We start from the raw sequence: 72,089 nt of genomic DNA, 5'->3' as shown, positions 1-72,089 counted from the left end.
ACTTGTTGTTGTATAATGGATGGGAATGAGCAGCATTCTCTAATTCCCACCCCCCAAGGCTTCTCTGTACCCTCCATGCAAGTGAATGTTCGGAATAAGGAGTTAGTAGTGACCCACTGTGGGAGGGACATTCCACTGTAGGAGGAACATTCCCTCTCTACCATAATTTAGAAGAAAGCCTTGGGCTATATATTCTTTGCATCTCTTGTCTCAATACTGGAATTATGAACTGCTTCATAAACAGCATAATCACAAACATCATCATCAGCTATGGCAGTACTTGCCATCCTGCGCTTTCACTGTATCTTACCTAGAATATTCTCTTCTCCCAATCGTTTGAAGGTTCTGGTCAGCTATTTGGTTCTTACCAGTGGCGGGGCCTACAAGGAATTTCAGAGAGCACCTCATGTCTCTCTCCCTCACTATTTCCCCTTTCCCTTCCCTGAAAGCCCCCATAGCCTTTTCCCACTTGCTTCTCTCCTTCCCACCCACCAGCCAGCCTACCTTTATCTGCCCCCCCCCCATCTTCAGCTTTCCCTCTTTCCCTTCCTCGGCAGCCTCTACCCAAGAAAACTCTGGCCCAACTGCGCAACACCAGCCAGGCCAGCTTGTGCCCAGTTGCATGGTGGCGAATCTGCAAGAACTTGCAGGGGGACCTCCCTTTTTCTTGTATCCACTATTTCCTGTTTTCTGCCTTCTGGCAACCCCCACATTGTCACCTTTCCATGCTTCTTTCTCTCCTTCCCACCCAGCCACCAACTATCCTTTATCCGTTCCTTGTCTTCAGCTATATTTATTATTTACTTCATTTATACCCTGCCTACTCCACAATGGGAACCCAAAGCAGCTTACAGCAGCACTCTCCTCTCCTCCATTTTATCCTCACAGCAACCCTTTGAGGTAGGTTAAGCCGAGAATATGGAACTGGTCCACTGTCGGCTTCTTTGGCAGAATGGGGAATACCTGCGTCTCCCAGATCCTACTCCAAAATAATAACCACGCTGGTTTTTGTGAGGTGGCAGCTGTTGACCAGTACCAAGCAGTACCAAGCAGCTGGGCTTGACTGCACGTTGTGTGTTATCAAGTCACCCAGTGGTTGCTGCCAGGCCTGACCCCAATGAATCCTCCCTCAAAGGCAAAAACAGCCCTGGAAAGGTCCCTGACCCCTCCCCCTGCCCCTGCCTCTTACTGATAGAAACCAAAAAGGCAAAAGCCAATGAGGCCATCCATTTCTTAAAGCTACAGGAGTTCCTTTCATAATTTGTGGGGGTTAAACCCCCACCCATTTTTTAATTGTTTAATTTTTTTTAAGTTTTCATTTTCTGTGAACCTGGGGCATTTTGTAGGTTTGCAGAAATATCTTTATTGTCTGTTCATGGCTCCAGTCTCAAATTTAAATATCCACAGTTTTGGCCACATTTGAGAATTAGACATACAACAGATCGACGGAATGGGGTATTCAATGAACAACACAATAGGATTAGGGCTGTAAAACCAATCATAAATCTAAAAACATGAACTGAAGCAAAGCATAAGTCTTAACATGACACATTGATGAATAAAGCACAGGCATGGATTGTTTACACAGGATTTTTTTTTGCAAACGTATTTTATTTAGAGACAGTATGGATGCAGTTATGAATGTTGCAGCGATCATGGATGCAAAGGGGGAAATGAAAAATTATCAATATAGATACAGAATAAGTCAACCCTCTGAACATGCAGATTTTTAACAGGAAGCAAATGTAACTGCCTTGCTTCATGGAGAGGGGCTGAAGCCACTCTAAGGAGGGACCATTTAATTTGAAGTTTCCAGATTGGTTAAATAGATAACTATGTTTGTTATTTAGTGTTTTTATGCCACCTTTCCACTCAATCAGGGTCAACCAGGAAGCAAACATAAAAACATTTAAACAATTAAAAATACAGTTGAAATTATAAAATTCAATTTAAAATCACATAAACAAACAACACTAGAAGGAGGGCCAATAACTGTATTTATTCATTTGTTTGCTTGTTTAAAACATGTGACAGGAAATGTTCTTAGCCAATGTAACATAAGGATAGATTTGTGACTTTTTTGGGGGGGGGGGGAATCAAAGATTCTGCCATTTAAATCAAGTAAGAATGTACATGTGTACATATTACCACAGCCAAGGGGAGTGTGATATAGCTCAATTGTCAAATCTGAAAGAAGAAAATTAAAATCCGAGCTTCTACTTTGTTGTGAATTGAGAGACTGAGATGGATTTCTGAGTCAGTCCCTATTTTTCAGCATAGCCTCCGCCACCGGGATGTTGTAAATCTAAAAATGCCGTCATTGGCAGCTGATCAAATCAACCATCAAAATATAGCACATTGTAGCATTATATTGCTGCAGTGGCAGGATGTACTAAAACTGACATAGCACAAAGTTATGGATTAGTATAATGTCAGTGCAGAACAAATATGTTGCAAAGATACTGTAAGGGACCATTTTCAAAGAACATTTTCCAGCCTGACATTTCTATCAGTCATAAAACAGAGAATCTTCCCAGGAGTAAGTGCCAACATTGTAGTGGCAAGGATACCGATGAAGGGTGGGCTAAGGCATAACAGTTTGAATTATTTGTTTTGATGTCACTATTTGTATTGATGTCAGTATGCCATTTTTTTGCCCACCCCCGAAGTATAACATTGCCCTTTATTCTTTTTTGGGGTTTAGATTCAGTAGAATTTTTTACGCCCCTACGGTTTCAAACAATGCCAACGGTATAAGTCCTCCAGAGAGACGTTCCACAGATGCAAAAACGTTGATCTTTCGGAATTCAGCAATAACGCCCGGTCAATATTGCCGAATTCCAAAAGATCAACGTTTTTGCATCTGTGGAACGTCTGCTCTGGAGGACTTATACCACTACCTCTTTGAATGCCCTCTATATGTGGAACCCAGGGCTAATTTTTTTTTTTTTGCTTGGTTGGTTTCTGGCCTAAATTCTTGCCCTAGTGCTGAGAAATTAGTATTTTTGTTAAAAGACACCAATGGGTTTGTTTCTTATAGGACTTCCCTGTCTGCTCTGGCGGCAAAGAAAATAAGGCCCAATGTGGTTGCTAAGAGAGCTGAACCTTCGGGTTGATTTTAATGGTTGCTAGGTCCCATTGGCAGATTGGGACACCACCACAATTTTTAGTTATTATTTTTCTGAATGCATCGATTTTAGCATAGTTTTATTATGTATATTTTAGCATAGTTTTATTATATATATTTATTACCAATCCAGAATTTTATTACTCTCCTATTTCCTTTACTATGTATCTGTGGTATCCTTGACATGTTTGTGATGGCCTGCAGCTGAATGCAAACAAACTATCACAGTAGAAATGGAAGAACATATTGTGCTCATGTTTGCTGAAAATCCTTTGGCTGAAGCATCTTACGATTATGAGGTTTCATAGTTCCCATTTTAATCAATGAGAACTAAAGTGATAGCAAGCCATTTAACATAAGTTGCCTATATATTCTGAGAGCAGAATGGAAAGAGAAAGGGCTAGCATGAGTTAGTAGAGCTGGACGTGGCACAGTATAATCTTCCTCCATTAATGGTCTGATTCAGCACATGTGCAACAGCCAACAGGGAAGGGCAGATGATAAGGAGGCCAATAATGTTTAGATCTTTTGAGGACTCAGAAGTGGTTGTTTTATATAAGCAACAAAAAAAAAATTCATGGAGCATCCTGTGTCCTTTATGTCAAAACATCACAAAAATGTTCACAGTAAGGATCAAAGACTCCCTGGCCTTCATTATACAATATTTCTTCCACTGGAAGCTTAGATTACACAGTGGTCATAAAGGGGAGAGGAACCCACATATTTTTGATACTTTAAAAGCAAACTTCGAGCACTGCCTGGTCCTAAAGAAACTCATTATTTTTACAAGAACAGAAACAGTCCTTATATTTCAGTCAAAAAAAAAAAAAAACGGCTTCAGCTATTCATCCAAAACTCATGGTCTACTTCTAAAGACAGGGAAAGGAGTCAGCATTTGCATCTTGGAAGACAATTTGCTTACTTTGGTGCCCATTAAATGCTGCCAAATTTTCTTTCCTTATTCTCATGTACCGTAGTAGGGAACACAAACAAAGTGCCATCTGGCTCTTCTTTAATTCTATTAGGCTTCCTTTGATCTTATGTAAACTCTGATCAGTAAACGATCTAAGCCTCCTTTCTCCTCTTCAAACATGTGCATAACTTCCATCAATGTCAATGTGCCTGTGGAGAGAGAAACACAAGCTGTGTAATGTATACTACACTTTGGCATCGTTGTGTTGAGGGGGGAGAGGGAGAAAATGTAAATGATTCCATTAGGACACTTGCACAGTTTAGACACCGTGCCCAAGTTTCTGTTAGGTCTACCAGGAACTGCAGGACTCGGGAGACTGAGCCAACCCACCAGCCCAATTCTCTGTGGCATCTGCCTGGCACTACTGCCTTCAGAGGCCAGAAAAGGAACCACAGCTACTACTCCTCCCGTGATAAGGGGCACTTACACCGGCACAGAGGGCATTTACACCGGTCCCTGGTGGCACAGAGCTGCGTCAGCCTCCCCTACCAGCACCACCACTCAGGGAACTAAATCCCAGAAGAGGCAGCATACACCAGTGTTGGGGGGTAATCCCGGGGCATTCCAAGGGGCAGAGCTGCCTTTAGGCAGCTTCAGCCTGAGCATGCCCCTCGGCACAGCTATACTACCTTTTTTGGTGGCGTAGCCAAGCTGAAGTCAATGGGGCTTTTTTGCCCTTTTTCTATTTTATTGTTTTTTTAAAATAGGTTTTTATTCTCTGGGGCGGCTGAGAAGCCTCTTTTGGCAGTGACGTGACAGAGCCACATCTGGCCATTGTGCAACGCTCCCCCCCCCCCAGGAATGGGCTGCTCATCTCCAACACCTGTGTCTGTCAACTGACACAAGTCCGCTTCACAAGTTACAGTGAATGTATGTAGAATTCATGTACAGTGTACGTTTGATTTTTCATCTTTGTAGAATCATGGAAGGGACCACCAGGGTCATCTAGTCCAACCCCCTGCACAATGCAGGAAATTCACAACTACCTCCCCCTCCTTCAAAGGGGACTCAAGCCAATGCATACAGTTTCCCACAACCTGGGTTACTTTAATGTGCAATGAACCTAGGTCCAAGCAGGGAGATCCAACCCATGCATAAAGGGCCCTAGTTGGGCACTATGACATTTGGGACACACCTGTCAAGCATAGCACCTGGGGAAGGGTAGCAAACGACGATCCTTTAGTAAGCCTTCCTGCTCCTTTCCATTGTGGAGATATTATAAATACACAGTGGGCCAGTTATAAAGATTTAATCAGCATCAGTTTTAAGATGGCTCCGTTACTTATAAGTGGCTAAACCATGAGTAAATTATGCCATTTATCCCACATGCGCGCTAATAAAACTCCGCCACTCTTTGTGTTCTGAACGTTCCATGTGTTTAAGAAATGGGGGAGGAGAGACTTTTACTGGGGGGTTGTTTTTAAATTCTTGTATCCATTAAGCCAGGTGCTTTGCTTAGGACAAGTCCGGCTGTTCGGAACACAGAGACGGAGAGAAAACTAACTAATAAATCCAAGACACCTTTTAAAATGCCATTAAATTGCTGTTTAGTATATTAAAATGTCACAGCTTGATAGGTGTTGTCTTGGGGCTTTCCCAGAACTGTGTGGGCACAGCTTTCTTCAAGCAGAGGTGTCATTATGCCCCGTGGGGTATATTTGCAGACAGGCTGTAAGTCCCCGTCACTTTTTGCCTGTTAAACTTACAAGGGCAGTTGGCACATTCCGTTTACGCAGCTGTAAAACCATTTGCCAGTCCAAATGGGCAGAGGCAGGAGTGTAAATGCTCTACCTTCCATGAATCAACAGAGCCTATCCCCCCCCCCCCCAAAAAAAAACGTTCAAGCGCAAACAGTTTAAATAAACACCAGGAATGATTTACCGGGAGCATGCCTGTGCATTAGTGGCTATCAGGTGTGCTCGTGTGCTTCAGTTTAGAGCTCTTGTGCGCATGCCAGTACCTGTGCCAATGTGCTTCCCAGTTCACCTCAATGGATACAGTAACTCCACCCTTGCAAAGGGTACATAGCAGCCCCCTCCGTTTGTTGGGGAAGTCAACTTCTGCAGGGTCGGGCAGAGAAAGAAAATCTGACTCTTCCAGGGATCCTTCTTTTTGTGCCAGCGGGGCTCTGTAAGGACAACAGACAGAGCCAGTCTCAAATCCAAACCGAACCACGAACATGAACAGCATATGGTCAGAAGGACATGCGATTCTAGGTTTGGACCAATGCTTTCCAGCAGCTGCTTAGCCAAATGCCTCTAGGTCATTCCCAAACTGGGCTTGATGGGGACTGCCCTGTCATATGCTTCTGTATCACCTCGTAAATCCAAGATACATTTCCTTTGAATATGGAGGCTCCATTTTAGTCATTCTGGCGAGAACCATTGCTTGATTGATTACCACAAATTTCTCTCCCAAGTCCTTCCTTCCTTTCCCTTCCCACAGAACTAACTTTTCTCAGCGCTCATGGTGCAGCTAAGAAAAGTCTCGCAGTGCTATGTGGTCAGCAGGGCCCTGTCCGAGATGGAGGGAGACGCTCATGGGGCCAGCTCCCACCGCCTCGCATCCCCGGCCCCTCCAATAGCTGGCAGCAAGAAATGCCGGCCCAGCTGCTTGGGGACCGGGGAGGGGAGCTCCTTCCGCGGGGAGCCGGTGGCGGTGAGAGCCCTTTGACGCCCTGGCTGCTGTGCGCTGCTCCGAAGCCTTTTACGCCGTGGGCAGAAGCCCAGATGCCAGATCGCTTCTGGCGCTGCGGTCGCCGATTCCGCTCCTGCGTAAGAACCAACGCCCGGGCGGACAGACAGGCAACTCCGTTTGGGGCGCGCTTGGAGCTTGCCGTTTGGGAAGGGCTGTGGCTCAATTTGTAGAGCATCTGCTTGGCATGCAGGTGGTCCCAGGTTCAATCCCCGGCATCTCCAGTTTAAAGGGACTAGGCAAGTAGGGGATGTGAAAGACCCCTGCCTGAGACCCTGGGGAGCCGCTGCTGGTCTGAGTAGACAATACTGACTTTGATGGACCTTGATTCAGTAGAAGGCAGCTTCATGTGATCATGTGTTCTCTTCATGTGTTCATCTCCAATTTAAAGGGACTAGGCAAGTAGGTGATGTGAAAGACCCCTGCCTGAGACCCTGGGGAGCCGCTGCTGGTCTGAGAAGACAATACTGACTTTGATGGACCTTGATGGTCTGATTCAGTAGAAGGCAGCTTCATGTGATCATGTATTCTCTTCATGTGTTCATCTCAAATTTAAAGGGACTAGGCAAGTAGGTGATGTGAAAGACCCCTGCCCGGGACCCTGGAGAGCCGCTGCCAGTCTGAGTAGGCAATACTGACTTTGATGGACCGAGGGTCTGATTCAGTGTAAGGCAGCTTCATTCAGTATGTGTGTGTGTAAAGTGCCGTCAAGTCGCATAGTTCAGTATTATTCAGTATAAGGCAGCTTCATGCGTTCATGCGCTCACTTGTCAAGCCAACAGATTGGAAAAGGGCATTGCGATCCATTCCTTCCAAAGGAACACATTTCAGGAAGCCTTCTTAAACATTCGCCTCCCCCTTCCGATAACGCCAACCCATTCTCTAAATAACCACATTTATTAGGCCAAGGCCAGGCCGAACCGGCCCATTTGCCCGGCTCCTTCTCTCCCTCCCACCCCGATTTGTTTTCCAGCATCACCCGAAAGAAACGGAGCCGGTTCCTTGAGCTGCGGAGACAAGGACGGGCGCGCTGTCGGTCTGGCCGCTCGCGAAGGAATGTGATTTTTGGCAAGCGTAAATAATAATATTAATAATAATAATACCACCACCCTTTCTTCCAGATGATAAATCAGAGGCCATTGATGCACGGGAGGTTTTGCCTTGGATTTGCCGCTCTCTCGATGCACATTTCCCCCATCCGAGTTCTCCAAACTCAACAACAAGCCCCCCATGCAGAGTTCTGGGAATTCGGATGGGGAAAATGTGCATCGAGAGAGCGGCAAATCCAAGGCATCAATGGCCAGCGCCTGTGCTCTTCTACCCAGATTGGGGCGGGGAGGGAGAATGCAAAACTTTTGCTACATGTTGAAAAAATCTGCTGGGCTCGTGGAGGCTGTCGACCAGATGGAGTTAAGGTTCCTCCCGTGAACGTGTGTGTCAGAATGTATCTGCACTCACACAATATATCATACATATATATATAAAATGAGGAGGGGGAGAGAGACTTTTTTTCCCCCTAAGCAAACAGTTGCCAGCGCCTCTCCAGTATAAAAGGCGGGCTCGGTCACCTCACCTGAAGCTCAGTGTGTTCAATTTGGGAAAGGCGTGAAGCTGAAATCTATTGAACCTTCTCCACTGCCCATTTCCTCACTCCTCAGACGCCCCATCGGAAGCCGTGGGCCTTGCTTCCCTGCCATGGGTCCCGGAGCTCAGCGTCAGGTGCCGTCGCGCTCTCCCCCGAGCCTAGCCACCGTGTCTTGGAAGTGACGTCGGGGGAACGGACAGCCGAGCGGCCGGATCTAACCCTTTAGCACCCCCACCCCTTGACTTGACCTAGAATTGTAAGCAACATTTTTTCAATGTTTCATGTTACTTTATGGCTATGGCTGTGTATTTTTTTTAATGGCTGGGTTTTTTTCATGGCTGGAATTGTAATCGTTTGTTCACTTTAATGAATGGATGATTTATCATATGTTTATCATATTGGGGTTTGTGAGCCCCCTGGAACAGGTTTTCTGGAGAGTCCGCATGTTCAAATTTTCTAAATAAGTGCATGAATGAAGATCGCTTCATGGTTAGATGTAAAGGTAACCAAGCTCAATCGGGGGGAAAAAACCGCAAACAAAGCGATGCTCAGACGTAGCGCTTGGGAGGGATATTTTAAAGACAAGGCTCTTTAGGAGCGTGTAGGATTGAGATCCAAATCGCTGTGACTTTTCAAGGAGTGTAAATGGCTGGTTGTTTGGTGTTCCTGGTTGTGCACCGCATGCGATTCTTGGAACAGTCAGGACAGGTGTTCCTTGAGGCTCTCCTAGCTGGCTCTCCCCCCCCCCCCATTATACTTGTGTTGTAACAGCGATGCTCCCCTGCATGCCTGAAAGATGCCAGATTTGAGGGGGGGGGGGGAAGGCCGGTGCTACCATTAGGAGAACTAGGCGGTCACCTAGGGCGCAGACCTCAGAGGGGCGCAGAAGTGGCCTGAGGGGCACAGTTTTAAACTTGAGGGGGTTGCAACTGACCATTTATTTATTTTTTAATTTTAAGATAAGTACCACAACAGTGCTATGGAATGTAATTAATTATAACACCCCTAAAAAGTTTTGTGCTTTTATTTTTTCCTACAAGACATCTGTTTTTAAATATTGGTCAGCAATGGGGGCACAAGTAGTTAGCCTTGCCCAGGGAGCAAAAATGATTGGCACTGGCTCTGGGGTGGGGGGTAACATGCATGGGCCTTTTTCTTGTTTTGGTCCAGGTTCAAGCCTGACCTGACCTGGAGAACAGGGCCGAGAGAGGGGGGCGCGGCCACTCATCCCTTTCCTTCGGCTGCCTGCCAAGGCCGAGAGCAAATCTGCCCCTTGATTCAGCATAGGGCCACAAGGCGTCGAAGGATCAGACACGGCCCTCGTCCACAGATGGGCCGAGTCCTTTGCAAAGTACCCGACCAGACTGTGCCGAGCAAGCGAGCCCCCACCCCCCGGCTTTATATATAGGTGAGCATAGTCTCCCTTATTCTCAACGGGCAAGCGTGGTTTGCCTTATTCTCTATGGGCAAGCATGTTTTGCCTGATTCTCTATTGGCAATCATGCATTCCCTATGGGAAATCATGCTTTCTCTATGGGCAATCGTGTATTGTCTATGGGCAATCGCCGTCCTTAGTTTTGGAGATTCTCTATTGGCAAGTGTAGTTTCCCTGTTTCTCTATTGGCAATCATGCATTCCCTGTGGGCAATCATGCTTTCTCTATGGGCAATCATTTACTGTCTATGGGCAGTTGCTGTCCTTAGTTTTTGGATTCTCTATTGGCAAGAGTAGTTTCCCTGTTTCTATATATACTCCCCTTCGGGCAGGAGGAAGAGCTGGCCGAAGGAGCCTGCCTCCAGCTACGGTGGAGGAAGAGCCGCGGGAGCGGGTGGAAGGCTCCGGAGGGTGGAGAGCGCTCAGCGGAGCTGGAGGATCCCGGCCACCGTCTCCGGGGCGCCTCTGCCTGGACACTGTCACGTTGGTGGCTTTAAGGGCCAGGCCAATTGCTAAGGGAGGGCAACTCAGAAACCCTACAGAGAAGAGTGGGGGGGGATTGTAAGGTGGTGGGTGGTGGAAGTGGGGCTGTGTTTCATTTATGGGGGGGTGCAATTGAGCCCCACAGTGCTTCTGGCGCTTTCACACCTGCCGAATAATGCACTTTCAATCCACGTTCTTCTGGTAACCTGCCAGAAATGTTGTTAGTCTTTAAGGTTCTGCAGGATTCTTGCTCTTTTCTACTGCTAGTGACAGACTAACAGGGCTATCCATCCTGATCTAAATCCACTTTCAATGCACTCTGCAGCCCGATTTTACTGTGTGAAACCTCAAAATCCAGTTGCAAACCATGGTGAAAGTGGATTGAAAATGCATTATTCCGTATGTGTGAAAGTGCCCTCAAGTTGAGGGTGGAAAGTGAGAATTGGAAATAGTGGTGAGATCAAGGAGAAAATGCTGCCACCACATGCTCAGAGGCATTTTCCCGGTACTGAAAACATATCATCGGGCTGATTCTCCGCCAGCACTGGATTTGGAAGGGGGCTTGGGGGCAGACGCTGGTTCCTTGGGTGATTTTCTCGCGGCTTGAAGGAAAAGAGGGACTTGGGCAGGATGCTCAGAAAGCAGGGCTCAAGGGAAGCACTTTAAGGATCGTTTGCAAGTGGATTTTGCAGTTTCACACAGTCAAATCCAGCTGCAAAGTCCATTGAAAGTGCATTTTCCAGCATGTGCGAAAGAACCGAAGGGGCGGCTCAGGGCAAAATGGCCTTCACTACATGCCTGGAGATGCCAGGAGCTTTGCGGAAGCTGGAGGGCTTGGGTTTTGGAAACTTAAACATTTTGGGGACCAGGCCACTAGTCCTTACGGTCCTTGCCCGAGCGACCAGGGCGCCGATCCCCTCACAGGGATCCTGTTTGTCTGTTAAAGACACCCCCCGCAAAATAATAATAATAATAATAATAAAAATAAAAAAACCCTCTCGAAATATGAGTGGGTTCATGTAAGGCGACCCCAAACTCGGCTAGCTTCAATAGGATTCATTACAGGGTGTGGGGCGGGGGAGTGGAAACTAGCAACTGCGATCCTATGCGTGCCGGTAGAATTACAGGATCGCAGCCATTTGCTCAGAAGCCATTTCCATCGAGTTCAGTCGGGCTAGCAAGCAAGTCAGTCTAGGAGTTCAGTCTTAGGATGGTCTCCTCCTGCCACCCAAGCCGGTGGGTCTCAATCGTTCAAGCATCGGCTTGAGACTAGAGCGGCCCCACCTGTGATCCCAAGCCTAGCGCAGGTGCTCCCACTCCGGTGTCGCCCAAGCCGGGGGGGGGGGACTCCCCCTGCGGCCGATTTACGCCGATTTCGGTGCCTGAATTCAGCGGGCAGGATCTGAAGATGCCGGGGAGACCTTTTCTTGCTCCGCTCCTTTCTCCGGCAGGGCTAATAAAGAAGCGCAGGTGGAATCGACGGAACTTGACTTCGGGTTCAGGGCTGAAAACCCCTCTCCGTGTTTCCTTCGCCATGATTCGTCTCGTGGGACTGCTCGCTTCCGAGCAAAACGCCCTTGGGGATGCCGCACGACATTAAACAAGAGTCCGCAGATGAATATAGTGACTTCTCTATTGTGTTGGTGTTATCCGGCCAACGACCAGGCGCTTCTCCGCCGTCTCCCCTCCTCTGAATGCGACCCGAACCAGATTGGAGGTCCTTCGCACCACTGCTCCAAAGCCAAAGAGGTTTGGGGTGACTCCGAAACAGAACCTGTCTTTCAACGGGTTTCTTGGGGAATCAATTGCTCTCCTCTCAACGGCATTTGCACCGAGCGCTGCGTGCCGAACCTGCGCAGTTCAAGCGAGGTCCGCGCTATTCCGCGAGGCTTACTCGCAAGGAAGCGGGCGGAGGACCCTAGCCAGGCTGCAACTGGAAATCGTTCGTGGACACGTGTAGGCCGGGGAGGTGTTTGCACGGGAGTCGTTTGCCCATTCGCTTCCAAGGAAATGTATTTCGGATCGGGTCACCATCGGCTGACTGCGGCTTCCCAGCGCTTCCCCAAAAGCAGAAGCAAAGAACAGGCGCCAGCCGCACCAGAAAGCCCCAGACTGGGGGGGGGGGGGGGTGTTCTTCCCGAAATGTGGGGGGGGGGTATGGGATTCTTCCCAGGGTTGTTGTTTTTTTTAATGCAAAGTCAACCACTCGCTATTAATCGGACGATCATGGAGGCTATTGACGTATCTGGTTATTGTTTCGTTTCGCAGCTGGTTTTAGACACCAGCTCACATATATATAGGTGGATCGTATTTCTCTCTCTCTCTCTCTCTCTCTCTCTCTCTCTCTCTCTCTCTCTCTCTCTCTCTCTCTCTCTCTCTCTCTCTCTCTCTCTCTCGCCATTTATGCATGGAAGGTTGTGCCTTGGATTTGCCACTCTCTAGACGCACATTTTTCCCATCCTAATTCTCAAAACTCTGCATGGGGGCTTATTTTTTAGTGTTGAGAATTTGGATGGGGGAAATATGCGTCTCTAGAGAGGGGCAAATCCAAGGCAAAACCTCCCATGCATAAATGGCCTTTCTCTCTGCTTTCACACATCCTAAATAATGCACTTCCAATCCACTTTCAATGATCGCTTGCAAGTGGATTTTGCCGTTTCACACAGTAAAATCCAGCTGCAAAGTGCATTAAAAGGGGATTGAAAGTGCATTATTTGGCATGTGCGAAAGCGCCCCCAGAGAGGGTGCCATGGATGGATTGGCAAAGCGCAATATTTTACAAACGCAAGCATAATGACTCTGGAGGCCGGACCCCCCCCTCCCTTTCTGCTGCCCCCTCCCGGGCCAGGCACAGAAAGGCTGGGAACAGTCCCAGGCGGCAGTTCCACTCCCGGGCGAGAAGGGCGAGAGACTAGACCTGCCACGAGATGGGCGGCCCAGCGAGGCGAGCCAAGGCTGGGATTTGCCGGGCTTGGGCGGGGGGAGGAGTAGGGGCAGGAGGAATCGCGGTCTGCCCAGTTTTCTTGGCTCGCCCTGCGCAGAAATTTCCCCTTATCTGCCCCCTGCCGAGGATCCGCGTAGAGTCCCAAAAGGTTCTCCATATAACAGCCGCCTCCTTTGTTCAGAGTCCTAGAGGGCTAGAGGAGCACAAAGCCAACAAGGCCATTTATCCATGGGAGGTTTTGCCCTGGATTTGCCACTAGATGCACATTTTTTCCATCCGAATTCTCAAAACTCAACAATAAGCCCCCCATGCAGAGTTTTGAAAATTCAGATGGGGGAAATGTGCATCTAGAGAGCAGCAAATCCAAGGCAAAGCCTCCCATGCATTAGTGGCCTTGCAAGAGATCCCTTCTCCTACTTAGCTCGTCCCGCACAATTCCAGTGGCCACGCCCCTTGCTTTGCAATGCGCTTCCCGCGCACTGATGCGCAGCCAGCGCACAGGCGAGCGCGCACCTCCGCCTAAGGCGTAGCCTGGCTCCTGAAGGCTTCTCCTCCCAACCAGCCGGTGACTTCGGCAGGCCTATCCAAGGCATGCTTCACTGCTGGCAGGGTCGCCTCAATCCTAGGGGCGCTTTCACACATGCCGAATAATGCACTTTCAATCCACTTCGCAGCTGGATTTTACTGTGTGAAAGGGCAAAATCCACTTGCAAACGATCATTAAAGTGCATTATTCAGTATGTGTGAAAGTGCCCTAAAGTTCTTGGGTCTGGGACGCCTGAGCTCTCGCGCTTTGGAGGTTTACTCCGTCTGCTGCCCGCGTGCAGCATAAGGCCAGGTTGCAAGCCCCAGGCACCCGGCGAGGCCAAGCCCAGCGCCTTTGGGCACGATCCAGCCCGGTCTCTCGGGGACCTAAGGTAAGGGTAAAGGCCCCCTGTGCAAGCACCGGGTCATTCCTGACCCATGGGGTGAGACCACATCCTGATGTTTCCTAGGCAGACTTTGTTTACGGGGTGGTTTGCCAGTGCCTTCCCCAGTCATCTTCCCTTTACTCCCAAGCAAGCTGGATACTCATTTGACCAACCTCGGAAGGATAGAAGGCTGAGTCAACCTCGAGCCGGCTACCTGAAACCAACTTCCGTTGGGATCGAACTCAGTCGTGAGCAGAGCTTGGACTGCAGTACTGCAGTTTACCACTGTCAGGTTCTAGGACTCCGTTGCCTCTCAGGAATCATCCACTTTACTCCAGACGTTAGCAGAGAGTTTAAAGTAGAATTTATTTGAAAGGAAGGGTACAGTAACCTATGAAACACAACGTTACAATGGCGCCAAATCATTTGGAGGGTATTCTTATAGTGTACACAAGCTAGCATGTTTACAAGTAACATCTTTGAAATGCAAAACATCAGAGGTTCCCCAATACCAAGAGAGAGAATTCACACCTTAAGATCAGAGCAGGATTACAATCAGGAAGTCACTTTGAAGTGGAGATCTCTCGAGCCTTTTGGCTGTTGCCTCTTCCTTCCCACGGGAAGGAGAGATGAAACGAAAGTCACCTCGCTATCCAGGGTCCGATTGCATGCCCTCGCTGACACTCCGCCTCCCCAAAGGCCCCCCCTCCAGATTTCCTGGTTTGTCCGGGTAATGGCGATGGAAATCCGCTACAAGGGTTGGAGCCTGTACGTGAACAGCGGACACCCACTCATCGTGACTGGAATTTAAATGTTTCCAACGCACAAGATATTCCAGTCGGCCCCTGCGCCTCCGAGAATCGAGCACCTTGGAGATTTCAAAGTGCCGTTCGCCCTGTACCATGATGGGAGTTGCCGCTTCGGGTTCGGGGTGCCATTCTGGTGCTTGTAGAAAGGGCTTTAGTAGACTCACGTGAAACACCGGGTGCACCCCTTGTAAGGATTTGGGTAGCTCCAGCTCTACCGTAACCTCATTGATAACTCTGGAGATAGAAAATGGGCCCACAAACCGTTGGCTCAATTTTTTACACGGGCGTAAAGACCTGAGGTTCTTAGTGGAAAGATACACCTTTTCTCCGACCCTCAATTCCCACTGAGGTGTTCTGTGTTTGTCTGCTTGTAGTTTGTACCTGTCTTTAGCCTGTTCCAGGTTTTTTACAAGCCAGGGCCAAGTGTTCCTCACTGTGTGAGCCCATTTAGACACCTCGGGGGGATCGCCTTCTGGTGGGGTAGGTACAGCCCCTAATGGTCCAAAATCCATTCCATAAACTGCTTTGAATGGGCTCACCCCGGTTGCAGAGTGCACCGAGTTATTGTAGGCATATTCTGCCAGTGGCAGCAGATCAACCCAATTGTCTTGGTGATAATTAACAAAACAACGCAAATAACATTCCATCACCGCATTAACCCTTTCGGTCTGCCCATCCGTCTGGGGGTGATAGGCAGATGACAAACCCAACTGCACACCTACAATTCCTAAGAACGCTTTCCAGAACTTGGACACAAACACGGAGCCCCTGTCACTCAGGACCTTCCGTGGAAATCCGTGCAATTTGAATATGCAGTGCACAAACAAGCGAGCCAGTTTATGTGCAGATGGCATCCCTTCACACGGCACGAGATGAACTTGCTTAGAGAAAAGATCCGTGATTACCCACAGGACAGTCTTCCCCTGACTGGATGGGAGGTCTGTTATGAAATCCATCCCAATCACTTGCCAGGGTGCCTCGGGAGTTTCTAGGGGCTTTAATAATCCCGGGGGTTTTCCCATCAAACGTTTACTAGTTGCGCACACAGGGCAGGATTTGATAAATACTTCGATGTCTTGGCGCATCCCAGGCCACCAAAACTGTCTTCTTATTAGGTGTAAGGATTTAGCAAACCCAAAATGTCCCCCTATTGTTGAACTGTGGCTCCGTTCCAATATCTCCCGCCTCAGTTCCCTGGGCACGTAATGTTTGTTCTTACAGATACCGTTTTGGTCCGTCACCTGGGATGGGATAGATTCTTCCTCCCGCTCCCGTTGAAGAGCCTCCCCCCACCTTTTCTTGACTGCCTCCGGGAGGCTTTCTGGAACTGCCCAGAGGCGGGGAATGGCAACATCCGACCCCGGCAAGGAGATGGGTATCGGCCCTTCAGCCTGGTCCCTTCGCTCTATTTGGGAGCTTTCCCCCCCCTCCCCAGCGGTTGTGGTTGAAAGTTCTCCGGGGACTGCTGGGGATGAGGAGGTGGGAGCGACCACATCTCGAGGGAGACTCGAACTCGAGTCTTGTGCCGCCGCGCGGCTTTGTGCTCTGGTCAGAACTCCTGCACTATTCCCCTCTGGAGTCAAACCCAGGTGTTCCCGTGTGAAGAGAGAACCCACCGGCCGCTCAACCTGACACTCATATTGCGGCATGCGAGACAGTCCGTCTGCTAAGCAATTTTCTTTCCCCGGCATATGTTTGATGGTAAAGTTAAACTTAGAGAAAAAACTCGACCAACGTACTTGTTTGGCGGACAGCTTCCGCTGACCCAAAATCGATTCGAGATTCCGATGATCTGTACAAACCACAAAGGGCTCGGCCGCTCCCTCCAGGAACTGTCGCCAAACCATGAGCGCATGTTTAATTGCCATGGCTTCCTTTTCCCCAATCGGCCAGTTTAGTTCAGGACCAGAGAACTTCTTAGAAAAATATGCGCAGGGTCTAAGCCTCCCTTGATCATCCCTCTGAAGGAGTGCGCCTCCCATCGCCTTGTCCGAGGCATCTACCTGTAAAGTGAATGGCCTGGAGCAATCTGGGTGCGCCAGAATGGGTTCAGAGGTAAAGCGCTCCTTAAGAGTTTCAAAAGCCGCCTGACACCTGGCGGTCCAAGGTACCTGGTATTGTGCAAAAGTGGCCCCTTGCCCCTTCCCTTTGGTTTTAAGCAAATCAGTAATAGGCAAAGCTATTTGAGCGAAATCCTGAATAAAATTTCTATAAAAGTTCGCAAACCCCAAAAACTGCTGAACCTGTTTGCGAGTTCTGGGAGGTTCCCATTCTAACACTGCCCTCACCTTCTCCGGATCCATGCTTAACCCTTGTGGCGAGATCACATAACCCAAAAACGACAATTGGTCCTGGTTGAATGCACATTTTGATAACTTAGCATACAAATGATTGTCCCTTAGACGACGCAATACCTCCCGCACCAATTCCCTGTGCTCTGCGGGATCCTTGGAGTAAATGAGCAAATCGTCTAAAAAGACTACCACACCTTTAAATAGGAGGTCGTGTAGAATCTCATTAATTAATTGCATGAAGCACGAGGGCCCCCCAGACAGACCAAACGGCATGACTAAAAATTCAAACAACCCATAACAACAAGAAAAGGCTGTCTTAGCTTCATCCCCCTCCTTGATCCGGACCCGGTAGTAGGCTTCCGCCAGGTCAATTTTCGAGAAAATACAACCCTCCTGTAACACACTCAGGAGGTCTGGGATTAAGGGAAGGGGGTAGGCATTAGTTTCAGTAATCGCGTTAAGCCCCCTATAGTCTACACACAGTCTGAGATCAGATGTACCTTTCTTCTTCACAAAGAAGCAGGGAGAAGAAAATGCAGCTTTGGACGGTCGTATGAAGCCCCGCTCCAAGTTCTTGTCCAGAAATTCTCGCAGCACTGCTTTCTCTTGAGGACTCATGGCATAAACTCGGTCCTTGGACGGTTTAACGTCCTTAATCAGTTCGATGGCACAATCCGTAGTGCGATGAGGAGGCAATAAGTCACAGTCCGTCCCCTCAAATACATCTGCGAAATCACTATATTCTGGGGGCAACGTGGGTTCCTCCAAGGCAGCGGCGCTTCCCCCTTCGCCCCCGGGTAAATCATCCCGGCTGTGTTTTTCGCACTGAGGAGCTCCAAACACCACCCGCCTTTGTTCCCAGTCAATGCTCGGGTTATGTCCCGCCAACCAATTAACGCCGAGGACCACCGGGTAGGAAATCTTAGGCACTACCGTGAAGTGGATCTGTTCCCAGTGGTTTCCCACCCCCAGCCACATCTTGCGAGTGTGCAAATGAACCGGCCCCCCCCCGCAGGTCACTCCCATCCATTTGATGGAAATGTAAGGGTTGATCCAGTTCTCGAGTCCCAATTTTCAGACGTTCTACCACCGCCTGATCAATTAGGGTCCGGGAGCACCCGGAGTCCACGATAGCCACAACGGCCACCGGTTCCCCCCCTTGGGGATTTCGTAATACAACAGGTATCAACAATGTCTCTCCCTGGTCACTCACCCTACCTGGAGCCGGTTTGGTTTCTTCCAAGGGTGCCCTCTGTGCCGGTTCCCTCACAGAAGGCCGTCCTCGTTTTTTGCCGGTGAGGGGCTTCGGAAGCTATCTCGGGTGCCACGGTTGTGGAGATCCGATGAGGTTTCCGCTTGCAGGGCCGCCGCCCCCCGGCGACCGTTCGTCCCCTCCACTCTCCTGTGCTCCAGGTTCCGAGGTGGTGTCGCCTCCCGCTCTTGTGTCGCCCTGTTGCTCGTCCCTTCTGACGGCGTGTTGGTACATCTTGCTGCAAAATGACCCATCTTCCCACACTGAAGGCAAGCTCCCTCCCTGAACCGACGTGCCCTGTCGAGACTGTAGACTCCTCGATGTCTTCCCTCTCGCCGGGGACCTGCTGCGCTGTCCCCTCTCGTGGGCGGGATAGGGATCGTCTTCGAAGGACGATCCTTGGAGAACTGGAGGGTAAGCTTGCGGTTCTCCACTAGAGCTGCCAAATTTACCCACTCTTCCACTGACTCTGGATCTCCCAAAGTCAAACAGCCATCCAGCACTTCCCACCGCAACCCTTCGCGGAAATGCTGGACCTTTGTGGCCTCACTCCACTCCCTTATCTTGCACGACAAAGATAAAAAGTCCTGTGCATACTCACTTACTGAGCGGGCTCCCTGCTTCAAACGACGCGTGGCAATCTTTGCTTTTTCCCCCCGGTGGGGGTCTTCGAACCGGCGTCGTAGAGCGCACAAGAACTCATCCAGGGATGCCAAAACTCGGGGCATAGTTTCTGCCGCTGTCACTGCCCACTCCACTGCCTCCTTCTCCAGCAGGCTGATCACATACCTGACCCGAGCTTCTTCCGAGGCAAAGGTCTCCCCCTGGTCCTTCATAAAGCCGGAGATTTGGAGTAAGAAGTGAGACAACTGTGAGCTGGACCCGTCGAAAGATACCTTCAGGTCTCTGGCCGTAGGGCGTCTGGGCGTGGGAGCCTCCCCAACAACGAGCGGTCCTGTAGTCGGCCGTGAACCCGTTTGGGATTGTTGCACGGGCTGTCCAAGCCCCCTCACTGCCCCTAGAACGGCTGCCAGGTCTCGCTGCAAGGTATCTAGCTGAGTCTGCAGGTCCCGATTCTGCAGAACGAGCATCTGATTCTGTCCGCGTATCAGAGTGGCCGCTTCTGCAGTGAGGGTCGGGGTGTGAGCGAGCGTGGGGTCCTTCCACCCTTCCCCTTCTCCATACCAAGCGGCCAGCGGTCCCCGGTAGAAGTCGCCTCCTGGTTCTGACGCTGCTCTCTGCCGCTGCCCGGTCTCCGAGAATCGGGGGGTCCACGTCGGCCTCCCAGGGACATCGGTAGGCCCGGGTGGGCGCTGCTCCGGGGTCGCTGCTCCTTGACCAACCTCAATATCAGCGGGAGTCTGCCGAAGCTCCTCTCCCGCGTTGAGCGGGACCGAGGGTGGTGCCGACATCCTAATACTACTTCTAACCCGAAAACAAAAAAGGTTGGGATTGTAACGTACTGTCAGGTTCTAGGACTCCGTTGCCTCTCAGGAATCATCCACTTTACTCCAGACGTTAGCAGAGAGTTTAAAGTAGAATTTATTTGAAAGGAAGGGTACAGTAACCTATGAAACACAACGTTACAATGGCGCCAAATCATTTGGAGGGTATTCTTATAGTGTACACAAGCTAGCATGTTTACAAGTAACATCTTTGAAATGCAAAACATCAGAGGTTCCCCAATACCAAGAGAGAGAATTCACACCTTAAGATCAGAGCAGGATTACAATCAGGAAGTCACTTTGAAGTGGAGATCTCTCGAGCCTTTTGGCTGTTGCCTCTTCCTTCCCACGGGAAGGAGAGATGAAACGAAAGTCACCTCGCTATCCAGGGTCCGATTGCATGCCCTCGCTGACAACCACTCTGCGCCACGGGGCTCTAGGCGTCTGCTAAAGCTGAGGGTTTGGCTGCGACCAAACCGTCGTGTCCTTCACTTCATTCTCTGGATCAAATTGCCGAAATTGCTATCCCCCCCCCCCCCACCACCCTAATAATTTTTTTTTTAAAAGCACTCTGTTGTTTCACGAGAAGCCTATTGCTACCTTTGCAAATTAGATTAAACCACGCTGGGACTTGGCTTAGACCTCTACATTCAAATCCCTATTTTTGGAAGATTGCATTATCATGCATAATATCATCTAAAATATTGCTCAAAGAGGGTAGTCAGGAATGACATTTTTTTTCGGGTTAGTGGGTAATTCGGTTCAGATCCCTCTGCTTCCGAATAGTTGGAGCTGTGGATACAATTCTGTAAAGCGGCTCAAATGAAAAACTTCGACTTAACAGGATGGAGAAAAGGAGCTGGCGGCGGGGCCCCTATACCGAAATTGCTATTTAAGAGGAGAGGTTTCCTAGCCAGGTTCAGCCCCACGCTTCGGTCTGAATCATAGAGTTGGAAGGTACCACCAGGGTCATCTAGTCCAACCCCCTGCACAATGCAGGAAATTCACAACTACCTCCCCCACACACATCCAGTGCCCAGAAGATGGCCAAGGTGATCTCTTCAACTTCTGTTTGCCTCCAGGACTTGTCCAAGGTGGGAGGCTTACCTAGAAGCGCTATAGGCGCCCCACGATGAGGCAGAAAGTTCCCTAGTTGAGTCTACGACCCATGCTCTGCTCAAGATCGGGCGCAAGATGGAAAGCGAAGGCCCCCAGCATCTGCCCCAGCATCGAAAAGAAAGCCTTCCTATTTTCTACTCAGCTCAGGTAAGGACACGTGTAAGGATGTGTCACTGGCAACCAAGACCACGTTAATTCATGCCATCATATTCCTATTACTATGTATGGGTGTGAAAGCTGGACAAAGAAAGCTGATAGGAAGAAAGTGGATTCCTTTGAAATGTGGTGTTGGAGGAGAGTGTTACGGATACCGTGGACTGCCAAAAAAATAAAAAAATAAAAATCTAGATCAAATCAAGCCTGAACTGACCCTAGAAGCTAAAATGACTAAACTGAGGCTATCATATTTTGCTCACATTATGAGAAGAAAAGAGTCACTAGAGAAGACAACCATGCTAGGAAAAGCTGAGGGCAGCAGGAAAAGAGGAAGACCCAACAAGGGATGGATGGACTCAATAAAGGAAGCCACAGCCTTCAATTTGCAAGATCTGAGCAAGGCTGTTAAGGATGGGACGTTTGGAGGACATTGATTCATAGGGTCGCCATGGGTCGGAAGCGACTTGACGGCACATAACACACACACAAGGACACGTTGGGGTGCTTCACTGTGTATGGATCTCATTCTGAAAGGCTCAGTTTCTCCTGAGCAGAAGTAGCGCAGAGGAATCGGAGCTGGGTCTCCGGCCATCCCTTCCTTCTGCAGAGGCCTTTTTAGCCAATAGGTGGCACACAGTGACCACATCCATTGGTCAAAAGAGGGGACTCACGCTGCCTCCACACTTTAAAACACACACAAACACACACACACAACCCCTCGGCGAGTTATTTCCCCTCACTTTGCAGCCTTTCGGCTTCGCCTGCCTGTCCCCCCGGGGCTCCCGCAAGCCCAGGTATCTTTCAAGGAAGGTATATTGCAAAAAAATCACATTACAGATGTCATACACACGGCGGAGCCTATAAAAACGCGTTTACAATGGTAACTTTAAAAAACGAAATTGATAACTTTCAGATGGACCTTTCTGGTACAATCGGCAACCTCCATATGTTTCCTTGTCGCATCATTCATCGCGCCCCGTCTCTCCCGCCCCCACAGCTGGAGCAGGTAGGGCTTCTTAAAGGATGGTCGGTGTAATAGGAGAGCCCGCCCGGTCTGAAGACGGAGGTTTCCATTAAAGGCACACGCACCAGCCGCCTCCCTCGGCTTTCAGGCGTCCCCCCCCCCCACCACCACCACCCAAGTTCTTGCGGGACCGCGGGAAGCTGCAGCGTCCGAGGGGCGGGCGGCCTCTGACTGCCCAGAGAGCGGGGAAGCAACTGGCCCCACTTCCCTGTCCAAACTAGGGTTTCTAGTGAGACTGAAACCAGGGCAGGTTCCCCCCACACACACACTCCTAGCCCCCATCTGCAGGCTGCTTCTGTTGAGGAAGGACGAGGCAGCCAGGAGCCTCCCATTCACCCTCCTGGATCTCTGGGCTCAGGCTTAACTAGCAGCAAGCTCCGGGGGAACGGGTCGGGGCAGGCATGCGTTTGGGGTTCAGGGCAGCGACCAGACTCCACAGAAACGGGAGCGTTTGCACGGACTGCTTGATTCGTTTGAATCCGTTCGTTCGTTTTGTTTATACCCCCACTTTCAGAGAGGCTTGCATCAGCCTCCTCTCCGCCCTTTCACCTTCACAACAACCCTGTGAAGTAGGCTGGTGGTGGAAAGGGCCCTCAAGCCCCAGCTGACTTATGGCGGCGACCCCGTAGCGTTTCCAAGGCAAGAGATGTTCAGGAGGCGGTTTGCCACTGCCCGCCTCCGGGCGGGCTGAGAGAGAGCTGAGAGAACTGAGACTGGCCCAAGGCCACCCAGCAGGCTGCACGTGGGTAGGTTAGGCTGAGAGAGCTGTGGGATGGACCCTCTAAACCATGGGTTCTCAACAAGGGGGGAATTCTTCCCCCCAGGGGGAATTTTAGGGTTGGGGGGGATTGGGACCACTGTTCAGCAAAGTGGGATGTCCTGTAGTTTATGTACAATCTGTAAAATTGTAATTTGTTTTTAATTTAATCTGCCACATTCAATAAAGTTTACCACTAGCTTGGGAAGGGGGGAATTATATTCTGAACAATGGTGAAAGGGGGCAACGGAGCAGAAAAGGTTGAGAACCACTGCTCTAACCACTACACAACGCCCTGACACCATAGGCTTCGAGGCGAGAGCTGGTTTCCTGGGGCATCTTGCTGCGTTTTGGGGAGAAGGGCGAAACCGGACCAGTCTCATTTTTAACTCAAGAGAAATGAGAAGGACTTGTAGCCCAGTCGCACAGGGGCCGGGAGCCTCAGAAGGGAAGTAGGAAGCCCCGTGAAGCAGGTGGGGGATCCTCCAGCCGACCAGCCCGAAGCTATGAGGATGTACAAGAGCATAAGGGGATAAAACAAAATATCACACCGTTCACGTAAGTGTGTGTGAGCCTGCGCCTGAGGGACAGGAGCACCATCAACCCCCTCACCCCACACCAGTGATTAAAATGGGGACAAGCAGGGCTTCATCTGAGATAGTCTGCTAGTTTTGTACGGCAGGGCTCATCCTGGAACCTTAGAAATAACGATAGGGTGTCTCTGGGCGTGTGCAGAGTGCATCTCTCTCACTAGTCAGTAAACAACCCCTCTGCTTTCCGAATAACACTTGGGACCCGGCAGATTCTCTCCCCCCCACACACCACTTTATTCTCATTGCTAATCATTAACACAATTCTATAATTAACACAATCTCAGGGCATATGCAGAGTGCACATCTCTGACTACACATGAACATTGCCTTAAACTGAATCAGACCACTGGTCGATCAAAGTCAGTATTGTCTACTCTGACTGGCAGTGGCTCTCCAGGGTCTCAGGCACATCACCTACTTGCCTAGTCCCTTTAACTGGAGATGCTGGGGATTGAACCTGGGACCTTCTGCATGCCAAGCAAAGGCTCTACCACTGAGCTATGCCCCCTCCCCAACAGTAAACAACCCCTCAACTTTCCGAATAAAACATGGCACCCAGCGGATTTCCTCTCTCTCTCTCTCCCCCCTTATTCTCATTGCTGATAATTAACACAATTCGACCCAAAGTTAAACGCATTCAGTTCCCTTTATTTCTATAGGCAAAACATACCATTAACTACCCTCCCACATCCTAAGCACACATCCTAAGCCCCAGTGAGTAGACTCGAACAGGATTCAGAGCAGACCTGTTTAGGATTGCCCTCTAAAGCTCAGTTTGGGCCGGACCGGTGCCTAGCACCACTCGGGTTTCCATCCACAGCATCTCTTCGGCAGCCCCTCCTGCAAGTAAACTGCCCCCCCCTCCTTCCCTCCAGGGTGCTGCTATTGGGCCGCCGCCAGATCCACGTGTTGTTAGGGTGACGTCCCTCTCTGCGCTTCCTTCTCCTTTTCCCACGGCTGTTGTGACCCCTCCTGCTCCGTTCGTAGAGATGCGGAGACAAAGATGATCCACAAGCCGCTTGGTTCTCCCTTCCGGGATCTGATGTGACGCCTTAAAGACCAACCAGTTTTTATTCTGGAGCTCACTGGGAGGTCTTGAAACGCCGGAACCACGGATGGGAAAGGGATCTATGCAAACTCATGCGGGGTGGAATTATGTACAGTTCAAATGCAATTCCCCCTGGCTCGGGAAACTGAGCGCTACGGAGGCCTTGGTCGAAAACGCACGGGAGGTTTCGCCTGGGATTTGCCGCTCTCTAAATGCACATTTTCCCCAGCCAAATTCTCAAAACTCAACAAGAAGCCCCCATGCAGAGTTCTGAGAATTCAGATGGGGAAAATGTGCATCTGGAGAGCGGCAAATCCAAGGTAAACCCCCCCCCCATGGGTTTAGTTCCGGATTCGGCAGGATTGATCGAGTGAAAGGGGGTCGTGAGAAGCGTAGGGGCCCTCCGGGACCCCGGCATTCGGGAACGAAGCAGCTGAGCTTCTTCCCGGTGCTTAGATCCGCGCGAGAAAGCGGATGGGATGGGGGTGGAACAGAGAGGCGTATATAGGGAAATCCTATTTTGGTCACATTAGAAGACAAGGGTCACTGAAAAAGACAGTCATGGTAGGAAAAGTTGAGAGCAGCAGGAAAAGAGGAAGACCCAACAAGAGATGGACTGACTCAATAAAGGAAGCCACAGTCCTCAGTTTGCAAGATCTGATCAAGGCTGTCAAAGATAGGACATTTTGGAGGACTTTGATTCATAGGGTCGCCATGAGTCGGAAGCGACTTGACGGCACTTAAAACACACACACACATATCGGGAAAACCTTAGTACTCCTGCTCAGATCCTGTTTCCTCGAACTGGATCCCCCCGGATCTTGAAAGTATTGCAATCGGTGCTGTGGGACACAGGCAGGACAAGGCTGCTGCAGTCGTCTTGTTTGTGGGCTTCCTAGAGGCACCTGGTTGGTCACTGTGTGAACAGACAGATGGACTTGATGGGTGATTAAGAGCGGTGGCTTGGAGCGGTGGAGTCTGATCTGGAGAACCGGGTTTGATCCCCCACTCCTCATGAGCGGCAGAGGCTAATCTGGTGAACTGGATTTGTTTCCTCACTCCTACACACGAAGCCAGCTGGGTGACCTTGGGCTAGTCACAGCTCTCTCAGCCCCACCCACCTCACAGGGTGTCTGTTGTGGGGAGGGGAAGGGAAGGTGATTGTAAGCCAGTTTGATTCTGCCTTAAGTGGTAGAGAAAGTCAGCATATAAAAACCAACTCTTCTTCTTCTTCTTGATCTGATCCAGCATGGCCTTTCTTATGTTCTTATGCAGCGCTATTTATTTCCTATCAATAAGGAGAGGAAGATCCACTGGGAACCGGAGCCACTAAACGGAAGGGCGGGCCGAGGGTCGGTAGTAGAGCATCTGCTTGACATGCAGAAGGTCCCAGGTTCAATCCCCGGCAGGTTGAAGGGACTAGGCAAGTAGGTGATGTGAAAGACCCCTGCCTGAGAGAGCCGCTGCAGGTCCGAGCAGACAGTACTGATTTTGATGGACCAAGGGTCTGATTCAGTATAAGGCAGCTTCGTGTGTTCATGACTGGCTATCGGGAGCAATGCTTAAAATAGTTTCAGTTGTTGAGGTGTTTATATACCTTAATATGACATCTCTTTTTTATTGTTAGCTGGTGAAATACTGCACCTGGTCTTGTGGAACTTTAACAAATTGACTGATGCGCAAGTGGGGGGCCTGCAAAAACCCATTCGCCCCTTCCACAGGACTTCTGGCTCTGCGCTGTGTAGCCTCCAGCCAGTTGTCCCCCCTTAGGTTGAGGCCTGAAACCCTGGAGATCCGCTGCTGGTCTGAGTGAGTAGACAAGACTGGCTTCGATGGACCAGGGTCTCATTCAGTAGAAGGCAGCTTCATGTGCTCGTGGGAACTCCTCGAGCTGCTGCAGCGCAGCCCTCATCCGCTGGAATCCGGTTTGCTTTAATCGGCTTGTGGGCCAGGCGGGCGAGGACCGCTGAGCTCGCGCCATGGCACGGCTGGCCGTGCCAAAAGGAGGAGGCCAGCGCCGCTCCCCGTCCGCGCCTCCCGCTGAGCCTGGCTCCGCATTCAAGAGCCGGGGTGCTAATAAACCAAGGCCCCTCCCGTCGGCCGGCTCCGAGGGGGAGCTCGTGGCGCACCTCGCCTGCTCTATCAGCAGCGCTCAGCTGGCCTCGGAGCCGTGCCAAGCGTGGCCCCCACGGGCAGAGCCAAGCCAGGGCTTCGACCTCCAATGCCTGGGGCTTTCAAGGGCCCAGCCAAAGGAAAGGACGGCGACGGGGCGTCCCTCCGCTCAACTGGAAGCGCCTGACCCCCCAGGCGCCTGGAGCTCTGTCTTGGCCCCACGTCTTGGAAGAATAATAGAATTATAGAGTTGGAAGGGACCACCAGGGTCATCTAGTCCAACTCCCTGCACAATGCAGGAAACTCACACGCACCCCCAGCGACCCCTACTCCATGCTCAGAAGATGGCCAAGATGCCCTCCCTCTCATGAACTGCCTAAGGTCATAGTATCAGCATGGCTGACAGACGGCCATCTAGCCTCTGCTTAAAAACCTCCAGGGAAGGTTACCACCTCCCGAGGAAGCCTGTTCCACCGAGGAACCGCTCTGTTAGAAAATTCTTCCGAGAGGCGCCTTCCTTAACGGAGCTTTGCCTCCAGTGGGGCTCCAGCAAGAGCTCGTGGGGTTGGCCCCCTGTGTTAAAGGTTCACCCCCTGTGTTAAAGGGACTCATCTTGGGGTTCACCCCCTGTGTTAAAGGGACTCATCCCGATCCTAAAATCTTATTGCAAACCTATGGGACTCATCCCGATCCTAAAATCTTATTGCAAACCTATGGGTCTTACTTCCAAGATCCCCCCTCCTTTAAAAAAAATATGGACGTCTAAAACTTTTGATTTAGTTAACAAGCACCAATTCTTTCTTTACGCCGGCGTCCCCGAGCTTAATTTGGGTGTGGCGCGTCTTGCTAAGGTGACAGAAGCGGTGTCAGTGAGACCGGACGACGATGAGCCGGGGCAGCTCTTTTAGCAAATGCAACATTTACCACCCCGAAGGAAATTCCGTTCCCGGGTTTGCCGAAGGCACCGGTTTTGAACAAAAGCGCACGAAGAGACAGATGTTGAGAAGGAATCCGGAATTCTTCTAGCGGAGGCCATTCCCCACCCACCCCCTTTTCCCTTCAATTATAGGGGATGGGAATCAAGAGCCCTGACTCCGTTTACACAGGCAGAGCAAGAACTGGCCCGCAGTCCTTTCGCTCCCTTTTCGCCACACGTCAGCCAAAGGTTGACGAACGAAAAGTTTTTGGTGGGCTCAGTATGAGGCCAAACTGCGGGGAAGCCCGTCCGTCCAGGCGCCAGCCCGTGAACTGCAGTCTACAGCTGGTTCTGTCCCAGCGCCGCATCTGTCGATCGCTGGGAAAGGGATTCACTCTGCATTAAGTTGTTAGTGCCCACGCCTCAGGTGAATCCGCATCAAATCACTTTTATGCATGAGCGGTTTTGCCTTGGGTTTTTTTGCTGCTTTCTAGATGTGCATTTTCCCCATCCGAATCCTCAAAACTCTGCACGGGGGCTTATTTTTGAGTTTGGAGGATCCGGATGGAGGGAATGTGCATCGAGAGAGCGGCAAATCAAAGGCAAAGCCTCCGTTGCATAAATAGAAACGTTTACATGAAAGTAAATTTCGTTGATTTCAGACTTAGCGGCGAGGCCCATCGAAATGAAGGGGGCGCAAATGTATCTTCAGACCGGACGGCCCTCCTCCGCCGGTTGTCACTGAACTCAGCGGGGCTGCTAATCTCACGGAGTCATTTATGTATGAGCGCAGCGCAGAGAGGTGGCGGCGCTTCCTCGCGAGTAAGCTTAGTGCGCCGCAGGCAGAGCCAGAAGGCAAGAAAACGATGCCGGCGCCTGGCATCCCAGAGGGAGGAAATCAAATGGATCCCTTTGGTTTCCTCCGGGGCGGATCCTCCGACTCGCTTCTGCTAAGTGTTCCTTCAAGGGGGGAAAGACTTCCACCGAGTTGCCCTACGGACCGAGAACGGGTTCCGCTGAGGGAGAAAAAGGTCTTTCCCCGTTGAAGGAAGACTTGGTGGAAGAGAGTCACCGAAAGCAATCCTACACTGGTCAGCTCAGAAGTCCCATTTTACTCATGGGGTTTACTCCCAGGAAAGTGTTTTTTTGGATTGCCGCCATAAGATCCAGCCCCTTGAGTGCGAACTCCACATAAGGGGAAACAGTGGATCGCCCAGCAAAAGCTGCGCTCATGCTGCGCCTCTGTTTGCGTGGGATCCTGCCCGGGAACTCCGCGGGAGTTCATTCCCAGTCTCTTTGCCGCCAAGGCCGCCGGAGCGCACAGAGTCGAGGGGAAATGGTCTGACGCATAAAAGTCTTTTCCTCCTCCCGGCTCCTTTTTTAATGTCGAATATTTCTGGATCGGCAACACGACCTTTGAAGTACCTATTTGGATTGGGTGGGTTTTTATGATCGCTTTGTGAGCAGGCGGGGAGGGGAAGGAACAGGAAATCTGGCGCAAAGAACACCCGCAAAGTCCTGAAGAGCCAAGCTGGGTCTCCTTCGGATGCTCCCCCCCGGGGGGGGGGCGGATGACAGCCTGCCGCGGCTTAGGGCCATAGCTGCGCTCTGGGGAGAAGAAAACGAGATAACGGTTTCGTGGATGCTTTCGGGACAAGTCACAAAGCGTAAGCTTCTACGCGCCTGGGACTGGTTAAGGGAGCAGCAAAGCGACTGATTTATGGCTCAGATCGTTTCGGGCGCGCCCTCTCTCTTGCTCAGCGCAAACTGGACGATGCTAACGCAGCCTGGCCCCTGCCTTTCAAACTGGGTCGTACTCTGCACCCTGGGAGCACAAGGAAAACTTATGAACGTGGCTCCTTTTTTTAAAAAAGGGAGTGTTTTTTATTTTATCCCATGGGAACGAACACCTTGTTTGGAGAGAAGGTCTGGTCTCAAGAAAATTTAACGCCCAATGTTTAGGATCGTAGAGGACGCACCTTTACTTGAAAGAGGGTCCCAGGGAAATTAAGGGAGGCGGATGGGAAACCAGTTCGCAAACAAATAGGGTTGGGTAGGATTCCTTGGCAGGGTTATCTGGAAGCAAGTGAGACCACCTAATAAAGGTATTCTCTTGTCTTGTCTTGTCTTGTATTGACTTACCAGCAGCATAGGATCGGCCCCCACCATGTTAACATCCCAGTCCCAAATACCATGTTAACATCCCAGTCCCAATTTGGGAACCTCTCATAGATTTAGGCTGAGCTGACTTCAGTTGGACGTATTTACCGGGGTCTTTGGTTAGAGAAAGGTGTCATAGATAGTTGAATACGTACATACACACATAAAGTCCACTTTGGAGTCAAGATCAGATCGTATCATAAAACGGTATAAGGGCAAGTCTGCCCCTCAAGTGTCAACACTTGGATGGAAATCTCAAGCAATCAAGTACTTCGGCTGCAATGTTTCCTCTTCTGAGACTTCCACACAAGCCTTCGGCTCCGGTGAGTTCCGGACTGAACTGCGTTGCCTTCATTAGGAAACGTGGGAGCACGAGCACCATACACGATGTACTCCCGTTTACACCGTTTGAAATCTCTACCAGCGTAACTGCGGCCATTTCTGCATGGGAGGTTTTGCCTTGGATTTGCTGCTCTGTAGATGCACATTTTTTTCCCATCCGAATTCTCAAAGCTCAAAAATAAACGCCCATGCAGAGTTTTGAGAATTCAGATGGGGGAACTGTGTATAGAAAGTGGCAAATCCAAGGCAAAACCTCCCATGCAGAAATGGCCAGGTTTGATCTGCGACGCCACAACAGAGGCTAGAATTGACTGGTCAGGTTTTCCTTTCCCTCTCTCGCAGAGGAGTTCTAAACATGACTTTGCAGTCCCTCTAAGTAAAATCATTATTCATAGATTATCAGTTCTGAAACCCGCCTATTCATTGGGAATGCAGAATAGACATAACCTCTTTTTAACACCAAAAATTGTTCGCTCCCATACATTTCCCCGAAAGGTGGTGGGGATCGCTTTGGGCGTTCTTTCTCTTTGCGGGCATTTGTCAGAAAACTGTATGAATCAAGGCGTTTCAATCGTTCACTGACAGCCAGTGTGGTATAGTAGTTAGCGTGTGGAAGGAGGATCTGGGGAACCCAGGATCGAATCCTCGTTCTGCCATGGGAGTTCACTGTGCCAGCAGCTCACTGTCAGCCTAGCCCACCTCACAGGGTTTCTGATGTGAGGATAAAACGGAGGAGAGGGAAAGGACGCTTTGTATCCGGATGGGGGCGAAAGGAGGGGGGATAAATAAAGTAAATAAATAAAAGTTCATGCTATTAAATAACTTTTTAAAATTTATTTTGCAAAATGTCTACCCTGCCTTTCTGCCCTCATAAAAGCCACCAAGGTGGCTAACCGGTTTAAACACTAAATAATAAAACAACATCTTGAAAGCCATTTAAACCAACCCAAAAACACATCGTTAAAACAATTAAAGAGCTAAAATAAATACAACAACATTAAAACAACAATTCGAACACTGGGCAAGAAAGAGGGATCACTGAGGCAACAACTAAGGAAACAAAAAAATCTTCACTGGCTGGCTGACGAGGATAACTGTTGGGGACTGGGGAGGCAGTTCCAGAGTTTTGGTGCCACCACTGAAAAGGCCCCCTGTCCAGCCTCCCATGGCCCGGGCAACTGAAGCAGAGCCGCGGATGACGGTCAAGGTAGTGGGTGGTCCTCCACCTATGTCAGCCCCAAACCAGGAAGGTCAACACTAGCACTTTGCATTGTGGCCTAAAGCAGATCAGGAGCCAGTGTAGACGGGCCAACTGAAAAATAGTAAGCCAAAGAGCAAGACACTGAAATGATTTCGGGAAGTCTCAGGCGAAAGCAATAGTCGATGGGGCGTAGTCCTTGCTAAGTTTAAGCAGAGGCTGGACAAGCACTTGTCAGGGATGCTCTAGGCTGACCCTGCATTGAGCAGGGGGTTGGACTAGATGTCCTTTATGGCCTCTTCCAACTCTATGATTCTATAAGTGAGAGCAGGATTACAGCATACCCGCCCCACTCCCGTGGATCGGGTGAAATCTTTGGCAGTAAATACGTGGGCACTCACCTGGCCCTACTTCACTGGATATCGTCCTGGCAGTAAAGAAACACAGGAGAGCGCAGCAAACCCCTTCACCACTGAGTTTCCCCTTTGTTTCCTAGGAGTAGTAGGACACGCGGGCCACTTTCCATTAGCAGTAAACCTGATGGAACTCAAGGGGACGTTACTCTGATCTGGGGCTGGGAGGGGGAAAGATGGACCCCAAATGTCCGACTCTGCCCAAGGCGAGGCCTGGCGGGCCATTCAACGCTCAGCCCAGCCAAACCCCGCTGCTGAACTGAAGTTCAGACCCTTCGCTTCCATTCAGTGGTGAACCAGCAGTCCAAGGCCGCTTATGCCTGGGAGGTTTTGCCCTGGATTTGCCCCTCTAGATGCACATTTTCTCCACCCGAATTCTCAAAACTCTGCAGGGAAGGGGGGGGGGCTTCTTGTTGAGTGTTGAGAATTTGGTTGGGGAAAATGTGCATCTAGAGAGCGGCAAATCTAAGGCAAAACGTCCGGTGCCTAAATGGCCCAAGTCTTTGATGGCAGAATGACGAGACGAAGGGAGATTCTGGTCAGTCCGCCTGTCTGTCTGCAGAACTGAACCGCGACTGACCAAAACGCCTACTGAAAGGTCTGCCCCAATTTCTTGTGCAAGGGGGAGAGAGAAATTAACTCCAGAGTGGGGGGGGGACACCCCAAACTGTAGGTACTCTTTCCTTTCACACTTGCAAAATAATGCACTTTCAGTCCACTTTCAGTCCACGTTCATGATTGTTTACAAGTGCATTTTGCCAGTTCACACAGTAAAATCCAGTTGCAAAGTGCATTGAAAGTGGTTTGAAAGTGCATTATTCAATATGTGTGAACGTGCTTTCTTTCCAGAAGTAGAATAGAGAGGAGGTCCTCGGCCGGCTAAGATGTTCAGCGCCTGTTGTCTGCCTCCAGGGTCGCCAGCCTGGGTGGGACCTGCGGAGAATGCCTCCTGAGCCGGGTGTGTTAGGGGGCAACCCGCTCTGGCCAGGCTGCTGCGGAAGGGCGCGCGTCTCCCTCCCTGCTCGCCTGGGCAGGGGAGGGGGAGTCTCCTGGAGATCCGGGCGTGGAGAGTCCCCCCCCCCCGCGGAGAGCCCTGGGCTCCGTCACCACCTCCGCACGGGCTGGAAGGCGTCGGTAGTCCAATGCCTAGGGCCCCACGGCAGGGGATCCGCGGGTTGGGCAGGAGCTTGCCCGGAGCGCTGGCTTTTTCGGTCCGCCGGGTTACTCGGAATCAGCTGCGTTAGGCTCGGTGGCCCTCACTTCGCAACGAGGGCGCTGATGGCTGAAGGGTGTGCAAATGGCAGGCCATTGATGCACGGGAGGTTTTGCCTTGGATTTGCTGCTCTCTGGATGCACATTTCCCCCGTCCAAATTATCCGAACTCAACAAGAAGCCCCCATGCAGCGTTTTGAGAATTCAGATGGGGAAAATGTGCATCCGGAGAGAGGCAAATCCAAGGCAAAATCTCCCGTGCAGAAATGGCCAAAGAGTGAAAACGCTACTTTAAAAAGAAAGGCAAAAGCAAGCTACCTCCGGAGCTTTTGATCTTCCAGATTCTCTTTCTCTCGTAAATTCCGACCTCTCTCACAGATGGATTTGGATTTTGGCGACACGCTAAATTCCACCCTCAGAACGCTCCTAATGGTTACGTTGCTTAGTTTCCAAAGATGCATCATTTTTTCCAGAATTCAAAACCAAAATTAAAAAAAAAAACACCCTGAAGTCTCCTTACTGCTTCACATTTTGCTGTAAGAAGGAATCAGAGTGTGTGAGAGAGAATACCCCTACAGAGTGGACGGGAAACAGGGCCTTTGCTATTGTTTAAAAGGGGGCTAAGAGGCAAACAGGCACCCTTCTATAAGAAAACGAACAGGTTACAGAAGAAAAACCATTAGGCAATTTATGCATGGATGGTTTTGCATTGGATTTGCCGCTCTCTAGATGCACATTTTCCCCATCCAAATTATTCGAAACTCTACACCAGGGTTTGAGTTTTAAGAATTTGGATGGGCAAAATGTGCTTCTAGAGAGCAGCAGATCCGAGGCAAAACCTCTCATGCATAAATGGCCTTAGTCTATTAGTTCAACGTTTGCAAAAGCGAATTAGGGCAGTGAATCCTAAAGATCCCAGAATCCGGTACTTCCAAGTACATTTGTTTCGGATTCTGTCGTGAAACTGCACCCAGAGTATGCCATTCACTTCAATGGGTCTCTCCCACCCCCACCCCCAAGTTATGGGAATGTGACTTGCCAATCATTGAGCTCAGAAAGATGTTCCAGGACAGCACCTCCGTCTTGCATAGTCCTGGAATCTAGTTCATCAAAGGGAACCTTATAAAAGCAACAAGGGCTGGAACCGTCATCCTACAGGGTGGCTTGCCCTGAATATCTGCTACAACAGAATGCCTAGTTTAGGGGAAGACGACATTTGTAAAAAGCGTGTGATGGCCTGAAAATGATTATTATATTATTATTATCGAGATAAAGTTAGCAATGCTATCTCGTTTGATTTATTTTATTTTGTGACTGTGATATTACTGTCCTGGGGGAGGAAGGCAAATTTCAATCAGTAAGATTGACTTCCAAGTTTATGGTGCTGAGGAAGCAGTTTTCGCAGAAAAGGGTGACTTTAAAGCCAGCTCCTGGCACAGAGATGAAAACGCCAGTGTTGCTTATATTTTCATAAATGAATGGAAAATATTTCGTTGGGGTATGATGTCTAGCTTTCCTGAACAGGGAAGAAATTCTTCCCAGGCTGTGCAGCAATTGATAATCATAGTCTTTTTTTTTTTTTTAAGGACGAATGGGTTAATTAAATAATGAAAATAAAATTACAATATCTCGATAAGGACGGTTTATGTAAAGACAACAGGTATAATTTAGACAAATGCAACCAGGCGCACGACTGAATTTCGACAAAATGTATACTTAAGGAGATTTAAAAGCGATCGTTTGGGAAATTTATCTGTCCACGTATGGATTGCTTACAACAGTCTTGTCAGATGAGAAACAGATTAATAGGGAACGTTTCCTATTGTTTTTATAAGTGTTGTCCATGAACTGGGGATTGTTACAGATTTCAACCCGCGAATGTTTTGAAAGGGAGCGTTAGAGTAGAGCAGTGGACGGCATCGTGCTCAGGTTGGCTTTTGGGCATCCAGATCCTATACACAGAGAAAATTCTTAGCAAATCTACTCGGTAACTATTCAGTGGGGCTTACTCCCAGGCCAGGAAAGTAGTTTTGTATTGGACTTGACAAACTGCAGGAGCTAAGACGCCAGGACACGTGGAACCTGTTCCCACCGGAAGTGCCCCTGCGCAAGCCCCATTCACAAAGAAAGCGACGTCCTGCGTTTATTCAGGATCTCTCCTTTATGTTTTGTTTTTTAGTGAGCGTGGCGTATGCGCAAGAGAATTTCCTAGTACATTGTGATCTACGCCTTAGGAGCGGTATGCAGTTTGAAACATAATGCAACTTCTGCCCCAACTGAATGTTTAATATTATTCTATTTGGATTTAATATCATTCTGTTTAACATTATTCTATTCGGATTTTTAAAAAAATGCATCATTCAGCCCATTGCCATATATGTGTGTGTGCGTGTGTGTGTTAAGTACTGAAGGGGGGAAAAGACCTGTCATTAGAGGGCATTTTTTGCCCAACATACAAAGAAAACAAACTCATGCTTAAAATGAATCTTTTTTTTTTAATGGTATTTGTTTAGATGGGGAGGGGAATACGAGGAAGAACCACTGCATCGCCTGAGAAGGCTACTGTAGATATATATCCTGTTTTCTTGCAATAGCTTTGAGTGTTTGGTCGCTGTTGCTCCCATTTTACAGATGCAAAATAGCGTTGTGTGGCCCAAGCAAGGAAAGGGTTTTTGGGGATGTCATAGGAAGAGAAGGGCGGCCAGCACCCCTTAGATTTCCTCTCCCCTTCCCACGCACTTTCGTAACCTTGTAAAGAAGCACCCAGCTTGGGGGGGGGGGGAGAGAGAGAGAGAGAGAGAGAGAGAGAGAGAGAAATCCTTCCCTTCTGATTGGCCGAGGCCCTTTCTTGATTGACACCCGTTCTCCCTCGCTGGGCTCCGCCCCTGTCCAGCCACTTTATTGACACTAATGAGCCAGTTCTTCCCACCGGTCTCCTGCCTGGAAGTGCTGACAGATCAAGGCAACAAATTTCAATTACAAGCCCTAATTTGTGTCCGCAGCGCGTCCGTTCCCCATGTCAGAGCTGTTTGGCCCCTCAGACGAGGCAGAGCCTGCAGGAGCAGAGGAGAAGAAGGAGCAGGAGCAGGAGCAGGAGGGGGAGCAGAGAAGCGCCTCTTTTGCAAGCAGGAGCCGTCCGGCCTCGGGAAGGGAGCGAGCGAGAGCCCGGGGGGCAGAGTCGCGCTGCAGCCTCTCCCGGGCCGCTGGAAGTCGGATGTAAGAGCCGGAGGCGAACTCGGCGCGGCCTGGAAGGCGGCGGAGGCGAGGAGGGCTGGGAGCCCGCCGGCCCGGGCATGGCCGAGAAGCGGAGAGCGTCGCCCTGCACCATGCTGAGCCTCAAGGCTCACGCCTTCTCCGTGGAGGCGCTGATCGGGGCCGAGAAGCAGCAGCAGCAGCAGCCGCAGAAGCGGCGGAAGCTGGCGGGAGAGGCCGGCGAAGAGGCGGCGGCGGCCGACGAGGGCGGCAGCAGCGGCGGCGACAAAGGCTCCAGCGAAGGCGCGGACAGCGACGGCGCGGCTTTGCAGTCCAGCGCGGCCGACGGCGAGCGGAGCCGCGGCGCCCGGGCTCTGCCTATAGGTCAGTGAGTCGCCAGGCCCCGACGGCCAGACCCCCTGGGCTCCGGCGGGTGGGTCCGGGCGGCCTCGCCGCTCCTTCCAGGGGAATGGCTGGCAGCCGCCCCGTCCGCAGAGGCGATCTTGCCGTTGATGCACGGGAGGTTTTGCCTGGGATTTGCCGCTCCCTAGATGCACGTTTCCCCCATCCAGATTCTTAAAACTCAAAAATAAGCCCCTGTGTATGTGCATGGGAGGTTTTGCCTTGGACTTGCCGCTCTCTGGATGCACATTTCCCCCATCCAAATTCTTAAAACTCAAAAATAAGCCCCTATGTATATGCATGGGAGGTTTTGCATTGGACTTGCCGCTCTCCGGATGCACGTTTCCCCCATCCGGATTCTCCAAACTCTGCATGGGGGGGGGCTTATTTTGGAGTTTTGAGAACTCGGGTTTGGAAAATGTGCATCGAGAGAGAGGCAAACCCAAGGCACGACCTCCCGTGCAGCAACGGCTGCGGGCTGCCCGGCTTTGCGCCCGGAAACGCGGCCCGGGTTGCCTCTCCCGGGCGGCTGTCCCTACCCAGAGCCTGCCGTCATCGCCTCTGTCGTTTCTGGCTGGATCTCCCTGGCGCGCTTGCCGCTCTGCCGGCCCCAAGGGCCGAGGGGACGACGAGGTTGCCAACGTCTCCAGAGAGCGAGGCTACGACCCTCGACCTCGGTTTGGAGCTGTCGGCAAGGTCCTGCTGCCGGGCTGCCAGCTTTTCCCGGCCTGGCTTTCTTTAAAGCGTTTCCGCGGGAAGCCTGCTCTGCCCCGTTCTTTCTATTCCGGAGTGCGTTTCCCCTGCTGATTGCAGCCTTAGGGCGAAAGCGCACGGTCGCTTGAGCCTCCTTTCTTCCCTGTTCCAGCCAGGATTCAGCCAGGATCGAACGCACGTTCGTGCGTTCGATCCTGGCTGAATCCTGGCTGGAACAGGGAAGAACGTTCGTGCGTTCGATCCTGGCTGGAACAGGGAAGAAAGGAGGCTCAAGCGACCGTGCGTTTTATCCCTTACTATCCGGATATTTGTGCGATTTCCCGCTAACCGAACACCGAACTCGGTCCCAAAGGAGAGAGTTTAAGGACGGAAACGCATGGGATTTCGCCTGGGATTTGCTGCTCTCTAAATGCACGTCTCCCCCCAGCCAAATTCTCAAAACTCAAAAATAAACCCCCACGCAGAGTTTTGAGAATTCAGAGCATACATCGACAGGAATCCTTATGAACCCTGGTCTATTCTGACGGCTCTGTCGCTCATGGCACTGCGGTGTGCTTCAGCTGAACTTCCCTGGTGTTTCAAACCCTATTTGGACTGACTTCTACGGTTATTTTAAACTCTTCCCCCCCCCAGTTGTAGTATCAACAATTCCTTTAAAATGGGGGGGGGGAGAACTCCCTCCACACGTTTTATTATTATTATTATATAATACTAGTGTGGGGACCTTTTAAGAATATGTGCTTTCGAGGCTTTGTTCTTAATTGCCCCATTTGGATGAGAAGCTCAACCATGGCAACGAAGAATGTTTCCCTGTTTTTAAGTATGTGCTTTAGTTGCTTGAAATAAAGCATTATTTCACAGACAAGAAGCTGCAAGTCTTATTAAACATCTTCTACATGTGGCGTACTGTAATATAGAGATAAATCTGTGAAACCTTAAGGAGCAATATCATATGTATGCCCTATAATATATTCCCTCTGGGGCTTGTTTTGTGCTGATCCCTCACCCTATAAAAATAACGAAAGCGAGCAAATTATAGTTTAGGGTTTTTTTTTTTTTTTTAAAAAGACCATTTTCTAACCCCAGTGAAGCTGTCGATGTGCATTTCACAGGTCTTAGAGGGTCGGTGATTCAAAGTAGTTAACCCACTAACACAAGATGACGGAGGCCTAAATGCCATCCATGAATACATATCCTTATGCTTAAATCGTCTTGATTTTCGTAGGCTGCAGGCGCTCGTCGCTTTCTTGGGACTGCACCTCCTTTGCAGGAACGGCGAGTGAAAGATGAATGAACGCGAAAGAGGTCCACCTAGGCGCGCCCAGCTTGTTTGCTTTCAAAGCGACATTTGCAAAGCAAGGGCTTTTTCACGGGACTGGGCCATTTCTGCAAGGGAGGTTTTGCCTGGGGTTTGCAAATTTCTAGATGCACATTTCTCCCCCCCCCCCATCTGAGTTCTCACAACTCTGCAGGGGGGCTTATTTCGGAGTTTGGAGGAATTCGGATGGGGAAAAACGCGCGTCTCTCGAGCGGCAAAACCTCCCGGGCAGAAACGGCCTCTGAAAACCTGGGACGCAAACTTGCATCGCAAGGAACGGCCTTCCGCTCAGGAAGAGACCTGCTAAGAGAGCGGGATTTCCACTGCCATCCAGGGGCCCACGGGGGGGGGGGGTTTGCTCCCAGGCCCGCCCGCCCGAGGAGCAGCGGCTTTCTTCAGGGCCTGCTTTCGAGCAGCAGGCCCGCCCCGTCCCCTCCGGCCTTGGCGCTGTCCAAGCGCTCTCGGCTTGGGGCCTTTCATTCCCGCCACGTGGCCACCCAGCGGCCCTTTCCTTGAGTGAAATCCCTTTCGCTTCTCCCCTAGCCAACAGAAGCTCGTGCCCGGCCACCCGCTCGCTCCCTCTGGCCATTTACGCATGGGAGGTTTCGCCTTGGCTTTGCCGCTCTATAGCTGGGGGGGGGGGAAATCCCCCATCCGTATTCTCAAAACTCTACGTAGGAGCTTATTTGTTAAGAATTCGGACTGGGGGGAAATGCGCATCCGCAGAGCGGCAAATCCAAGGCCAACCCTTACGCAAATATGCGTAAACGGCGTCTCTGTGGGCGCTCAGGGCCTGAGGCGCGCCAAAAGGAGCGGAGAAGGCGCAAAGCCCCCACGTGCCCCTCTCCCGAAGGCGCGCGCGGAGGGAGGGGAGGAAAGCGCCTTTACCGGCTTCAACCGTCGCTTTTAACGGCTTCAACCGTCGCCTCTGCCCTTTCCCGCCCCAAATGGAGGCCAGACGTAGCGGGGCTTGGGGGCCCTGTGGGGCCGCTTCCGTGCGTGACACGGCTTCTCTTTCTCTCGACCCCCACCCCGCAGGCGAAGAGAGCTTCTTGAGGGCCGCGTCGCCCCCGCTGTCCCCCGGAGGCCCCGCCAAGGCGGCGGCGGGTTCGAGGCCGGCCTCCCCTCCGCTGGCCCCGCAGGTGCCGCGGGTGGACCTGCAGGGCGCGGAGCTCTGGAAGCGGTTCCACGAGATCGGCACCGAGATGATCATCACCAAGGCGGGAAGGTAAGCCCCTCGAGCAGGCCCGGCCAAAGGCGCGCGTTTTAAGTTACTGCGCCAATGTCCACGATCCAAAGCGGAAGGCAGGGCCCAGTTCCTGCCGCGTGGGCGGGGATGAGCCAAAACTTCAAGACGCGCGGCCTTCAGGTCATCCGCGCTGGGATCCCGTTGTTAATAACGCAGGCTTGGAAGCAAATCCTGAAATCGAAATCATTTCCAAATGGCGTTGTGCACTGGGCGCAAAAAAAAAATCCAGGCAAGTCGGTGTATTTTGTGTAGGACCGATCATTAGTCCGCTTGATTCGGCGACTTGCAATTTATTTTAAAGTGCATGGCGCATATTTCAGTGGAAGTTTACAAGAAAGGGTGTTTGCACGCTGGCAAGACTTGGAAAGCCGTTCAGCTGGTTTACATTTGATTTGTTTCAAGGTAATGGGTGTGTGGTGTGCTCAGTGCAACTCTAAACCATCCACATTAACAGGGATCCAGGAGTGTAAACCTTTGTATCATCTTTAGAAGGACAGACCCCAGAAAGACACTTTTTGCCATTTGTTTTTTTAAAGTAGTGTTAAAATATACAATTTCTAGCGTTTTTGCCTATTGCGTGTCAATATAAATGCTTTAAAACAATTTAAACACATCCCAAACCAGGAGAAACTACGGACATCCTTTTGTATTGTGTTTCAGTAGCTCAAGATGTCACTGTCACATTGGCTTTGCTCCTCAGCGTTAATTAAATAGAAAATCTCACATTGCACAAGCTGGATGTTTAAATGGCTGTTAACTTCTAAAGATGGCAGACAGAATCCCAAATTCACAAATGCGTCAGAATAAATAAAGTAAATTGATTTATAAGCCAGTTCAGCAACGATAATTTTAGTTGATACAAAAATATGTGGAATTTTTGGTTTCCTGTTCATTAGAGTGAAGGATGTGAATGCTGCCTTCTTCTAAAAAGAACCTTTTTCTTCCCTTTCCAAGGGATACACATGGTAAAAACCTGTATAGTATAAAAGTATCTGAACTTATTAGAAATTACAGAAACATTTTATTGAATCCATATGTTACCGTCTACATTTTCAGAGGGCCTTATTAATGATTGAAGTGCAGTCTTAAACAGCACAAGGAAACATTTGTCTTAAAAGTTGTCCTGTCAAAGGTTTTCTCCCCCCCCCCCCCTTACAGGTGCACTGAAATAACAGCATGAACTAGCTGGCTACAGCTAGATTTGCCCTCTTGTTTAGCTAATCATAATATTTAATTCTTTCTGAAATCTAGCTTGATTTCCTATACTTGGAACATCAAAATATTTAACAAAATGGAATTTATGTGTTTGCTTGCATAATAAGAAAAAGCATATCTGTTATAAAATTCCTTCAAAGTAAACATTAAATAAGTAGACACAATTAACAGTTATACATAGATTCGAGGCACATGTCAAAATAATGTGTTCTATAACTATTCCAGTCTGACTCTAGGAAAAATTGGCATGTATTCCTTCATATTTGGTTTCTGTTGCTGTCCTTAATACAAGGTCTACTAGTGCAAAAGCTTTATCTTTTGAATATAAAATAATTCTTGAGCCTGTATCCACTGGTAGAGTCACGAATGCAAGGGAACATGAAATTAGTGTGTTTTGTCTGTACTCTGTGAATCCTATATATATGTTACTTTTTATAATACCTATTGTTTGATACAATTAAATAGGTGAGCAATGAGTCTTCTATAGCCAGACTTTTATTTACTTTACATTCCTAACTATGTTCATGAAGAAGTTCCATTGATTTCAGTAGGATTGTTTCTAAGTATTCATGTTTAGTATTCTAGTGGGACGGGATGGAGGGGAAACTGTGGGCCCAACATTTGTGTAATGCTTATGCACCGTTGAAGAAACTGCTTAGTATTAGCTGTGATAGGTTCAATCAGAGAAGAGGGAAACTGATTTCAAGCATTATATTCTGTCCTTCCCATGATACTGCTGGTAATCTTTCTGGCAAGAAAAAAGCCCATTTCTAGATGTAAGGCTTTCTTGATCAGGGCCTATTATTTGGAAATAAATGTCATTGACTTCAGTGAAACTTCCTTTCGAGTAAATATGCTTAGGTTTAAAGTGTTAACCTCTGAATGTTCTATTTTGTGTAAGCAGTAGCTCCTACCTGAATACATTTCCTGATATTACCACTGTGAAACTTAAATTTCTAAAACAAAAATTCAAAATGAAAAGGGTTTGCTATTCAGCAAACTACACTTGAATATTGTAATATAATCTGTATTCTGAAGGCATTTGAAAACATTGGTCAAGGAAAAACACACACCTGAAGTCTGTTGAAACATACGTAAAGACTATTTTATTAATCACTGAGTTATAATTATAAAGATTCCTACTGCCAATCTAAATGAGAAAATGCTGGAGCTGTTTTTACAAACAAGTCCCTGTTTCTGTACAAGTCTCCAAGTCTGTTTTTTATTAAAATGTTCTTTTTTTGTGTGTTCAGACGGATGTTTCCTGCAATGAGAGTGAAAATTTCAGGTCTAGATCCACATCAACAGTATTATATTGCTATGGACATTGTCCCAGTGGATAACAAAAGATACAGGTATAGTAACTGCAATTTATAGAAAGTGGAATATTGGGAACTGGAAAAGAGCGTGGCTAGTTTGGAAATTAACAGAAGGTTGTGCTTAACTCTTCCAAATTCCTATCTTCATCTCACTGCATAAAAAATAAGTTCTCTTTGCCAAGCACGTGAGAACAATCAAGTGATTCTTATTTTTTCTGTTGAACTGCTTTGCACATTTGGCTCATGTTTTGAGCACACTCTAGATGAGCATTCAGATATTTCAATATGTAAGCCGCAGTCCTCCAGCCCCTTTATTTTGTCAGAGTCACTTGAAGCCAGTCAGGTCAATTTGGACTGTCTGTAGCCTGTGCACTGACTGTACTTATAACAGCTTTAGTAGTAGAATAATGTTGTGGCCGGACAGTTTTTATCACTTCTCTGCATGAAAATTTCCCATGAACAAGTAAATGCTAAAATAGTTTAACACCCTCAACTGTCTTGAATTGTTTTAGGATATTTTAATAGCCAGAGATTGATGTGATAAAAAGGGCATTTTTGGTGGTTTTAATTTGTTATTTGACAGAATTTCTATCTATGCAGACATTTGCAATAATTTGCTAGCTGCTATAAATAACAATTCTGTTAAAAAATTAACATAAGGTCTTGATGATGTGGATGGCCCTGGTTAAAATCTACATTTATTCCCATTAGAACTCCCGGCAAGAATTTGTAGGAATGGGGGAAGCACAGTTCAGTGTTCAGCAATTTAAGGTTCTATAACAGTTGGTCCAACCATAATTATTGTTGGGTTAAAGAAGTATTGCCAGAGGATTCAGTTGGAAAAGACTTGTGCATTCTATGAGTTTCATAACCCAAAAAATCCTGTGTTTTTTAATATATGGAAGGCAATTTACTTTTGTTTGCTGTTGTACCACAAATTTTACTTGCTTTATAGGAAGGCCTAATCCTGCATTTCATTTGCACTCTGAAGTTTTTGCACTATTTTAAGTTTCTTAAGGTCCCCATAATATATTAAAATGTTTTACCATTTAACAAATTCTCAGTCAGATTAGAATTCAAACAGCAAGATCACAGATGGCAAATTCCATCCTATTAATAGATCACACAGTATCAAGAAACGTATTGCCCCAATCCAGTTACTCTGGTATGAGAGCTAGGAGTCTGATGTGCGCACAGCTTTTTTTAGACGGGGTGTCCCCATTCTTTTCATTGGCCCCTTTTAATCCGTTTTAGGTGCCGGATGTTAACGGATTTTTGTGCCGTTTCAGACAACCATTTTGGCTCCCAGCTGCTAGCAGATTTTATTTACCTTTTCAAGCAAAGTCACTTGTATCCCGTTTGCAAAGTGGGGCTGAGCCTTTTTTTTTTTTAAACTGCTTCTGTTTTCAGGTGTTTTTTGCGCTTCTGAATTGCTGTAGTGTGGTGCGTGGGAAGTCTGCAGCTTCTGAAAGCGCTGCTTTTTTCCCTGCCTTTTTTGCAGCGCATTCTCTTTCGGCTTTTTTTTAGGTTCCAACTTTTGTGCTATAGCACTAGACCAGTATAACAATATTGACAGCATTCAGATCCTTGTAGCTGTCATTGAATTGCTATATTGATCTAGTGCTATAACGCAAAACTGAGAAAATTCAAAGAAAAAAAGCCGAAATAGAACATGCTGTGAAAAAGGGCGAAGAAAAAAACAGAGTGGTTTAAAATGGGCAGAGTGCTTCAGATACAGCTCATAAATGGATTTGAATGGATTTAAATATGCTGTCTGAAACGTCAGTGCCCATGTTGTTTTACAAGGAATTGGGCCAGCAACAGATAACATCCTGTTTTGAATGGCAGTGTGAAAGGGGCCATTGTCATGAAATGCTTTGTGCTGCAGTGTTCAGTCCATTATGTTTATGGGTATTCCTAAAGAGAAGTAAGCTCTCCATGATTGGAGGGATATACCTCCAATCTATCCACAGTTTGAAGCCCTTTAAACTTTGAATTATGGTCATTTTATAGCATATACATCTATATTACTTTTAAGAACTTACAGCTGTAGGAGGAAGGGGGAGAAAGCCTGAGATTTCAGGTACAATTTTTAGGATCCAGTCCATTGCTCCTTAAATGAATTTAATGCTCATGACTCATACAGATCTTTTTATTAAAATATATTTCATTATGTAAAAATATTTTATTTATTTATTTACTTGGTTTATACCCTGTGTTTCTCCCCAGTGGGGACCCAACGTGGCTTACATTCTCCTCCTCTCCTCCATTTTAACCTCACAACAGCCCTGTGTGGTAGGTTAGGCTGAGAGAGTGAGACTGGCCCAAGGTCACCCAGACAGCTTCCATGACAGAGTAAGGATTCGAACCTGGGTCTTCCAGATCCTGGTCTGACATTCTAGCAACTATACCACGTAGGCTCAATCTCTGTGCTGGGTCCCTTTGCCTGTATTGTGTTTGGGGTTTTTTGCCCCTCCCCCCTCTTTCAGAATCTAACCACATTTTTCCCCTCCCCCTTTTGTAATCATCCTTTTTTTAATATAAAGATTTGGGCGGGGGGGGACTTCATTTAGTACAATTTATTTCTCTGGGATATTTTTCTGAACTGCATGGGTGCTACCAGGTTGGTTGTAAGGTATTTTCTAGAGTTTCTACCCTGCCCATTTTGTTATTGTTCTAGTACTCAGTGGGTCAGTCTGGATGTTCTCAGGGGCTCCTGAGTGGTGGTGGTGGGTTACCAAAAGGTTTTCCAGGGAACCCTTGGTCTAAGCGAATTTCCAAGCAAGGAAAGACACCATTTTCCCCTTCCTACCATTCATTAGCTGAATAATCCTTTCTTGCTTCCTCAGTTGTGGAACAGTGCTTTTCAGATACTGAGCTTAATTCCAGAAGTTTCCTTAAAATGAGTATACCTTTTATGGGAAAGTAAACACTGCGTATTCTGTGCAGTGATCCCAATCTTCTGTTAGCATTGCCGGACATAATAAGGCTCGATCACTTTTAATATTATGGTAAATATCAGTAATGGATTTTAAATATATAAATAAAATCTACAAATAGAAAAAAAATGACAAATAATTTTGAAAATAGAGCTCCTTTACCCTAAGGGTTACCCCATTCACTCCAGTGGACACCAAATAGAAAAAAAAGACAAATAATTTTGAAAGTAGGTTATCTGAGCTGTGTAACCGTGGTCTTGGTATTTTCTTTCCTGATGTTTCGCCAGCAGCTGTGGCAGGCATCTTCAGAGGAGTAACACTGAAGGACAGTGTCTCAGTGTTAAGTGTGTAGGAAGAGTAATGTATAGTCAGAGGGGGGTTGGGTTTGAGCTGAGTCATTGTCCTGCAAAGTATTAAAGGTAATGTGCAAATCATTGTCCTGTAAGAATCAAAATAATGTGCTAATGAGGGTGTGGTATGTTAATGTGGAACCATTGTATCCTATATATTACTCTTCCTACACACTTGACACTGAGAGACACTGTCCTTCAGTGTTACTCCTCTGAAGATGCCTGCCACAGCTGCTGGCAAAACGTCAGGAAAGAAAATACCAAGACCACTGTTACACAGCCCGGATAACCTACAAGAACCAATGAACTCTGACCGTGAAAGCCTTCGACAAAATTTTGAAAATAGTTTAGATTGGATCACGATTGTAGCATTGAGGTAAATTACAGCACTCTAGTGATTTAATGCAGGCTCAATGCCTTTGATTTAATGTGGAGCTCCTTTATCCTAAGGGTTACCCCATTCACTCCAGTGGACAGGCATCGCAGAGCTCCATTTTTGCAATGGAGTGCACATTGGGCTCTGGATTAAGGTATTTATTTTTGTAAAACAACTCAAATCTGTTTTTATCATGTCAGATTTGGTTGCCTGTGCCAAATTCCATCTGATATGTCTAGGTAAACAAGGTTATTTTAAAGTAAATGTGCACATTTCATTTCAGTCCTTTTTCATTTCTAAAAGCATTCTCGTAAAAATATGATGCATTTTTATGATAGATAAGAAGACTACATAAACACATTTGGTTCTTCAGTGGATATTTAAAATAGAAGATGGGGTTATCTACAATCAGAATATTGTTTTTAGTTCTGGATAAATGAAAAAAAAATGGAATTTTAATCCGTGAATTTAGAAGAAATCTTTATAGAATGTTCCATTAGAAATAATCCAAGAAACATGAACTTTAATGTTTATACAACAATGGGACTGTTGCAGTAAAAACATTAAAGTTCATGTTTCTTGGATTATTTCTAATGCTCATTTTATTTTTGCAGCCTCATTTTAGATTTGTCAGCATTTAGTTTTAGTTTAAAATGTAATTGGCTAAATCAAAGTAGCTTCAGCCAAGATATTTATTTGGGGTTGCAATTATCCCTACAGTGTGCAGTGGAACAGGGTTGGCAGGATACTTGATTAGTGAAAAAAATTGGTTGATTACTTAGGCAATTATTTAAACCTTTATTAGAAAATCAAAATGCCTTCGTAATTATCAATTTGATATGCTAATTAGGAAATGAAATTAGTTATGGTAGAGCAATGGAATCAACTTTTAGAAATGCAGGGGATTATTATAATTTTTAATGTGTTACAGAAGGTTGCTCTAAGTGTGAAAGTCATAATAAGCTGTTTTCTACAGTTTCTATCCTGAATCACAACCAGGGTCAGTGTATTGTAGCAGTTTGAAAACAAAACAATTAAAACAAACATCAAGGAAGGAAACAGCATTAAAAAAGACAAGCTGCCACTTACAATATGGCATTCTTTGCTTCATGGGATATTTGACAGTATTTTACTGACTGTTGACCAGCATGTCAATCAAACAGAGGAGTTATACTATCATAGATTTTTAACTAAATATTTATCATCCTGTACATTCTACTATAAATGTTTTGCTGCAAAGTATAAGAAGTGCCAGTGAATTATTTCCATTGTGATTTTCATAAGCAGTGGGATTCTTTCCTTAGGTATGTTTATCACAGCTCCAAATGGATGGTGGCTGGCAATGCTGACTCACCTGTGCCTCCGCGCGTATACATTCACCCAGATTCACCTGCCTCAGGAGAGACTTGGATGAGGCAAGTCATCAGCTTCGACAAACTGAAACTTACAAACAATGAACTGGATGACCAGGGCCATGTGAGTATGTTGTTTTCTATAATGGTACAAAATGCGGAGTCTTTTTCAAAAAAGTACCTCACATTCAAAAAACTAGATTGACCATACAAAACCTAGGTCAGGTTACATGTATGCATGCTTTTACATTTTGCCATGATAGTTAATTAGTAATTGGGTGCCATTTTGCTCTGCAAAACTGATTTCTGCCTTGGAGAGATTAAATTAACTAAGTGAAAAGCATAGAACTAACATTCTATTTTGTCAGTGCATGTATAGCTTGAACCTTCCGTCCTTTATAGGAATCATGGTGAAAACAATATGCCTGTCTTAAAAAAAAAGGTTTTCCACACACAACAATTTTACTTTAGTAAAATAAAATTTAACTAAAAAAACCCCTAAATTGTGCAGAGCTCCATGAGCTGTTAATCACAGTACTCAAAAGGAACAACATGAGAGCTGTATTCACTCTGATAATGATTTATTACCTGTCTTATGGAGCAAGACCTGTTCACAGCTGAAGCTCATTACTTCTGCAAAACTGGCAGGGAATTGTTCAGTTTAAGTGTTCTATTTGCAAGCTCCAAATTGTTTAGTCATGACACTACCTCACATGACAAAATTACACTATAGGAATATTTCCTTCTCTATTCAAAACTAGTGGGGAGAAAAGATTCATTGTCTTTCAAGTAATCTCCAATATACTCACGTTTCAAACTTTTGGTAAATACTGTAGTTATATGCAAATAGCTTTGAGATGAGACTTTTTAATGACATATTTTGAAACTCCACTCATAAATTACACATTAATTCCTTTGAAAGACCATGCTTATAGAAAAAAAATCTAAGAACTGCAATATGTGAAGGCCATCCTTTCTTGTAGACAAACAAGGCATCCCCTTATATATTAAAAACTTCCCTGCACCAGTGGAGAACACACAGATGGAACAATCGCCATCTAGCTATTATGTGTGTTTCGAGACTGACTGCCTGAGATTGAATTTTTTGAAGCCAGCCGTGGCTGTTATTTAAATGTGGTCCAAATGTAGTACGCTGACCTCCAGGAAACACTAGATTTCTTAATCACATGGAATGAGCAGTTCAGTCTGCACACCTATAGTTAATGTGTTCATAAGTAGGCATACTGTTTGGTCAGATAGAAAAAAAAATTGCTGGTCTTGTACCAACAAAAGCAGTTGTTCCTAGATAGTAAAAATGGGGAAATTATGAAGTAAGCTGACAACAGTTGGAGTATTTAAAAGTAAAGTTGAGTAAAGACTATGTAGATCTATGCCACAAATACTGTGTTCATATTCTGCTAGGATTTTTGCAACCTGTTATTAATAGCTCAGAGGTATGAGCAACCATTTTCCTTCATTTAATTTTAGGCAAGATTAATAGTAGTGGGAAATTGGTGCAGCTAGTAATGTGCTTTACAAAAGATGTTATTTTAGATGAGAAATTTATCTCAGTAAGACAGTCAAGACCTAAGTCAATCTTTACACAGTTTGTCTCATATTTCTCGGTCTCAGTTCTGCATTCCTGATTCAGTAAAGGCTTGTGTTCATATGTGGGGAACTTGGCTCCTGTTTAGAAATTTCAGTGAATTTGTCTGGCTGTAGCGCTTGGGGGACTGTGATGAAGTTGAGCTTTACTCAAGAGCCAAGAGACTCTGCAGTTGACCGTGGATGGATTGGTTGCTCATAACTATTCTTTTCATTGGGCACAGTAGGCAATTGAATGTCTTTGAGCTAGATAATCACAATGAGCTAGATAATCACAAGATACATTCTCAAGATGGGTTGAAAGCAGCTTTTCACATTGTGTAATTGTAAAGGTTTAACAGTTCCCCTCTGAGTTGAAAACTACGTATCTCTTGCCATAAATCTATTATTCATTGTGTGTACTACTTTAGGATTACTCAAGCATTCCTCTTTACTAAGTACTTCAGTTTGGAAGAAAGTCAAGTAGCTTTTTCCTAGAGCAATTCAAAATACACATTGAACTGATTCAGGCCTAAAATGTGCCTTAAATTGGAACATAAGTTTTGAAGACTAATACAAAATATTGCAAAATTTAGTCTTTCTAAAATTTGCAAGATTGGGAAGTTATTTTTATTACTAGACAATGCGGAAACATAAACCAAGAACATCTCTGTTCCAAAGAATACACATTTATTCTTTGGACACTTTGACAGATTGAAGGAATGTTATGAAGTGGTTGAATTATTGCACATGTAGAAGAAATCACGGGGCGGGGGGGTTCCTTATAAATGAAGAGATGGAGGTTCATTATAAATTAAGGTAGTCCTTAACAAACTGCATGTTCTCTGTTGAACCAATGGGTTTCAGTAACAATGGGCTTTTCTTTTGGTTGATGATAGTTGGTGATACTCATTCCCATTTTACTGTGGCAACAGAAATTATTTTCTCTCCACCTTTGTTGCTCTATAGCTTTATGCAGAAGCAGAAATATAAAAATCTGAATTTAGTCCTTTGGATGCAAATGTAGCATCCTGTTTTTCTTATTTTATCCTTGGTGTTTTCTCCCCACTTTTGTTTAAATCTTGCTAGCTAGCTTCCTTGTTAGAATTCATAAAATAGACTATTGTTGTATCAATTTAAAAGAATTGGCTTTCATGACATGACAAGTTAGGTTAATAACTGCCTGTGTAGATGCACTGTTATTATGTTACAATCACACTTTTATTGTACTTACCAACAAGGCTGTGTGTAAAAGTTACGAGAATATCAACTGTCATCCTAGAAAAAGTGATCCTCTTGCCATCACAGTTGCGAATTGGAAAAATGACAGTAATGTTAGAAAAGGATCAGTAGCCACAAGGCAAAAAGCAAAACTGGGTTTTTTGTGTGTGTTTTTAATGTGGTGTTTGAAAAAGTTTTTTTAAAAAAAATCTAGGATCACAATCTTATGCAAAGACAGGAATGCTCAACCTGCTGATTTCTGCATGCTTAAGTGTGTAACTGTGTTTTGGATTGCGGGTTCAGGTTTCAAGGGACAAATACTGAACTTTGATGATAGCAGTTGTCACTGTTAGTTTTGCTTTAGCTGTTTGGAAAGATAGAAATATGTTCCAAATTCTATTGTGATTCGAATGTGGTGTAACTATTAATGACCTTGTAAATTTTATGTTTGTGGAAGATATTGCTGGAGGGGGGGGCATTTCCATAGTCCCTCTTCTCCATGTAAACCTGTAAACCCTTGCGTAATCTACTAATTTAAGAAATGCAGAGTTATGTGTGCAGTATTATAATTAGGGATTTTCTCTTACCAGCTTTTTAATGGTCTGCTTCTGTTTTATGGATAGTTTTTATGCTGTTTATGTCCAGTGGCTTTTTTTAATGGCTTGTCTTTAATAGGGTAACATTCTTTTAGTTGTAAACTGCCTTAAGAAGGACTCAGAAGAGGCAGCATAGAATTACCCTAAATAAATAAAATATTTGTTCTTATGTTTGTAATCTGGATAATTTTAAACCCGTCAAACACAGTTCTAACTGATCATCGTTCCACATTTAAATATTGTGAACTACTTTCTCACTTATCACACACACACACACACACGTGTGTACACACACATTTATAGAGACAGTAATCTGTGTAAACTAGTTACTTGGATTAGTTAGATTTTAGATACTTTGATTTTAACTACCAGTACTTTGATTTCATGGAGATCTTTACAGTCACACTGCATTTCTGGTATACACGACAACGGTTTCAGAATAAAAAAAATGACAGAAGTGAGAAGTAAAGTGTAATTCACAGGTTTTTCTTTAATACAGAATTATCTGTGCATCAATTTTTATTTTTTAGTAAGGAGATACAATCCAGCAGTCTATTGAAGATAATGAGAGGAACCAATGTGTAATTATAGGTGTGAGGGCCAGGAGAAATGTTGGATGGTGGTAGTTAGGGTGCCAGTTGCCAGGTAGTAGCAGGAGATCTCCTGCTAATACAACTGATCTCCAGCCGATAGAGATCAGATCACCTGGAGAAAAATGGCCACTTTGGCAATTGAACTTTATGGCATTGAAGTCCCTCCCCGAACCCTGCCCTCCTCAGGCTCTGCCCCAAAAATCTCCCGCCGGTGGTGAAGAGGGACTTGGCAAAACTAGTGGTAATTGTCCTTAATGTTATAAAAGTGCAGATGAAATCTGGTTTCCTTTTCTACAGTGTTCTCTACTTCAGTTTATAAAAATATGCCCTATTGAAGGAAGCTCTAAGCAGGTTTCCATTTGCATTTTTCTTTCAGTTTTTCTTATTTTATTTTGTATCATTTATATTTTATATCCCTGTAATAAAATTTTTAATGATTGCAGGGCATGTTGAATTCACACAATTATATAAGCCCCCCCCCCCATTTTGGATCATGCCCACAAGCCTCTCACTAAAGTAAAGTTAAAGTGGCTATACAATTTTGTCTGCCAGTCTGTGATCCTAAGCACATGGAAAGAAGTGCCACTGATTTCAGTAAAGCTTATTTTTTAAAAATTGCCCCAGGACAGGGAAGCACAAGGAGGGAATCCTATCACATAGCCAAAGTTTTATTTGCTTCTCTTGAGCAACAATATTCCATGCTGTAATGCTCTCCTATCCTCAATTTAAATAAGTTTGCAACAGGGAGCAAATGAACCTCTGTTAGCAAACTGTAAAGAGGATTATTTCTTAATATTGCCAAAATTGCATCTTAAGAATCATATTAGAATAAGGTCTGGTATTTTTTCCTTGTAAATTTAACAACCCCCCCAAATGTGAAATATCTATAAATGTTGCTTGAACATTAAGGTTGGCAGCATTTTTTTCTGGCATCTTGCTCTGCATTAGGATGCAGAAATGGGAAATCCTGTATTATGGAAGAAATATAACTGAGCCGTAATATTTGGTTGCTTCTGATGTGATTGTCAAAAGCCTGACTTACTCTAGTGAAAGATCAAGTATCCGGAAAGCTGCTTATTCAAAACAGTGTCATGTCTCCCAGTGAGGAATGAATTCATGTAAAATCATCCCAACTAGCCAAGGCCTTATTTATTCAAATATAAAACCCTTCCTTTTAATTGGGCAAATTTCGTTTCATGGTATTTGGCATTAATGTTTTGCCAAGAAAGAGGAGGTAGTTGGAAGGATGACATACAATGGTGATTTCATATTCTGTGGCCAGTAATGAAACAGGAAATTAAAAAATTTCCTCTTTCTAATTAGATTTTCTATCGGCTAGTAGCCATGAAACCTTTATAGGTATTAATGGGCCTCCAAAAGTAATAATAACATTTTTGGTTTAGAACTATTAAAAGCAATTTCATATATGATATGAAATGAAAGTTTTTTTCTAGACCTTCCAGACTACAGTCCGATGAAGCGCTACTATACCAGGGGTGGGGAACCTTTTTCGTGCCAAGGGCCATTTGCACATTTATAACATCATTCGGGGGCCATACCAGGCGTAGATCTTCCAGGGGGGGAGAGGCTAGGGTTGCCAGGTCTCCAGCCACCACCTGGAGGTTGGCAACCCTAGGAGCGGCTATGCAGGGGAAGGAAGGAAAGAAAGAAGCGAAGGAAGGAAAGGAAGGAAAAGGGGGGAAGGAGGCTCTCCCCCCACACACACACACACACAAACATGTACTTGCCGGGCCGCTTTGTGGCCCAGGGATCTCACACGCACACACATGCACAGGGAGGGCTCGGTGGGGACCTGCGGCGGCGCAGCAAGCATGCAGGCCGGGGAATAGAGCACAGGGGGCTGGGGGGGAGCCTCCGGTGGCAGTGCGGCAAGCGCACGGGCCAAGGAATGGAGCACGGGGGGCTGGGGGGAGACCCTCCGGTGGCGGTGCAGCAAGCATGCAGGCCGAGGAATGGAGCACGAGGGGCTGGGGGGGACCCTCCGGCGGCGCGGCAAGTGCACAGGCCAGGGAATGGAGCATGGGGGGCTGGGGTGGACCCTCTGGCGGCGGCGCGGCAAGTGAGCAGGCTGGGGGAATGGGGCATGGGGGGCTGGGGGGACCCCCCAGTGGTGGTGGCTCGGCAAACACGCAGGCTGGGGGAATGGACGACGGGGGAGGGCTGGGCGGGGACCCTCCAACAGCGCTTTGGCTAGCGCGCGGGCTGGGGGCTCGAGCAGGAGAGCTGAGCAGCGGCGTGGACAATGGCGAGGGCTGGGCGGGGACCCTCCGGCGGCTGTGGCGCGGCAAGCGTGCAGGCCGGGGGAATGGGCAGAGACCCTCTGATGGCGCCGTGGCTAGCATGCAGGACAGGGGCTCAAGCAGGGGGAGGGCTGGGTGGGGACTCTCAGCAGGCGGGCCGTGGGACGGATAAATTGATCCCGCGGGCCGGAAACGGCCCACGAGCCGGAGCTTCCCCACCCCTGTACTATACCCATCTAAACCTAGTGACTTCAATAGATTTCGAAGGATATATCTCTATTTAGGATTGCCTTGCCAGAGTGCTATAAAATATGCACTTTAGGGCAATTTTCATTTGGGTTTGGATTATAAAATGCTTAACCATTTAGCTAGTTTTCATTCTGTTCAGCCCTGGTATTTGTTACCTGTGTGCATATTTGTAGATGAAGCCATACATTAAAAGGAGCCATGGCCATTATTGATTCTGTTGATGATTGGTAACTTCAGAGATCAGTGTAAAGTTGTCCTAGTCCATAGGTACAAATATTTTTAGAATCAGTATGCCCTGACCTGGATGACCCAGGCTAGCCCAATCCAATCAGATTTTGGAAGCTAAGCAGGGTCAGCCTTGTTGAATATTGGGATTGGAGACAGCCAAGGAATACCAGAGTTGCTATGCAGAGGAAGGCAATAGCAAACCACCTCTGTTAGTCTCTCGCCTTGAAAACCCCATAGGGAGTCAGCTGCAACTTGACAGCACTTTACACACACAGACAGACTTGTATTCTTATGACAACAGTAGTGTACCTTTCTAGAAAATCATGCTTGCATCTACAATGCAGAAAAATCATATTTCACTGATATTCACTATGGCTTTTAAAAATGTATTTCTTGGAGTGGTTAAATTTTCATTTGTTCTTCAGGATGCCGCAAACAGAACATTCCAGAGTGCTTCTGAAAATCTCCAGGTTAGGGCTGTGCATATTGATAAACCCAAACTGAAAATAAACCCAAAATTAGCCGTTTGGGCAATATTCGGGTTTTAGTTTTACCAAATACCAAAACTTGGGAATAAAGCCAAATAGCCGATCACCGAATCAGCGGAAGTTTTTTCAGCTTCGTCTTTCCCCAGGCCCAATAAACCTGAACCCGAAATCCACCAATTTTTTTTTTTTTTTTTTTTTTTGTGCACAACTCTACTCCAGATAGATTTGGAAAGAATTCAGTTGTAGTCAAACCATCCAATCACCTTCCATCCTTCACATAGTTACAAAATCATCTCCCTAAGGCACTTTGTTGAACTGAACCCAGTCCAGTTTTGTGGTACATCAAAGTTATCATGGTTTGCAATAAACAAGAAAGATAAGCAGTACATTTTTATGAATCCAAAATACTGTTGATACAGAAGCAACCGGGAGCCATTTCTAACAAATCTCTCTCTCTCTCTCTTTTGTTGTTGTAGATTATCCTCCATTCTATGCACAAGTACCAGCCACGTGTCCATGTCATTAGGAAAGACTGTGGAGATGATCTGTCCCCAGTCAAACCCATTCCTTCAGGGGAGGGGGTGAAGGCATTCTCTTTTCCTGAGACAGTTTTCACAACTGTTACAGCATACCAGAACCAGCAGGTAACTTTGATTTTGTTTTAATTTTATGAATATGGATTATTGTCTTGTCACTGAATTCTAGACAAATGGGAGGGAAACAATAAGATTTCCACTATGACTTTAAGTTTAAAAAAAGTTCTATTTAACAGGGAGCTTTTGAATCTGCACAGCTAAACAGAAACTCTGCTGGGGGAAAGCGCTAGCCCTGCCCACTTTCTAAAGCACTTGGTGGGCAACAGGAAAGGTGTCCAAGAGCACTCAGTTGGGGACCCCTGCTTTAGATTGTGGAATAGAATTTGTTGCGGTCCCTAGATAATGAATTGTTAGGGAAGCACAACACATAGGTATGTATAGTTTTCTGCTCCTCAAAGCCTGTAAACACATTTCAGAAGAAAGAGTGATTGGAAGCCTTGTTTCAGTTGTTGGGAAAGAAAAATTGGGGACATCCTTTAGCAGGATTACTCCTATGCAACGTTTCATTTGTTACAGCATGATTTTTTTTTTGCCATAATGACCTACCATATTTTACACAATCTGTGGTTCAACTGATCATCATAATGCCCAGCCTTTATATTTACAACCAAAGAACACCACTTATTTGGACCAACCATTCCTTGAAAATTGTGATCAGGCCAGAGTGATCTACGCTGTTATCACATCCAGGTTAATTACTTTCAGAGGGTAGCCATGTTGATCTGCAGTAGAACACTAGTAGAATAGATATCTGACAAAGGGAGCATTGGCTCTTGAAAGCTTATACCCCAAAAGTCCTGCTATTCTCTAAGGTGCCACTGGACTTGAATCTAGGTTGGTTACTGCAGTATGCTTTTTGAAAACTGCCCGTAAACCTCAGCGTGTTCAAAATGTGGCGGCCAGGCTACTGTCGGGGATCATATCACTCCTGTGCTGAAAGAGTTTCACTAGCTGTCCATCAGTCCACAATTAAAAGTGCTGGCTCTTACCTTTAATATCCTAAATGGATTGGGGCCAGGAAACATGAAAGACTTGCTTCTACCTGTGTTATCCAGGCTGCCAGTTATGATCCTCTTCTGAAGCTCTGTTCTCTGCGCCCTCACCTTCAGAAGTGAGGTGGTTGGCAACCAGAGAAAAGGGTTTTATTTAGTGATGGTGCCTTGCCTATGGTAATCTGTTCCCCTTGAGGCTCACGTACCCTATTCTCTTCAGGACAAAACAATTCTTTTTACTCAGGCTATTAACTAGGGAGACAATCTTTTAACATTATTTTTAATCTTCTAGCCTGTGGCTTTTTTTAGAGTTTCATTGTAACCTCTGTGGGTTAAGTGCCGTCAAGTCACTTCCGACTCATGGCGACCCTATGAATCAAAGTCCTCCAAAATGTCCTATCTTTGACAGCCTTGATCAGATCTTGCAAATTGAGGGCTGTGGCTTCCTTTATTGAGTCAATCCATCTCTTATTTGGTCTTCCTCTTTTCCTGCTGCCCTCAACCTTTCCTAGAATGATTGTCTTTTCCAGTGACTCTTGTCTTCTAATGTGACCAAAATATGATAGCCTCAGTTTAGTCATTTTAGCTGGTCAATGTTTAATGCTGTTTTTATGCTCTTGCTAGGTTTTAAATAGTTTAATTCTAACAATTTTTGTTTTATAATTTATTCGTGTTTTAGTTTGTAAGCTGTCTAGGTCAGGTTCTCTGGAGAGGCAGAATATAAAGATTGGAAATAAATAAACACATAATAAATTCATCAAATGTATTTTCTGCAAATAGAAATAGCTGCATTCCATTTAGAGAGGTTGTAACATCTCTGAATGGACTGAATGCTGCTAAATCATCTTCTGGCCATGAATACACTAACCAACAAGGTGGTTCCCTCCTTTTGCAGACCCTGTGATCAGAGTAGAGGCAAACACCATGATACAACTAAAATTATGCACTACTAGTCGTTTACGACAAACTGGTGGTTTCAAATTGGGCATGTGCATACCACCTGCATCAAAAAATACATCTGGCTGATTGAATGAGCTCTGGATTCATGTCACAAAGTGAAAATAGATGTCCCTGTTAACTGGTCATCTGGATCATCTGAGCATGCGTATGCATCCTTTCACATTTCGCTCTTGCTGGATTGGCAGAGCACTACTTAGGGGCTGGAGAAACGTGCATGGAGGTCTGCCTCTGTCAGGCTTCAGCAAATGCACAGCGTTTCAGGCAATAGAAATTCCAATCCAGACAGCGCAGTGATTCAGTAGGGACGAAGAAGGTTAGAATACAGAGCATTGGGACATTGCTATATTTATAGGACGAATACAATGGATGAGATTGAGTTACAGCAATACAAAGGAAACAATGAGATTTCTTTCTCCCGGTAACTACTTCAGCAGACCAAGTACTGGATACTTAAGGGCCATCAGAGGAGGGGCTGGTGGAGTTCCTGGCATTGTGAGCGAGACCTGATATCAGATGAAAGATTTACACGGGCGGGTCTCCATACAATTGTAGATCTCTGACCGGAGCTCGTGGCTCGTGTGCAAAACAGGAAGGGAGGGGGGAGTGCACGGAAGGATTCTTGTTTGGCCCGTGCTGTCAGAAACCCTATCTGACAGCCTCCTTCCCTTTCTCTTTCTTGCTGTTCCCTCTCCTGCCATGATTATTTCCTTCCAGCGGAAGATGATTTGGGAGAGGGAGACAGCAGAAATGAGTGGGCAGGATAAACCCAGTCCTCTCTCATATGGAGACAAAATCAGGGAGATGCTTCCTGTTTGTCGCTGAAGCATTCCCCAGCTTTGTCAGGCTGTTCTCCTGAGTGTGTGGGAGTGGACATTCTCCAAAAAAAGATGATACAGCAACACCATTGGTATTCTGTCACAGCTTTTGCTCATATGTCTGTGTGTGTGAGAGAGATTCCTGTATGGTAACTGGAAGTTTAATTAATCTATCTTTAGAAACCTTTAGATAATTTGCTGTTATAATGGTTGTCCCAAGAGCTTGAAATGTCCTATTGTTGGTAAAGGGATATTATCCACCATTATTCCTGGAGAAATGCAAAGCAATAGATATTTGACAATTTTTTTCTGGTTGATTTTTGTTTGTTTGTTAGCTTCGTTATTCAGTTCTGTTGTAAACAATGCACCATACAACACATTTGCATCGGTTTTCTTGTTACTTAAATTCTTCAGAAAATTAAAACTGTTTAAAAAAAGAAAAGAAATTAAAACTGTTTAATGGTGAAGGGAAAACGTGTTCATAACTACTGAATAATGGTTGTGGTCCAAAGAACTGTTCATGTTACACACCAAAGATACCTTGGCCTTAGTGGGTTTGGAACATGTCTATACGAGTGCTTTTAAAATAGAGGAGACTTCCAAAAGTGATTGTGATGTTTAAAATTCTAAGTAGGCATCCCAAAATATCTCTTTGGATTCTGATCTGTGTGTGTGTTAAGTGCCTATGTGTGTGTTAAGTGCCTGTGTGTGTGTTAAGACCCTATGAATCAAAGTCCTCCAAAATGTCCTAGCTTTGACAGCCTTGCTCAGATCTTGCAAATTGAGGGCTGTGGCTTCCTTTATTGAGTCGATCCACCTCTTGTTGGGTCTTCCTCTTTTCCTGCTGCCCTCAACTTTTCCTAGCACGATTGTCTTTTCCAGTGACTTTTGTCTTCTCATAATGTGACCAAAATATGATAGCCTCAGTTTAGTCATTTTAGCTTCTAGGGTCAGTTCAGGCTTGATTGGATCTATAACACATTGATTTGTTTTTTTGGCAGTCCATGGTATCCGTAACACTCTCTTCCAACACATTTCTAAGGAATCTACTTTCTGATCTACATTGCAATAAATAAGAGTTCTGAGATTGATGGTATATTTGGTGATATGAGATGGATCACTATATACAGCATGACTCAAGTTCCTAAATTTGTGAGATATGTCTAAGAGTTGTGAGAGTTAATTATTATAATCTAATGTCTTTTTATTAATTTTATGGCTGTTGAGACTTTCAGCAAACAAAGCAGTCATACAATTAAGCGTTCTTTAACCGTAGGAACTTTCTCCCTTACAACATCATAGTTGTGAACTGCTTTTTAAAATAAAAGATGAATTATGTTGGCTTCTTTGGGCCAAGATTGTGACCTTTATTCTTGTTCCATGCTAGCTAGTGGCATCTACATGCCAGTACTGCAGCGTGAAATAATTTCATCATGGTGCTGCTAAAGGGTGAAGACAGGTAGACCATAAATAGAGGATTTTCAGCGGGTTTTGCAGCTGCGGAGCAATGTTGGCCTTGCAGTTGAATTGACAGATGTACGTATCAGGAAATAGAATTCTGGCTCCGCAAACCAAGAACAACCACAGAAACATTCCTCTTTCTTTTCCAGAGTGCCGTTAGACTGGGAGGAAACTGTACTCTGTCCTTGCTTCCTTTGCAGTGCAATCCTAAGGACCCTTGCTCAGGAGTAAGCCCCATTGAGGAGCTCTGAGTAGAATTCTGGATAAACTTGCTTTTAGGATTGCTCTCACTGGGTGAAGTGAGAGCCCTGGGTCAAGATAAGGCTTATTACATCTTCCTTACAGTCTGTTTTGCATGCTGGGTAGAGACCCAGGAGGGAACAGACAATACTTCTGTTTCTGTAATTGCAGAGGTGCTTTGTTAACTTTATTCAGCTAGAAGAGGCAGTAGTAACAGCAATAGCAGGCAAGTACCTGATCGAAGCATGGGGAAGGGGACAGGGCAGAGTTTGATTTGAAATTTTGTACGTCGGTTAGTTCAGTTGCAGGCTTAGAGGAGTCCTCTGGTTTGCATCCTCTGTTTATGTCTCTCTTCACCAAAGATTTTATTTTGGTTCGGTATAGACAGCTAGGTTGTGGGCACAGTGTACTGGAATCAGTCTTCATTTAGTTGCATTTAAATCCCATTGAAATGTGTGAGACGTAGTTGTGGCAAACTTTCAGTAGATTGCGTACAGTTATTTTGATGAACCCAAACTTTATGTATTTATTTATGTACCTACTTACTTATTTTATATCTGACCTTTCTCCTCAGTAGGGCCCCAAAGTGGCTTACATCGTTATCCCTTCCTCCATTTTAGCCTTACAACAATCCTGTGAGGTAGGTTAGGCCAAAAATGTCTGACTGTCTAAAGTCACCCAGCAAGTTTCCATGGCAGAGTGGAGATTGAAACCTGGGTGTCTCAGATCCCAGTCTGACTCTGTAACCACTATACCATGCTGGGTTGCTTATTAAAAAGCATACACAGGCATTCACACAAACACACCCTGTGCTTTCCTGAAACAGCTTTGCAGAAAATGATTGAATTCTTGTATAATGGTGGTCAGTTTTTCTATTATATGTGTTCTTTTTTTGTTTGTACGTGTAAAGTTTCAGAAACACTTAGAGGAATGCAGTGATTGAAATAAATACATTGGACTTTATTTGTTTATATAGCAAACCTTACATAAATAAAACCATGTCAGTTTTTGTAGCAGTTACATTTTTAGTTGCAGATATTCTTGGCCACAATCCAGTGAGCTGTACTCTAATAGATCCATGCTTCAAGCAAGATGTAGGCTTTGTGATTTTAAGACTTCAAGTCATATCAAGACCCCCTGCATTTGGCATTCCTACATAGGATGTATGTGAATCACCTTTTCTGTGATTATATTGTGTTCTCTCGACAGATCACCAGACTCAAGATTGATAGGAATCCATTTGCCAAAGGATTTAGAGACTCTGGACGTAACAGGTAAGCTTTCGAGTACTGAATTAATTGTTAACAACAATTGTAAGAAATTTCTTACTAATAATACTAATATTAAGTTGCAAACAACACTAAGATCAATGTGGGGTGGGAATGTTTATTGAATATTATGCTTTCCCCACACTCAGGTTAGAATTTACAAAGCTTACTTATATTTTACAAGTTACATACCTGAATGTGGATAGCATAAAAATGAATTGCATATGTCCTTGTTTCATAAATATTATGAATTGATTTATAGAGAATAAAGCAGTAATCTTATGGTTAGAAATGTTTTCAGAATTCTTGCCACTAACTACGGAAAGAATTAGGGTATTGGCCTATTTTGCATTTTTACCTATTACTTCATTTTAGCTTTTACACAACATTTTGTTTACTGCTGGAGGCAGCACATCTGTACAGTGCCAGCATTTTTCAGCTTGTGACTTCAATGCATTGCTTATGAGATTTTATTTTTTATAGAATATGTAATACCCTATGGTATTATACACTACAAATTTATATTTGTTTTATACAAGTTTCACTACTGTTACTTCCTCCCAAGAATCCTGACAGCAATACTATGATGAAATGCTGAGAATTCTGACCACCCCATACAAAGTGCAGTTCTAGAGGAAAAGCAATAATTGTTAAACAAGTTTAGTCCAGTAGTATAGATATTCTCTTAAATATGCTCACCTGGATTAGTTTATGAACAGTATCTCCCCCTCCTTTCAAATTCTTGCTGTCCATATGTATAACATAAAAAGGAAGTGTTTATCAAAACTGTAAGAGCTTTCCCAAAAAGAATTCTAGATAGGTGTGTTTTTTAGACAAGGATTAAGTCAAGATCAAATAATTTTAATGGCTTGTTTTGCTAATTCAAATTAAATTTCTCTTTGGCTGTGATTAATTATTTGAAATTAGTTTCATAGTTAGCTTCGAAATAGATAATATTTCATGAAAGATGCAACAATGGGTAAAAATCTGACACCACCCATTAGCTAATAAATTTGTTCTTCTGACCTACATACTTAGCAATATAAAAATGAAAATTGTTACTAGAGTGTAGCATGGCAGAAATGCTGTTTTATAATTCTTTTTAGGATGCTTTAGGAAAACCACTTAACTAAAAAGTTAATTTTTTGTTCACATTATTTACAGTCTCACACGTGGTTTTATAGAAACCAGTGGCTTTACCCTTTGCAAAACATTCATCAGAAAAAGAATGTTTCAGTGTGAAATAGAATTTATATACTGAGAACAGTTAGATCCTTAATGTAGGCCGTAGAAAATGATTCTATAAAAATCTTTAGTCCGGGAGGTATGAAAATGTCTTTATTTAAGCACTTCGGGAGAAAAATATGATGGCTTAGTTAAATAAAATTGGCCATTTGGTAGTATAAATTAGGATGGTGATAAAATGTGGAAATTGTTCGACGGCATCTTGTATAAATTATCACCTTGGCTGGACTCCTCCAGGAGGTGGGCTTTTATCTCTGTTTTAACTAGAAAAGAAAAGCCTCCATTACAACAGGGGGGAAAAAGAAGGCTGTTTTTAAAATCCACATTTAGTAAGAATACCTTATAACTCTTTCTTGCAACATTTCTGGGATCTTTCTGGAACCTCCGAATTAAAGAAGGAGTATCAGGAGAACACATTGGTTGATTCAAATGATTATGATAAAATATACTTCCAGTTTTGATTATTTTCCCAAAGTTAATTCTCTAAGAACATAAGAACTCTAAGTTAATTATGCACTGTGTGAAGAAGAATTTTTTTCATCTGTCTTGAATAAGCAGCCAATCCATTTATTGAGGTTACCTTGAGTTCTGGTGCTATGAAAAAGGGAGAAAAATTTCTGTCTCAAGTCCCTTTCCTTCACCATTCGGAATTTTAGAAGTTTTATCATGTAACTTTTTCCTAAACTAAAATGCCCCAAACACTTCAGCCCTTTCTCATAGAGAAAAGGCTCCCTGCCTCTGATGGTTTTTATTGCCATTTCCTGCACTTTCTCCAGCTCTAAGATACAAACATATTAGTACACTTATATTGGAATGCGTGCTTAACTTTTTAGCTTTCAAAACTCTTGGAGGAGGTGTGTACAGGACCAGATAGAGTTGGTATCTAATTTCTGAAGATTTATTACCATACCCACAAATTTCAAATGAAAAACATGTCCCAATTACCATGTTTCTATTGCCATGTACCATGTTCTGTTACCATGTACATGTTTCTATTACCACGTATTTTTAACTGTGAAATGTCTGACAAATATATAGTTACATTATCCACTGTTTTGCTTCTAAACACACGATGACATTCTGGTGATCTGAACAAGTGTTCACACGGAAAAGCAATATTAGGAAAGTATTTAATGTATTTTTAGCCTTTAAATTTTTTCATTTACCAGCAGCCAGAAGAAGGAATGCCAGCACCCTGTTTTTTTGGCTTTTGTGTGCCACAAGTCCATAAAACCAGAGGATGGTTACTAATTGGTTTAAAATACTGTATGTGAAAAAAAATAGTAAAATTATAGTTACACAAGGTAAGCCTGGCTCTATGGGGGGGGGGGTGTTCGTGTGTGTGTTTGTATGTGGAAGAATATGAATGAGAAAAAGGGATAAAGTGCTGTGAAACATCAGAAGCACGTTACAGATTGTTCTCACAAAATGTTGTTCTTTTGCCTAGGATGGGATTGGAAGCTTTGGTGGAGTCTTATGCATTCTGGAGACCCTCACTGAGGACGCTTACATTTGAAGATATACCTGGGATTGCTAAACAAGGTATCAGTGACATTTAGGGATTTGATGAGCACCAGACCGGTTACTGTGCATTAAGACAATGGCAAAATGTCAATTGATTTGAATACGTGGAAACTGAACCCTGTGTTCATAACAAAATCAGACTAATCACATGTGCTGATTTTGCCCCTTAATCGCAGGATGGAAAAATGACATTCAGCAATTTCATCAAGTACTCATGTGGAAAACAGTAATGATTATTAAATGTAATAACCATAATAACCATTTCCCCATGTCACCGGTATATTTAAATACATATATAACATTCTTACAACTCCCTTCCAAAACTTTTTGCACACACACACACAGAACGAACATGTAGGGGCTCAGTAACCGCCATACTTGTACACTTCAAAATATGACCATTGGCGTTTGCAGCGTATCATGCCAGCACAGTCACAAAAAAGTAGGATCCAGTAGAGTTTGAGTCTGTAAAAACAATAAATAAAAGTTTCTATTTTGTCATTCAATTTTTCCATCAGTAATATTTGTTTTACAATCAGGAGAGGCCAGAAAACTGGTGTTCTGTCAATGTCTCACATTCCAGGCTTTGGTGTTCCATGTTAAGATGGGATGAGAATCCCAGTTTGTGAAGTGCTGCATAATGGTGTGTTTGTATACAGGACAGTTTATAAAAAATGAAACAAGTCTTTGGCCAAAGAACTTTTCAGTTGAAAAATAAGGAACTGAAAGAATGTACAAAAGAAGGCAGTAGGGAACAGTTACCCATAAAGAACACATTACAGGATGGTAAACTGAGCTCAGTTTAAGATATAAGCTCAAGGCATACAGATGTAGCTTGTGAACCAGCATGTTACAGCAGCTGGAGATCTGAGTTCAAATCTCAACTCAGTCATAAGGTGATTTAAGGAACTCCTTCTCTCACCTTCACTTATCTCCCTGGGGATAAAAATGGGAGAGTGGGAGCTTTCCTAAGCAAGTTTACTCAGATGTAAGCCCCAGGCTATTCAGTGGAGCTTACCCCCAGGAAAGCGTCCTTAGGATCGCAGCCTATATCTTGACCTCCTTGGAGTAAAGAGTATAGAAGCATAAATCCAAGTCTTTAGTTCCCATTTCATCTAAATGTTGCTTTTCTGTTATTACAGAGTCAGATCGGCTGTGAGAAAATGGCAAATCCCAAATATACCAGAAGGGAGGGATCTCATACAATGTTTTTAGATTGGTTTTAATGTTTGTTTAAGATGAAAATAAGGTAGCCCTGAAGTAGCTGGTGTGATTACTTGTATTGTTGTTGTTATTAATGCTAGTCCAGTATTAATTGCTTATTGCCATGTTTTAAGGCAGAACAGTAAGGTTTAGTATTATATGAATCTGTAGTACACTTCTGATTTGGGTGTGTCCTGCTTAGCTGCGAATAGTGGAGCTAAATGGCAAATGTTACTAAACCTGAATTGCTGAATAGTTCAGATCAGACTTTTTATTGCAAGGCCTTAGCTTACAATTCAGATTTAGCAAAGGTCTCTTTATTAAATTGCAATTGAGTTCTGGCCTTTAAAAAGTGAATAGAAGAATGGAGCTTTCTTTGCAAAGAGATTTACTTTGACCTATCAAATTTGGCTTTTAGAAAGTTACATGTCTTGCCAAAAACATTGTTTAGGAAACTTTAATGAAGTGAAACTGACTAGAACAAAATAGGAGGCAGATCAATTTTAAAATTGGATATCTACCACGAAAAGCGAGAGAGTTGTCTGGTCTGCTTCAGTGCACGCATTCTTGACCCCAGAGGTAGGATCCAGCCAAAGTTAAGCACTTTGGATTTAAATGGGTGTGTTAAGCACGCATTTAAATATCCCTTATTGAAATCAATGTGATTTAAAAGTGCTTAACTTCATCTGGACATGCCTCAGGCATTTTTATCTACAGCTGTCATTTCAAGATCATGCCAAGTTAAGTAATGTGTGGAGTAATTTTTAAAATAAATATCCCCTACCACTGTAAAAAAAATTCTTCTCTCACCAGTCTCCAGCCTAACAAGACATCCAGATTTTTATTTTTCATGCTAAGTTATTTTAGTTACTTAGAACAACAAAAGCTTAGAAAACCAAGCAAGCAATGCCATTCCTTATATTTGTTTCTTTTCTAAATAATCATATCTCCAAAACACCCAGTTTTATTCCAGAATTTCCAGAAAAATTCTGTACTGGAGTAAAAACACTTGTTAGCAAAAGCTTCAGGTTGGTTGCATTTGGCAAACTAAGGGGAAACGTGTGTGTCAAGAAATATTTTTAATGGAAAGTTAGCTTTGGATCTGACATCCACATTATAGAGATACTGAAGAATGTTTAAGTCCCGTAAGGTCATGCTTACTGTTTTTTCTTCTTAATTGCTGGAGGTAATGGGTCTATAAAATGAATGCCCCTTCTAAATAGTTGAAAGAACAGAGTCAGTTTAGTGATGGGAGCTCATGCTAATGAGCTGCCTCTCAGTCATTTCAAGAAGCCATGTACTGTATATCTTTCAAGGACAAAGTCTCTTTTTCCCCCTCTTGAATGAGGCCACAGAAGCTGCAGAAATTATTATTGGTGTTAGCGTGAATGGGGCATTAAAGACAGATCTCAAGCAAAGTCTTTTATATCGAAGCCAATGTAGTGTAGTGGTTAGAGTATAGGACTAGGGCCCAGGAGACCCAGGTTCAAATCCCCATCTGCTGTGGAAGCTTGATAGCTGATCTTGGACTAGTCACACACTCTCAGCCTAACCTACCTCATAGGGTCATTGTGAGGATAAAATGGAGCATGAAAATGATGATTTGGATCCCCATGGGGGAGAAAGGAGGCGTATAAATCAAGTAAATAAATCATGCCCTTCCCTATCTTTTTGGCTATAGGTTTCCTATAGAGAATGTGCCTGCATCCTGTGGACTCTTAATTTTTTTTTTAATTGACCACATGTTGGGGAACAACTATGGTTCCATTACATGAGATGGTCTGATCCAGATTCCATAGTTAATAATAACATAATGTTAACATCATGGGTTATAGATGGTTTATGTAACATTACATAGCTGATAAAGGAAAATTAGAATGGGACGTGAACAATAACACAGAATGAGAGAGGCCTGATAGTTGTTGTAGTGTGAATTGTGCAACCACAGCAACTTTTATCTGTGTTCCCTCTAGGCAGATTGTGTCACTTTTATCTATTATGCTGGCTTCAGAGATACTTTCATTAAAGCATGTTTAATCCCCAAGAGGGGTCAGCCCTGGTTAGTATTTGGATGGGAGACCACCAAGGAATACCAGGGTTGCTGTGCAGAGGAAGGCACTGGCAAACCACCTCTGTTAGTCTCTTGCCTTGAAAACCCCATAAGGGGTCACCATAAGTCGGCTGCGACTTGACGGCACTTTACACACACAATCCCCAAGAGGACATATGTGGGACTTGTACTAGTAGACCCTTCAAGGAATGTAATTTCCAGATATGTGAGACTGTAGGGAGGGGGGAAGGGTTCTCATTTACCAGGAACAATTTTGATAGCTGTGCTGTAATGGATAGTTTTACACTTATATTGGATGGGTTCATGTCCCTCATTAGCCATGATGGTTGTTGGACTGCCTTGGGTTAACCATTGTCTCAGCCTAACATACCCCAGGTATTGTCAGAATTCAAGGGTGAAATCTCATTTAGCGCAGGATACAAATGTGAAAAAGAAATTAAAGTTTTCCCTCCTATGACACTATTCTGTTACTGTCTTCCAGGAAATACTGGCTCCTCCTCTTTGCTCCAGGGAACTGGTAATGGAGTACCGTCCACTCATCCACATCTTCTACCTGGGTCTCCTTGCTCTTCTCCAGCTTTCCATCTCGGTCCCAACACCAGCCAGCTCTGCAGTCTTACTCCAGCTGACTACACAGCTTGTGCCCGTTCGGGCCTGGCCCTTAACAGATACAGCACTTCCTTGGCTGAAACTTACAACAGGCTTACCAATCAAACCACTGATACCTTTGCCACCCCGAGAACTCCCTCTTACGTTGGCGTATCAAGCAGTTCGACTGTGAACATGTCTGTGACCGGCAGCGACAGTGATGCCTTCAGCTGTCCACAGGCGGGCTTGTCGATGCAGATTTCAGGGATGTCTCCACAGCTTCAGTATATCATGCCTTCCCCATCAGGCAACGCCTTTGCCACAAATCAAACCCACCAGAGCTCCTACAACACTTTCAGACTGCACAGCCCTTGTGCTCTCTATGGATACAACTTCTCCACATCTCCTAAATTGGCTGCCAGTCCTGAGAAAATTGTTTCTTCCCAAGGAAGTTTCTTAGGGTCGTCGCCAAGTGGAACCATGACTGATCGGCAGATGTTGCCCCCTGTGGAAGGAGTGCACTTACTTAGCGGTGGGGGGCAGCAGAATTTCTTTGACTCTAGGACCCTAGGAAGCTTAACACTGCCATCATCTCAAGTATCTGCACATATGGTTTGATAAAGCCTTTTTAAAAAAAAATTAACACATATAGTGCATTGGTTTTTACAATGTATTCCTTTTTGGATTACACAAAGGAATTATACCTTATAAGGTTTTTATGTAAAAAAAATCAATAGAGAAAGTTTTCGAGTCCTTTGACTTGCATATGGGCAGATATTTGGATATGCTTGAGGGTTCTGAGTTCAGCTTAGTTTTGTTTGCAGAACAGCCCAGTTTAGTTTCCTGGTAGCGTACGCCTCATTTTATAAAACACATTTGGCCATATGCAACAAATTAAGCAAGACTTCCTCCAGCATTCTCTTCTCCACATCTTTTAAAGAACAAAACAGCACTCAGGTCTGATTTAGATGAAACAAACAAATATGTATATCCACCATTTTATAACAGCTATCCTTAAAGTGTTCTTACCACAGTGAGCTGATGCTGCAAGACGTGTGTTATTTCTCTGTTGTAAGAGAGATAATGACACATGCATATCGATTAGGCTAAGTCTAGAAGTCTAACTGTGACATATATTTTTAAAATAAAGGTACAGGGTAAATGTTCCTTCTCAAGCTATTACATAGAGTGTCTTGGATTTTTAAATGTAGAGCCCTTGCTATTAGAAAATAGAGAAATATCTACTAGCCTTGCATCATTTAAATGGGAGTGTAAATGGCGGTGGTGACAATCTAAATGCAGCAATTAAAAGGGCAGTTCGGCTGTTTTTTCTGTACAGAATGGTTTTAAGGGAGATTTAATCCATGTGCAAAGAGTATAAAGATTTTCTATAGATTTTCTATTTTCTAATATTTTTAAAATATTAAATATATGTTTGTAAAAGGAAAAGACAAGGCAGGATTGCTAAATATTTCCGTAAACTTTGTGTCTAAGCAGGGGTTTGGGGGCTACTGGCTGTTGTTTCCAGCAGGTGAGGAGTAGCATTTATTGCCATCCTGTCATTGTACAACAATAATAATGTGTACTTTTATCCAAAGTGTAGGTAGATGATTGGAATCTTATTGCCAGTTTGTTTGTTTAGAGTCTTACCAAGAGCAGAAGGTGATTTGGGGACACTTCCAGCTTCTTCCTTCCATATGCAGTATTACATGCTGTCTTAAAATGTGATGCCAAATTTTGAGGGCATCTTGGGAGTTGATGCAGGAGATGCAGAGGGAATAAAAAAAACATGCTTTTGTACACATTCAGAAACATTAGTGTAAAACACACACATATTAAGTCTAAGCGGGTAGCTGTGTTGGTCTGTAGTAGCACAGGGAGATTTGAGTCCAGTAGCACAGCGACAAAGGGAGCTTTGACTCTCAAAAGCATGTACCCCGAAAGTCCTGTTAGTCTCTAACTTGCTTCTGGACCTGAATCCCTTAGTGGAAAAGAACCATTTGCCTCTTGGCAGTACATTTTCCCTTGGTGAGCAGCTCTCCTACTCTGTAGCTTGATGTATAAATCTTTGTGATTCCCCTCCCTCCATAATACTGGAAATCCTTTGATTGGCATTAGTGAGGGTACATTATGAAAATATATTTTGAATGTTTCATTCACATACTTAGTTTTGACCATATGTCAAAAAGGAAAATACCACTGGTATAGGTAAAATAACTGTGCAGCAGTGTCTTAGAGCTTCAGTAACAAGGTGCAGAAAATATCTTAGTCTTCAGTAATGAGATATAGAAAATCAAGCGACAAAATGCTTAGTCATCCTTATAGTAATTGCAGCATGGATTTCAATAGGATGCAGTTTTATTATTAGGACAGCAAATACAGCTACTTTTTTGTTTTTGTCTTACTACTGGCAAGCAGAAAGTTCAATTTTCTGTCAGTTACCAGTGACTAGGTCCTACTGAAAACCATGTTTAAGACTTCCTTTCAGTGAAGTCTTATGAAGACTATGAATATCCCTCTGATGGAGTGTCTCTGGACATGTCTAAATTGACCCTGCAAAACTGTGGATGAGAGAGCAGATTCCTATCTGAGTAGACTTATTAGATATTTAATAGATTCCAATAAGTTTATCAATGATGCTGATTTTTAGAAAGTGTGTTTGCTGGCTGCAGTCTAACCTTTACTTTTTTGAGAGCAAAATTTAAACAGACCACAATCCGTGATACTGGTTTTTGATCCTGAAACCCTATTTAGAAGCAGAAGGCATTGTCTTAGTATTGAACCAACTGTGTCTTAGGGTAGAGAGAAGAGTGACTATAGTGACTGAAGATCCCCTGAAAAGTACGCACATGGAGGAGCCTGGTTGATACAAGGTGTCCGTGTGTGTGTGTGTGTGTGTGTGTGTGTGTGTGTGTGTGTGTGTGTGTGTGTGTGTAAAGTGCCATCAAGTCGCAGCTGACTTACGGCGACCCCTTATGGGGTTTTCAAGGCAAGGGACTAACAGAGGTGGTTTGCCAGTGCCTTCCTCTGTATAGCAACCCCGGACTTCCTTGGTGGTCTCCCATCCAAATACTAACCAGGCTGACCCTGCTTAGCTTCTTAAACACCACAATATGCCTTGACTGTACCACCTCCCAATGTCTGTTGCCTTGAAAACCCTACAGGGTCTCCATAAGTCGGCTGCAGCTTGACAACAATATTTAATACACAAAGTGAACTTTCCTGCCTCCCCCTCCTATTGCAACAAGCTGGGCTCCTGAAATTATGCCCCCAAGGGTCAGTGTGTAACTTGGAACATTGTACTTAGCAAAGTGGGTATCTGCCATGTGAGGGGACAAACAAGAAAAATCTTCTTTCAGTGGAAACCATGGTCAGGGTCCACCCCAATGTCTGGTGTGCAGTTCTGAATACTTTTACTGTAGTGCTGGATGCTTATACTATAGAACAAGAAAATAAGGATTATATTCCGAATGTTATTTTGGCAGAAATGTCTATGCCATGATTGGAAGCAAACACAGCAGACCAGAAGTTAAGCTTTCCCTGCACTGCAACATTGTGAACTGATGGGCCCCTTTAGAATTTTGGTGTTTCCGTTCATCATTCCTTTTTCTAATCAGAGATCTGTTTCAAACAACTGCCTCAATAGAAGAAGAATAATTGGTTTTTATAGGCCGGCTTTCTCTACCACTTAAGGAAGAATTAGACCAGCTTACAATTGCCTTCCCCTCCCCATAACAGACATCCTGTGAGATAGGTGGGGCTGAGAGCTGTGACTAGTCCAAGGTCACCCAGCTGGCTCCATGTGTAGGAGTGGGGAAACATCCCGTTCACCAGATTAGAGTCCGCTGCTCATCTGGAGGAGTGGGGAATCAAACCCGCTTCTCCAGAGTCCACTGCTCCAAACCACCGCTCTTAATCACTACACCACACTGGCTCTCTGTTCAATTAGTTCAATTAGTATTGTATTTGTTACACAGATGCTACTATATTCTTTAATGTTTCAAAAAAATATTGTGGGAAGTATTAGCACCAAAGTTGTGATTATATTGGATCCTGCTGTAATGAAATTGGAATCTCTTACATAATGCTTGAAATAGATGTAATTATATATTTATCTGGTCCTGGACAGACAAATGATTTTAAATTGTATGTTGCCATCTTAACATATGCTAAGGAAAGCTGATGATGGTGATGGAAGTCACACTGCTTTGCAGCACATCTGAACCCACCGTGTATACATGCACAGGTTATAACAGTATCTGCATTGTAACTTCTATTGGGTTTCCATTATCTTGCCTTTTTGCAATATGTTTGTCATATCATATAAAGCCATAGTATTGTTTAAAACATTTTCAACATCTTATTGTAAATAGTAAATGGTGCGTGATTGCAAGATTCAGCTTCTCATGGAATATAATGAATGCCAAATATGCAGTATATCCATAATTATATATAGCTGTAATTTTGTTTTTTAAAAGC

General features: G+C 45.4%; 1 protein-coding gene across 1 annotated transcript; it reads left to right on the top strand.

The window, feature by feature from the left end:
- Window positions 1–36,294: 36,294 nt before the first annotated feature.
- Window positions 36,295–68,229, top strand: TBX18 (T-box transcription factor 18). Its single transcript, XM_056856469.1, has 8 exons — window positions 36,295–36,577; window positions 39,666–39,855; window positions 42,345–42,446; window positions 47,380–47,551; window positions 55,124–55,291; window positions 60,921–60,985; window positions 63,672–63,766; window positions 67,504–68,229. Exons 1-8 carry the CDS (start codon window positions 36,295–36,297, stop codon window positions 68,226–68,228), a joined length of 1,800 nt encoding a protein of 599 aa, XP_056712447.1. The 3' UTR covers window position 68,229.
- Window positions 68,230–72,089: the final 3,860 nt, after the last annotated feature.

This window comes from Euleptes europaea, chromosome 10, assembly GCF_029931775.1.
Source record: "Euleptes europaea isolate rEulEur1 chromosome 10, rEulEur1.hap1, whole genome shotgun sequence".
In the NCBI taxonomy this organism is placed as follows: domain Eukaryota; kingdom Metazoa; phylum Chordata; class Lepidosauria; order Squamata; family Sphaerodactylidae; genus Euleptes; species Euleptes europaea.
The sequence above is the reverse complement of the archived record's forward strand: the minus strand, read 5'-3'. Positions and strand labels throughout refer to the sequence as shown.

What these genes read in the sequence shown, in the direction of transcription:
- TBX18 (XM_056856469.1), top strand. Translation starts at nt 36,295, where the DNA reads ATGGCCGAGAAGCGGAGAGCGTCGCCCTGCACCATGCTGAGCCTCAAG. An exon ending in CGCCCGGGCTCTGCCTATAG is followed by an intron (nt 36,578 to 39,665) that starts GTCAGTGAGTCG and finishes CCCACCCCGCAG; the next exon opens with GCGAAGAGAGCTTCTTGAGG. An exon ending in ATCATCACCAAGGCGGGAAG is followed by an intron (nt 39,856 to 42,344) that starts GTAAGCCCCTCG and finishes TTGTGTGTTCAG; the next exon opens with ACGGATGTTTCCTGCAATGA.